General features: G+C 45.7%; 1 protein-coding gene across 1 annotated transcript; it reads left to right on the plus strand.

Moving 5' to 3' along the window:
* The first annotated feature begins 12384 nt into the window (after window positions 1-12384).
* FERMT3 (FERM domain containing kindlin 3) lies at window positions 12385-60714 on the plus strand. Its single transcript, XM_085626023.1, has 15 exons — window positions 12385-12877; window positions 22821-22971; window positions 34406-34639; window positions 36109-36234; window positions 36331-36502; window positions 38523-38625; window positions 39351-39458; window positions 39756-39887; window positions 40473-40522; window positions 41948-42072; window positions 43509-43615; window positions 56737-56955; window positions 58045-58169; window positions 59304-59445; window positions 59896-60714. Exons 2-15 carry the CDS (start codon window positions 22836-22838, stop codon window positions 60073-60075), a joined length of 1959 nt encoding a protein of 652 aa, XP_085482149.1. The 5' UTR covers window positions 12385-12877; window positions 22821-22835; the 3' UTR covers window positions 60076-60714.
* The last annotated feature ends 234 nt before the right edge of the window (window positions 60715-60948 follow it).

The following is a 60948-nucleotide window of genomic DNA, read 5'->3' on the forward strand; positions in this document are numbered from 1 at the left end:
GTTCACCCAAACGATGATACTACATAGAGCCTACCTCACGCCTAAGAGGCTACACCTTATGTTCCCGACGGCACAAGATAACTGCCTTAGATGCCGGACTGAGGGGTCGGGATTCGCCCATATGGTATGGAACTGCCCACGCTTACAAACGTACTGGCAACGCATTCGACAGACATTACACGGAGTCACACATATAGACGTAAAAGATGACATCCTGGACTGTCTCTTAGGACTACGTAAACGCACCAAGACTCAACGAGCACAATTGCGCGTCCTCGACCTCTCTTTAATCCTTGCTATACGTACACTCACTAGACAGTGGAAGGCCCCTAGGTGCCCCACTCTAACGGCCTGGCAAGATGATGTGATATTATGGGGGGAGGCCGAGAGTGCTGCATTGAGGCGGGAAGAGGAGAAAGGAATGCGTAAGCACCCCATAGCGATGGACTAGGACGTAATGCTCTTAGACCTAAAAAATGTGGATTTACACCCCACTGGACCAGGGCACACACAGTAATTGGCACGGCCCCTGACCCCAACACGTACTAGACTGGTAACCCTAGCTGTGCTTGCCCTATGGCGATCGAAATGGCCGCGACGATCTAACAATCGACACTATAGACATGATAGTACGTACGACCAAGGACCTCATACACTGACACCATAGGAAGATCTAGAGACCAGGGAGTGGGGTAGGGGGAGGGGGGGTTTATTAAGTTAAATGTTAGATTGCCTTATAATCCTGGTGGATACCCGAATAGTTTAGGTATGAAAGAACCCTACGAATGCCAGTATATACTTCTAAACGGATAGCGAGACAAGACTAGGTTTTACTTGTATACGTACGCTTCAAGTACCATGCTTTTACATAATGAGTACAATGTTTTTTAGAGAACATTAGCAGATGTATACCTGTAATGTTGGTATGGTTGATACATTGGCAAAAATAAACAATTAAGTGTGTTTAAAAAAAAAAAACACCACAGGCTTCACCTACTGACTCCAGGAGTGCTGCTGTGGATGTAGAAGCTGTGTGAGTAGCTGACTGATGGGATACCCAGCAGCAGACCTCGGTCCACATACCGCCATAGGGTAGAAGTGGAGTCTGCAGACCAAGGACAAGGCCAGCTCTAGGGCACATAAGGAGTGCAAGGTCCTCAGCGGAGGATGAACAGAGCGATCCAGATATTGTCATTGGATACAGATTCTTGGGCGTGGGAGTATGAATTTTCTTTCATAGGCACTGCATGCACACTAGAGTTTGCGTGTCATAGGGGTGCAGCCTGGTAGAGGGAAGGCAGAATAAAGAGTGGCCATGTCAAATTTAGCAGAATGAGGAGACAAAATGATGAGTTGAGGAGATCTGAAGTAGCCTTTAATCGTTAAAAACAAAGTGTAGATGGTTGGATGAGAGACGAGAAATCCTGTGACGCTAGAGAAGGGCATCAAAGTGTCTTGACGCCCCCTTGCCCTAATTCATGTTTCATGCTATGTTTTTTTATTTCGCATTTGTGCAGAGCGCGTTGAACTTTTCCCTAAACGGTCATGGATTAAGTATTTTTCTCTTTAAATCCAGAAATTAGTTTTTCGTTAATATGTGCTCAAGAGTAACCAAAAGCATGCAGTATTCAAATTTGTCAACACTTAGAGAGCAGCCATAATCCCCAGGTGCCCTCGTTCTTTAAGGATAATGCAGCTAATTTATAACAATGCAGTTGTCAGCTCTTTATATTAAGCAGACAAGAGATTGACAGGCTCCAAAGACTCGTTCAAAATGGCATGTTATCTTAGGGAGGCTGGACAGGGCTGAAGCAGGTATCTTCTCTAACAGTCTATGGTGTAACAAGGTTGCCACAGTCTAAGCCACAATTCTTCAGCTATACTCCTCTCCTCCTCCGACACTCTGCCTACCCTGCGCCAGGGTCTGGCTTGGGCTAATGATAGACCCTGACACCAAACAAGAAAGAAGTCTACTCTCGCGAGTCATATAGAGCATGCTGGTGTATACATTACGAGTACAAGAAAAGAGGGCTGTCCTGTATACCAGAAATAAAACCAAGGTGCTTTCATACATTATAGAGCCACAAGACTTCATCTAATTTTACGTTTGCAGGTATTCAGATAGTTTTGTTATAGAAATCATGGGATTTTGTAAGCAAGTCTTACAAAAGTACTCAGCGGATATAAAGGAAAATGGATTCAAAGAGTTATTTTTACAAGTGTTTACATCAAATGAAGAAATGCATACAAAAGTAAATCCCAGCACAGTGATTTAAAGTGAACCAAACATACCCAATAGTGGATTTGCAGTTGGCATGGTATTTGCCCAAAGATACATATAAAAGGTAAGGTGGGTTTTTTGTATATACACCGAACAAGAACAATATCATCCCTCTTTTGGTGTGTATAGTGTAGACCAAATATGTTCAATTGCCACTTGGGTATGCAGCGTTTCAACCCTTGAGGTAAAGGTTCTTAGTCATCATCAGGACAAAATGTTTAGGAAAAGGCTAGTTCCACAAGGGTACCTAGAATAATGCTGGGCAACCAGTCCTTAATGATCTGCAAATTAATTTACCTTCAGGAATAAAACTTAACCATGTATATGAATTATTTCTTCAGGCAACATTTGGGATGGTAGCTTACTTAAATGTCCGGGTAAGTAACACATAACTTACTGGCAAAAAAGCTGGTAATAAGTTATGAAAAATATGTTCATGTATTTATGTTTTTTTGTATTGACTGTCTTGTGATATGTAGTCCATTTGCAATGCTGGGATTTGGTTGTTTGTAGTTCCTTCTTAGAACGCTTCTTTTCAATGAGTTGCAGAGTCGGTCAATAAGGGAAGTGAACCCAAAGCATCAATCTTCTTTGATTGGCCACAGAGGAGGATGGAGTGAACTTACTGGGACGGATGGGTGATCACTGGAGTTTCTGGCGAAACAGAGAAAGCTTCTGTCTTCAGATTTCTTTTAAATGTATCCAGTTTACATTGGTTTCTCGGGCAAGGACTAAGGGCTTTCCAGAGTTGTGCCCACAGTCCCTGGATTGTCCTGCCTTCAGGTGTTTGCCTAATGAATCTGGATTAAGGAACCTCATTTGCATTACTTGATGAGACTGAAAAATTGAGTGCAGTTCTCCAGATGTTGCTCCTAGAACTGTGGAGAGGAATTGTGATTCAGAACTCACAACTAATCCCTAGGTTTTTGTTCTAGGCAATCCAGAATGTGACCAATACAGACTCATTATATGAACTGATGGTGGTTTAGGATGAGGTGGGGCCTGATGCAGAGCTCCTCAGCCAGAGAGAGTCACAAGAAACTCCCACATCGGTGGTGTCGTGCTGCAGACTGTGTATTGAAATTTGGTAATCATGTTAAAAGATTCATGTTGTACCATGAGGGGAATTTTTAGAAGCATCTCATTATATATACATAAGGGTTCCTTATCATAGTAAAATATAATTAGGGCTCCCGGTTTTATGGTATTTATTTTTTGGGCATTTCTGTCTGTATTTATCCATATTTATTTTTTGTCAATTTTATCTGTATTTATCCATATATATTTTGGGTGTTGTGAAAAAATATAGCTGAAACCAGTATATTTCCACATTTATTTAGCTGATAAATGTATGCTCTTGGATGAATGCCTGACAGGATTCAATGATATGAATAATCACAGACCATAAATCAATAAACTTATATGAAAACATGGAAATTTTAGTATCAAGCTGGGGCAAATCTGTTGTTTAAACCTCATTTCTAAAAAGTCTTTCTTTTTTTTCCCTTTACCTCTCAATCTGCACAGCTATTGGCAGGATAGTCATCTAGAATCAATTAAAATCAATGGAATTTCCGTTTATACATATATTTAAAAATAAATACATACAGGAAAATAAATGTTTTTTTGTCTGTATTTATCGGTAAAAATCTGTAAAAATGGTAAACATGGAGCCTTAAATATAATGTGTCAAATACATGCAATGTGACAAACAAATTCCCTCTTAGAAGGCAACCAATACTTGTAAAGATTCATTCTTTTTTTTTTTTTTTTTTTTTTTTTGAAACCGTTTATTGCAGTTTGAAAAGTTACAGGTATGGGCCTACAACCACACGGCCGGCCGCTAGAGCATCAAAAACATATTACATGCGTACAGCAAAAAAAGTCTCACAGCGGTGCAAAGTAGGAAAACAGGAGTAATCAATGGTGCAGGCCTCACGGCTCCAGGCCCACAGTACGGTTCCATTTTCTTAAAGCAAAACAACATAAACAAACCACAACCGCAAGGCAACCCTCGATCCAAAGTGACAACACGTGCTCCACAAGTGGGGGATCCAAACCAGCAGCAAAACTCTGAAGAGGGGGACGGGAGTAGATCAGGGACTGGGGGACCGCGCGCCCGCGGCCAAGGGAGGGGGGCCATCTAGGGAGACGGAGCCGGCGAGGCAGTCGGTAGCAGCGGCGGCTCACAAATACCCCCGCGGTAGGCGTTCCAGGGGCCCCAGAGTTTCATCCACGCCCCAGGCTTACCCCTCGCCACATACACCACCTTTTCACGAAACATACACCAATCCATATGCTCTTTCCAGGCCGACACCGCAGGGGGCCTCTGGGATCCCCACAATTGAGCAATATCACGCTTAGCTATCATGTATCCCAGAGTCACCCACCGCGTCTGCGGTACCGAGTAGTCATTGGGTTCCCAGACATTCAGCAAGCATCTCCTCGCTTCAGGCAGTAGCGTGACACGCGTAACCACTCGCAGAACCCCATGCACACCACGCCAGAATCGCTCCACCTTCGGGCACTCCCACAGTATATGCATGAAAGTCGCCAACGCGCCACAGCCACGCTTACACATTCCGTCACCGGCAAAACCCATACGTAGAAGCCTTGGCCCCGTCACGTAGACCCGGTGAAGGATCTTGAGCTGGACGAAACGAAGGCGAGCCGGGATGGCCACCTCTTTCGGAGAGGCCACCGCGGAAATCCAATCCTCGTCGTCCAGCTCCAGCCCGTCGGCAACCCAAGCCTCGCGGAGACTAGTCAGCAGGCACGATCTATCGTTAATCAATTTTTTGTATATGAGGGAGATCGTGCTGTCCGGGACATGGCCATCCAGCACTCTGTCCTCCAGGGGGGAAGACTCCGGAATGGATGCGACATCCGGGAAGACGGAGCCCAGCGCATGGCGGACCTGTAGGTACCGAAAGTACTCACTGCCCTGCAGCTGAAACTCCGCCTGCAGCGTCTCAAAAGTTTTAAATCCCCCCCTCGTCCAGAGATCTCCCACCGTGCTGATTCCGATCGTGTCCCACTTCTCGAAGCCCTTCGACGTCCACAGGGAGCCCAACCTCTCAGATGCATACAGCGGAGACGCCCGGGTCAAACGGTCCTTCCACCCCATAGCTGCATTAGCCGCGTGCCAGACACTCACCATGACACGCGTCGGTCCCGTCAGACGGGAGTCGGGCGCGCCAGAGTAGAGCGCGCGATTGTAATCGCCACCGGGTAGGAGCATCTTGTCCATCTCAAATGCCGGATTCAGGGCGGGCCCGTAAAGGCCATGATTAATTGCAGCTAGTTGGGAGGCCCAGTAATACCGTTTAATGTCCGGAAGGGCGACCCCTCCATCGTACCACGGGAGCGTCAGTTTAGCCAGAGCAATACGCGGCCTCCCGTCCCAGAACAGGCGCCGCTGGAGGCCCTCCACCTCATGAAAGTAACGTGCCGGGACCAAGTCCATGGTATTCTGGAGGGCGTAGAGGAAGCGCGGCAGGGACATCGGCCGAGCGGCGAGAGCGGCAGACGCCGCCAGCGCACCACGTCCTCCCTCAAACGCTGGAGGGGGGGCAGCAAGTTCCGCTCATAGCGGGCCTCCGGGTCAAGAGTAATATATATACCCAGGTACCGGAAACCCTGGGGGGCAATCTGGATCGGACAGTCCCGTGGCAGGACCGGAGCCTCCCCGGAAAGCACATAGACACAGGATTTCGCCCAGTTGATGACCAGGCCTGAGTTACGACCGAAGGAGCGCAAAACATCAACCAGGACGATCAATGATTTGCGCGGGGAGGCGAGATACAAAAGGATATCGTCAGCATAGAGGGACACGCGGTCCTCATGCTCGGGGGTCCAGCGGAGGCCACGGATAGAAGGGTGCCACCGCAGCCACTCCGCCAGGGGCTCCAGGGCCAGGGCGAACAGAAGAGGCGACAGGGGACAACCCTGTCGCGTGCCCCGCCCCAGCGCGAATGGGGCCGATACTCGCCCATTCACCACCACCTGCGCCAACGGGCCCGAATATAGCAATTTAACCCAGCTGACGAAACCCGGGCCGAACCCAAACTTCGCCAGCATCGCCCAGATATATGGCCATTCAAGCGTATCAAACGCCATGGTGGCGTCCAAGGACGCCAAGATGGCCGGCTCCCGCAAAAATGGGACACGCGCGAGCACCCCGTGTAAGCGCCGCAGATTGAGCGCCGTGTTGCGGTGTGGTATGAAGCCCGATTGGTCTTGGTGGACCAAATCGCCCACCACTCCAACCAACCGGTTGGCCAACACCTTGGCAAGGATTTTGGGCTCCGCGTTCAAAAGCGAAATCGGCCTATAGGATGTGACTCGTTCACGGGGCTTCCCCTCCTTGTGGATCACCACAATTGTAGCCAGACGCTGGTCCAGCGGGAGGGAGCCCTGCGAGTGGGCCGCAAGGAACATCGCGCGCAGGTGGGGCGCCAACACATCCGGGCGTAGCTTGTATAGCTCAATGGGAATACCATTGGGGCCCATGGCCTTGCCGGATGCAACCGAGCGAATAGCCGAGGCAATTTCGTCCGAGGTGGGAGGGGCGTCCAGCGAGTCCCTATCCTCCACCGTAAGGGAGGGCAGTGCGATGTCCCGAAGCAAGGCATGGGAATCTTCCTCCGAGCAGGGAGAAACCGGGGAGTAAACTTCGCGGAAATAATCCGCGAAGCAGGAGACAATGGCTTCCGGCTCGGTGACACACACGCCATCCACGCTCTCAATCAAAGGCACCACGCGGCTCGCTCTGTCCCTCTTATCCAACCACGCAATCAATTTGCCAGCCTTGTCACCCACATCATACAATCGCCCCTGCTGCTCTCTACTGAGGCCCCTGGCCGCCTCCGTGACGAGGGCCCGATAGGCCGCCTGCTTTAAATGCAACACATGCAACTTGGCGTCTGTTACCCCGCTCCCCAGGTCACCCTCCAGTTCTGCAATCTCGGCCTCAACCCGGGTCACCTCCTCCCGCTCGCGCCGCCGGGCATTGGAAATAAAGGAGAGGGCCTCCCCTCTAAGAACCACCTTGAAAGCCTCCCACAGGGAGATGGCAGACGGGACCGACCCCACATTCTCATCGAAATAGCGCTGTAAGGATTTGATCAGGTCGGCACGAATGGTGGGGTCGCGCAAATACCATGCATTAATCGGGCCCACCCTGCCATCCCCCCTCGGGAAGACATCGAAATGCAACAACAATGGGGAGTGGTCTGAGATACCCCGTGCCAAATGGCGCACCTCCCCCACCCTCCCTGCATGGGCCGCCGGGACAAGGATGTAATCAAGCCGCGAGAGGCTACCATGGGCCCCCGAGTGGAAAGTGTACTGTTGCAATACAGGATGCTTCAGGCGCCAGCAATCTACCAGGCCCAGCGTGTCTAAAAGGCCGGGCAGCCACGCCTGCGCCCGGGGGAGGTCCCTAGGGGGATGGCGATCCATAGACCCAGAGGCAACTGCATTAAAGTCCCCTCCAACCACCAACAGGCCACTCGGAAGGGCCAGAAGGAGGCGCCCTAGATCCGCAAATGTAGTGGCTTGTAACCCAGGCGGGACATAGACTGATATGAAGATAAACACTCTACCCTCCATGCGTCCCACCAGAACAGTGTAGCGTCCCCTCTCATCATGGCGCACCTCGTCAATCTCAAACGGGAGCGAGTTCTTGACCATAATACCCACCCCCCGCGAGCCCGAAGTGAAGCCGGAGTGGGCCGCCAAACGATATCCCCGCCGATTCATTGCATGAAAGGTGTTACCTATAAGGTGCGTCTCCTGCAGGAAGACAACATCCGGTGAAATGCGTTTTAAATACTGCAGGACCACACCACGCTTAATCCTATCCCCCAGGCCGTTAACATTCCATGACAACACAGTCAAATCCCTACCCCCCATCATACGTCGAAACAATCGGTCGTCCCCCACCGAGCATCTTAAGAACAACAAAACAGTTGCGGGTTTGCCCTGCGGTGCTAACAAACAACACACCCCCCCCACCCCCCGTTCCCAACAGAACTCCCCCCTCCCTGCACCCCTGCATGAGCCCAGACAGCCCCCCCAAAGTGCAGTGTGCCTGTCGCCCCATAGCTAAGTACTAACTAGTCCCCCAGAGGAGGAGGGAAGCCCCCAGCAGACCCCACCCGACCTCCATGGGAGGGGAACATACGAAAGCAATATGTGGTAAAGGAATAACATCCCGAGCAGGGCCTATACAGTCACCCCTCAATTCTGATCCGGCGGGCCCTCCCCGCCAGCCGCGCCCCCCCCGCCCCGATCTCCAGGCAAAGTGTCTAACCAGTCCCCAGCCGCCTCGGGCCGGTCGAAGAAGTGCGTACGGCCATCCACCTCCACCCTCAGCTTAGCCGGAAAGAGCATTGAGTACTTGAGGTTTAGGTCCCTTAGGCGACGTTTAATACCAAGAAAGCTCTGTCGCTGCTTCTGGACCGCCGGAGTAAAGTCTGGGTAGAAGTGTACATCCATGTTGTCCAGCCTGACTGGTCCCTGTTGCCTGGAGGTCTGGAGGATGGCATCTCTGTCCCGAAAATTAAAAATCCGGGCAATAAGAGGCCGCGGCGGGGCACCGGTCTTAGGGCGGCCCCCGGGGACCCGGTGGGCACGCTCCACCGCAAAAAGCTTACTCAGCCCCCGGGGCTGGAGATGGGTCAGGATCAATTCTTCCACGAAGAGATCCGCCGCCTCCGCCTCTCGGCCCTCCGGCACACCAATAATACGGACATGTAAAGATTCATTCTTAATGGTGGTGAATATCTGAAACTTGTGCCACAGAGCATACTCAGATAAAAGTATCCCTTACATGATATATGAAGTGGCAGCTTGGGGGTGACTAGGCTTTAAATTCAAATTAGTCTTTAATCGATTTTTTTCAATTATAAAAGACATGTAAAATGCATCCAATAATAATAAAATATCATAGAATGTTTAAAAGACAAGGTGAGTAAAATTAGAAATAGGTTAGAAGACTTCCATCCAAATTTCATACCATAACAATACTTATAATAAATTAATTATGATAAGTAGATAACATTTTGATAGGGAGATTAAAATCACGATGACAGAAAATTTAGGCAATACATACTTATTTTTAGACAATTTATCTAGGGTGGCAGCGAGAAGTGAACATCACACACTATAAAACAGGTTACTTGGTGTATTACGAACCTGCATTTGTTTGTAAAATATCCCTTCTGAGGGCCCATGTCCAACTCAAAAATTTAGCCATAGCTATAACTACGACTTCACTAGTATATGTCTTTAGAATTCGTAAAGCAAATTGGCATGATCTTGTGCCAATTTATTGACAGATCGGCTTGAGCCATTTATAACGTGGGCCCTTATATGCAGGGCACACAAACAACACATGGTTTAGAGACTCTACCTGGGATGGGCACCTATGGCATTTTGTGTCTGATTCATCACCCCATTTAGCCGTAAATGATTTTAAAGGGAGAGAACCCACTCTAAATTGGTGAAAAAGCTTCCTGTCACCGGGTCTGGTAATAAAATTCCAATAAGCCTCCAGCCTATGCTCGTATTTATGATCTAAAAAGCGGCCTGTTAAGGAGGCATTGTTCACCAGTGCCAGGGACTTCTGACAAACCATGTCCCTATATGAAGCTTTAAAAACTTTTTTAGTTGGGAACAAGTTCCCTTCTGGGTCCTCCCACAGATGGCTGAGCCACATATCAATTAGTGTGCCCTTAATCTTTTGTAGCCATATAATTTTTGAAGACTTGTCGGCTTCTCTAATATACTTAAGTGCTTTAGCATATGGGGCTAGCTCCGGGTTGTCCATAGTCTCCGCCAATAGGCAAGGGGTCGAAACCCCGTAGCCTCCTCGAAAGAAGTACATCCGAAATCTAAAAATAGAGGTTTAAGAGGGGACGATTGAGGGAGACCAGTCAGTGCTCTCAGAAACTTATTCTGAGCTAAGACTAATGGGCCTAAGTTCTCAAAACCCCAGAGTTCCGCACCATAGATTATAGAAGCCCTAACTTTCCCTTGATAAATAGTGAGTGCCGGTCCAACTGGTTTAGTGAGGGATAGCCGGTATTCTTTTAAAAGGGCCCCTGCCAATTGATTGTGCCTTAAAACTAGTAACTCTATCTGTGGCTTCCAATTCATCTTTTTACCCATAGTAACGCCCAGGTACGTAAAGGAATCTGTTTGCTCCAAATGCGCGTTATTCATTTATACTCTGGCTTTCACTATTTTACATTTGTGGAGCACCATGAACTTGGTCTTCTCGACATTGACTACCAAGCCATGGTCGTTGCAAAATATGGTGAATCTGTCAAGGGCTCGTTGCAGACCAGATTGTGTTTTAGACAAAATTAAAGTGTCGTCCACAAACATTAAAAGCGGAACCCTCGCACCTGCAAGAGTAGGAGTGTCCGTTGGATACTCAGTAAAATATGAGATCACATTGTTTATGAACAGCGAAAAAAGGGTAGGGGCCAAAACACACCCCTGCCGAACTCCCCTATTCACAGGGGAAAAATCTGTTTTCTCACCCTGTTGTCCTCACCGAACCTGGACGTAAGTAGACTCATGTAGCTTAATAATAAATGATAAAACCTCGGGGGCATCCCAGCTTCCTTAAGTGCACTAAATCGAATGCAGATTTAAGATCTATGAAGGCTGCAAAGAGAGTCCCCCCTGCTAAAACCACTGTATTCCAATATATCATCATCAATCTAAAAACTTGATCAATAGTGCTAACGTGGGAGTAGGCTTTATTAAAACGGGCTCTATAGATACCAAGGGAGGAACTTATAGCTTGGTAGACCACCAAACTTTCAGTTTCCCCGTCCCATATAGAGGTAGGGCAGCGGAAGGTTTCCAGTGGTGTTAGCTCACCTGATTCCCGTGTTTCAAACTCTTGCCCTGGCAGCCTGTTTGTCTCAGGATCCCCAGGCCATAGTGGCAGTGGCACCACAATAGGATATTCTCCTCTCGGATCTGCCATGCGAGAATTGGTGGACCTAGGCGAGGAAAACAAATGGCCCTGATGCGTGGTGAGGAAAACTCCTTGGACTTGTGGCCTAGTGTCAGTTAGCTTTTTAGAAACAAATCATCACTTTGGGTTGCCCCTAAAAAGCAAAAAGAAATTTCTTGCAGGACAAAAAAAGCAAGCATTTGCAAAGCCAATCTGTCCTGCCTATGTGAGGCATTGGCTTTATCAATGTCTATGCCTAAAAGTTAAAAGAAAAGCACTTTGACACTACCAGAGCTGGCTACGTTATTAGTGGCTAACTCAGCACAGAGTTGTGACGAAAGTGTATCTGTCACTACGGCAGATGCACTCCCATCGCAGAGATACCCGCCAGGCAGGTACCACCAGTGGTGGCGGTGGACCACTGCAGCGAATTCTGAGGCCTGGGTTATTCATCTAAAAATTGACAGGGGCGTTTGTTACAACTGCACACCCTGCAGTCGTGCTACAAAAGCCTTTCACCTAAGCATACCCCGCTCTTACAGTTTCAGCACTATGCAACGAGGCGCTTTTCACAAGTTGCACGTGAAATCCACGTGACCATGTCAGTGCTTCCTGCCAGCTGTCACTTTGTAGGTTTTTGTTTCCTGTGTGAGGCCTGCGGTGGATGTGTCCTTATACACGTTACTCCTGTGATCTGCAGGCCTCCCCTTTCGTCACCAGAGAAAGATCCCAGGGTGTGCTTTGTCAGTTAGGAGTACGTGTTATAACATTTGCAGAGCGCTAAGGTGTAAGAGCTCCTCGGCGCTATAGAGGCCTCCGCAATAACATGTTTGAATTTTGTAAATTGCAAAAAAAATACACAAATAAAGAACTGTCAAACTACAAACACCAATATTAAAAACAGGCTGAGACATGGGACAATTAATTGTCTATTCAAAGATCAAAGCCAACAATATGCCTCATCCTGTCAGTGTTTTTGCGTTGATAGTTAGGGCAACAACCCGCTTCGCCTCATCCCTAATAAAACCCTATCAAAGCGGAGTTGTTTTACCCTCCTCTAAGGTTCCCGTCATGCCCACCGCTCTTGCACCCCGCCATAAGCGTCGTTACCAATAACCACATACCCGTGGTACTTCCGGCCTCTGAGGTGAAATGTCACGGAGGGGGAACGCGGGCTCAGTGAGACACAGAGAGGAAGTTGATAAATATGCCGTTGACGCCCATCTACGGTCAGAATTATAAAAAGAAGGGAAGTGAGGAGGGTGGAGGGAGGGAGCTCGTGCAGTAGCAGCACCAGCGCGAGCCGAGGCGTCTTGGAACCTTGAGGGAGGCGAACGCACGGGGTCAGAGGCGGCGTACATCAGCTGGCGCGCGCCAGCGGAGCGGACCTGCATATATTGACAGAGCGTGCTAAGAGACTTGGGACGCAGTGGTTCTGCTTTCACGCCAGGGCACACAGCGTGGCGAGCGGCTGGCGCGCCGGCCCAGAGCGTGCTGAACATCAGGCGCACTAGGCCGGAGTGTGCACGTCACCCCCCCATGCTGGGTCTTAGGAGCGCCCAACCAGTGCCCTTTGGCTCCGGATTCCAATTGGAGTGCCCTTAACGACGAAAGAGAAGGTAAGCCCCGTTCAGCCATTTTTTTATACTACACTTTTCCTCGAATGACAGACAGGCCTGGAGCAGGTGCCCCAAGAAATAGTTTATCCTCCTGCAAAGCCACGCAGAAGCTTTCTTTCACACCAGACACACACGTTGGATCTGCTGACAGTTTTGTTCTCCCACGGGCTTTTAGGATGCAGTTTGGGGTTTCGCTCAGAGGGGCTGCACGCTATGTCGTTTATCTCCTCGCTACAGGCTCACCCTCTCTCTCTGTGTTCACTTATCTTGGAAGTACTCCCCCCACACCAAGTCAAATAGTGCAGCTGTGGTTATGGGGAGTGCTGTTTTTCTGCAACTAGGAGGTCACAGGCTGCCTCTAAGCTCTCATCAGTACCCAAGAACCTCGGACTGCATGCTCAATTTAAGAAACCCAAGAAAAACATTTCACTGGTTGCACATCTGCCAACCCTACTGATTTAGGAAGTAAGCGTACCACTTTTTATGAAAACTACACCCTACAATTTCTTGGAGTTAGCTTGCTGGTTTTGGGGAAGCTGTAGATTGAACCTTACCAATAAAACTAAAAACGGAGTAATTTTCAGAAATGGATAACTCAAAGCTGCTACTCCATTTACTAAATGACATCACTGCTCAGCACAGGTGGGCCTGCTTTGTAGAGATGGGGTGGGGGGGGGGGGGGTTAGAACAGGCCACAGTGCATGATGGTTACTCACATATTACATAGCATTTAATCCTCATGTCGCCACCTGAATCAAAAGCCATGTGGTGCTTGCCTCTGAACCCTGATTACTAGTAATGCGGATTTAGGTGCAGGGCTATTGTGAGGCCATAAATAACTTTTCCGCATGGTATACCGAGCCATGCCGTTGTTAGAAGTTAATCTACAAAGAATGTGAAAAAAGCATGCAGGCATGGTTTTTCCACATACATTTCCACACAGAACTCCTAATTCCATGCCATTTCCATTTACCACCACTCTGAGCAGGTGGTAAATGGGAGTCATGGTCTGAGTAGAAGATGGAGGTGGTGGCAGTGGGCAAGTGAGGATGTGGCCTGACAGGTTGGTGAATTACATTGTCCCCAGGCGGCGGAGGGGGGCGGGGGGGGGGGGGGGGGGTTAATCAGGCACGGCCTGGGACTGGGTCAGGATACACTTGCAACCCAAGCCTAACTTGATGTGATCAGATGGGTTTTCCAGGTCCATTGTTCTCACACCCAAGAAACCCGAGTATGAAACACCCGTTCAGTTATAATCAGTGTCACTGAAATTATGCGGTTCTACAGCCACTGCTATTTTCTTGTAATTTAGGATTCGCTGCACGTGCCATGTAATCCATCATCTGCTGCTTAATCTGCTGATTTCAACAAAAAAATGTGTTGTGCTCAAACGGATCAAAAGTTACTAAAAATATGCAGATATGTGTTAATCAATCAGGCGCATTGGAAGACCATTAACAAAAGTTAACTGGTCGTCTTTCAGTTGCTTATTTATGTATTTAGATTTTATACTGGTACTAATGAGGTGACATCTTAGCCCAATCAGTATTACCATGTGTAAAAATAACAACGCCATGAAGTAATACCATCAGAAAATGTGGCACATTATGGCACATCATTTGGTTTTTCCTGCAGCATAATTTAGCCAACCCTGCTGCATAATTTGGTGCTCCCCTGCTGTATAATTCCAGGGGCCCTGTTTATAATTAGGCAGAGTGGTAACTCACCCAAGGATACCACTCCTTCCAACTTGTGGTCAGGCCCTGTTCATTTTCCTGTGATACCATCAGGTTGGAGGGTCCTGACGCCATTTCTAGTGACTACTAACTTGAGATCTTGAAAAACCGTACCTCAGTGCTTGGAAGCGGTTAGCAGGTATTTGAGTGCTGAGGTGCATTGCAGGGCAACAGGATTGCCACTTAGTAAAACCTGAGCAAAACGGGGTTAAATACGGGCATTAAGACAGTGCTTAATTTATAAAAAATAATAAGTGCCGGGGCCCTCGTCAGGAGTCCACCGCAGTTTGCACCACACATTGCCACTGTACTTATACAACTACTAATCGTCGCACTGCTACAACCTGACAGTTCATACTATTCAAGGCCGCCAAAGCTTAAAAGAATGGCTTGAGAGGCAGGTATTAGTTGTTTTTAATGTATATTGAGTTAACAAACAACTGTTTTTCTGCTCATCTTTAAATTGCACAAACAGCATATGTTCAGGTTCCGGCAATTAAGTGCCGACAATTAAGAGCCGGTGCTGAGCTCCGGAAATCACCGGCTCAAATTAGGCATTGCACTAAGATAAAATCTCACAGGATACTTTTGCTTCTTGACTCGATAAACAAGATCTTGATATGACCTCTTCCTCGGGGTCAGTGCTGGCAGTCGGCTCATTTCTGTAGCCGCCCTTGGCATGCGTGCAACGCCAATTGAGCTCAAAGGGCTTCAGCTCTCCCCCCCCCTCCCGTCATGCAGGGCCAGCTTTAGGGCAGTGCGACTGGTGCGGCCGCACTGGGCGCTGACCTCAGGGGGGGCGCTGTGTTTAGCAATAACTTATGATTGAAGAGATAAGTTGCAGTTATGCCTGGTGGTAGTGAGAGAATCCAAGGAGGCGGTCATGGGGTGTGGGGGGTGACAAAAATGATTGTCGCACCAGGCACTACCAGTGCTATAGCCGCCTCTGTGTGTGTCAGCCCGGGCTGAGACAGCTTCCCGGGCACACACTTTACCTGAGTACTTCACAGGTCTTTAAAAGACCATTTACTTGTTAAGGAGGCTTTGTTGTTTTTTCACCCCTTCTTAGAGCCCCTGCATCTTCACTCTGCCGATTTTGGAAGAATTAGCCCCCCCCCACCTGAAATTTGTCTTAGCCCCCTCCGAAATTTCACTCTAGTTGCGCCTCTGGTCCTTGGTCGTGTCTCTCCCTCGTCTCTCTGTTCTCGCTCTGTGAGGGCATGCATGTACCGCCGGGCTTGCACCACGCCCCCTGCAGTCAGCTGTATCACATTCACCACACTAGTGAGGAGCCCATCACTTGGAGTGAGAGGCCTGACACTGCAGGCTTTAGTGGGAGTGGAGTACCCTGTAGTGTGCGTTCTAGTTCTCGCACGCTGCGTGGTTACGCAGCACGCGAGGGCAGAACGCGTGTGAGGAAATGCGCATGCGCGACCAGCGGAACGCGCGATAGAGCGGAGCCGCGGCACGGAGCAGGGAGTGTTGCCCGGCGCTCTTGCATGTGTATATGATAATAAATACCACAGTGTTCCTACATCCCTGAAGTTGTGTCTTCTATCAGTAGGGGGCTACTTACAACATTACAGTGGCGACGAGCCTGGTTTTCTGCCAGTACAGACAGCAGAAGGATCCTGACCCACTGACCAGGAGCACAGGCGGAGCAGCATTGGCCAACCAAAGGGGAAGACAGGAAGAAGCACCAACCCAAAGGAAAAAAACACATGAAGAGCGTGGCAGAGGCAGCAAATAAAAGGTACATATCACGTGCAGAGGCCGATAGAAGGCGCGCAACCGCAAGAAGCACGCAAAAGGCCTAGTCATAGTGAACCTGGCGGAAGCGGCGGCAGGAGCAGGCGCAACCAGAGAGAGGGGACACGCCAGACAGCCCGAGAGGCCCAGGAGCAGCGCCAGGACGGAGGGGAGAGATGAGCACCCAAGGATCCTCACTAACGGCGCTAATACCGTTTCTGCCACGACCAGGAGAACCCCAAATGAAGTGGGAGGATTGGCGGGAATATTTTAAGAACTACCTAGCGGCCCTCGAGGATGAAAACGGAGAAGAGTTCCCCAGCGCGAGGAAGAAATATCCGATTAGTAATAGACTCTGGATCCCCGTACACCATCATCCAGAAAACTGTATGGAAGGAGCAGTTTGAACCCACGTTGGGAACAAGGCTGGAACCACCCGACATTCGCCCGGTGTCGTATACAGGGGAACCGATACCCATGGTGGGGTACAGGAAACTGACCTTTGAATTCCGGGGAAGACAAGCCGAGTGCAAACTGTACATAGCGGAGAGAGGCCCCTCCGTACTGGGATGGATGGACCAAGGGGATCTAGGGATCAAACTAGACCCGGGAGGCGACACACAAGTCCTCATGACAGCGCCAGGGAGCTGGCCGGTACTGGAAGCGATGAAGCATAAATTCCCTAAAGTGTTTGGAGGAAAGGTGGGGAAACTGGAGAAATTTACACACAAGATAGTACTTAAAGAAAACTCCAGTCCAGTGTCCCACAAAGTCAGAAACATACCCCTAGCGGTGAAAGACGCGGTGCAGACGGAGCTACACAGGTTGGAAAAGGAAGGGACAATAGAGCCGATCGACAGTGCGGAATGGCTCGCCCCCCTGGTAGTGGCGATGAAACCAAATGGGAAAGTCTGTCTGTGCGTGGACCTTCGGGAACTAAACAAGTGGCTCATAGTGGAGAAATTCCCACTACACCGCATTGAAGAAATGCTAGCCAAGACCAAAGGGGTAAAGTGGTTCTCCACCATCGACCTAACGTCCGCCTATCATCAGATAGACCTACACCCGTCAAGCCGGAAGTTGACATCGTTTATCACACCCTTTGGGTGCTACCAATTCCAGAGAATGCCATTTGGCCTCGCCTCCGCAGCAGTGTTCCCAAAACTGATGCATCGTCTGTTTCAGGACATCGAGGGCGTCCAGTACTTTCAGGACGATATACTTGTGATGGGAACAGACAGAAGAGACCACGATGAGAGACTGGAGAAAGTACTCAGAATACTAGAGGACAAGGGCCTGACTGCGGAATGGGAAAAGTGCAAGCTGGGAATGACATCGGTCACATATCTGGGACACGAGATAGGAGGACACGGCATCACCCCTAAAAGAGCAAATGTGGAGGCGATATACAAGGCGACAGCACCCAACAACAAAGAGGAAGTAAGGTCCTTCCTAGGGATGGCGGAGTATTACAGCAAATTTGTACCCCACTTCGCCACCAAGACACATCACCTCCGACAACTAACGAGGGACAAAACGACCTACAAGTGGACGGAGGACACTCAAAAGGAGTTTGATGCCCTGAAGAAAGACATCAGTCAAGCGGTGCCCTTGCAAGGGTATGACCCACTAGGCCGGTCGATTCTGATGTCAGCGAAAAAGGACTAGGGGCAGTACTCATGCAGGAAAGAAGTGATGGACTGGTGGAAACACTCAGCTTCGCGTCCAGGACACTATCACCCACTGAGCAGAAATACAGTGTGATTGATAAAGAGATGCTAGCTGTGGTGTGGGCGATGGGGAAATATCGCCAATTCCTATGGGGCACAAGATTCTTGCTTAAGACGGACCACAAACCTTTAGTCAAGGTACTCACCTCAAGTGGGCATGCTGGCGCCACACCCCGCATAGCTAAAATGACGCTTAAACTGTTAGAGTACAGATATGACGTGGAATATATTCCGGGGACGAGGAAGAAGGTGGCAGACTATCTTAGCCGAGCAGCAGCCATGAAAGGTGCCCCGGACATGACCCCCGAGGAAGACGAGATGGTGGCAATAATGGATGATCCGGAAAGGGTAATAAGCAAACAAGACTGGATACAGGCGTATGGAGAAAATGTGGAAATTTGCAAGGTCAAGGAACACATAATAAAAGGATGGCCGGAGAAGAAACGGCTAGGAGAGGCACTCCGAAAATATTATGAAGTACGTGAAGAATTATCAGTGGGGAACGAAGGAATATTCTTGTACAGGAGAGACAAAGTGGTTCCTCCAGCAGCAGTGGTTCCCCGATTGATCAAAATGCTACACGAAGGGCACTTAGGAATAGTAAAATCTAAGGCGAGGGCGAAGCACATGTACTGGTGGCCAGGAATGGATGCTCAGGTGGAAAGGCAAGTGAAAGAGTGCAAACAGTGCCAAGGAGCAGACCAGACGCTGGTTCCCCTATGGCCGGCGCTTGGGAAATTCCCCGTACCAAGTGGGCCATGGGAAGATGTGGCAGTGGACATCCTGGGACCGGTGCTGGACATCCATGGAACGCCCCAATACCTCTGTGTCCTGGTCGACAAGTATTCCAAGTGGCCGGAGATACACATACAGGAAGAAATGGAAGCAGAGACGGTGATAACATTTCTCACCTCGGTCTTCCTAAGGGAAGGCATCCCCAGAACGTTGCTGAGTGACAACGGACCCCAATTTAGATCTGAAAAATGGAACAAGTATGCGGAGCGAAATGGGATCAAATTGCTGCACATAGCGGTGTACCACCCGTCGAGCAATGGACAAGTAGAGCGCTTCAACAGAGTACTAATGGGTTCCATTCAAGCAGCTATCATGATGGGGAAGGACTGGGAGAAAGAGATACAGAAAACGGTGTGGGCCTACCGCATCACCCCCACGGGGACGGGGTACAGCCCCTTCCAAATCCTAAGGGGGAGACACCCCTTCACCAAGGACAGCGTCATGTGGAGGGAAAAGACAATAACGAGCAAATGGTCTCCAGCGGTTGTACAACACAACCTGGAGAAGGCCCAGAGAGTGCACACGGAGTACTACAACAAGAGACGGAAGGTCAAAAACGCCACTCTGGAGAAAGGGGAGTGGGTGAGAGTCAAGTTAGCGGTTCGAAGGAAGAAGGGAGACAGCAAGTACAGTCCACCTCTACAGGTGGAGGAGGTATATGAGAGAGCCGCCCTACTCAGCGATGGGAACGTGTGGTCCCACGACCGCATGGCGAAATGCAACAAGATCTTAAAATGGCCAGAGGAAGAGAACGAGAAAGTAGCCCATGAGACCTACACTAAGGACAGCGAAGGAAGTAAACTCCCTGAAAGAAGAGGCACACCAGAGAGAGAGTACAGTGGGGAGCAGGGAGACTAGGGGGCGATGGAAGCGGAAGAGCTACCGATGGAGGAAGGCCACAGCCCAGACAGAGCGGGGCGAGGCGACCCCCGAGGCGTGGAGGGGAGCCCAGCTGTAAGCAACGATCCTGGTAACCCTGGCACCCCGGTAAGACGTACCCGAGCTGGCAGAGTGATTGTGAGGCCTCGCCGCTTCAAAGACTTTGAACTAGATGGAGGGAGTGTACCTTAGAGACTTGGAGGACTACATGTATCAGGGTCATGGAAAAGGAGGGATATATGTAGTGTGCGTTCTAGTTCTCGCACGCTGCGTGGTTACGCAGCGCGCGAGGGCAGAGCGCGTGTGAGGAAATGCGCATGCGCGACCAGCGGAACGCGCGATAGAGCGGAGCCGCGGCACGGAGCAGGGAGTGTTGCCCGGCGCTCTTGCATGTGTATATGATAATAAATACCACGGTGTTCCTACATCCGTGAAGTTGTGTCTTCTATCAGTAGGGGGCTACTTACAACATTACAGTGGCGACGAGCCTTGGATTCTGCCAGTACAGACAGCAGAAGGATCCTGACCCACTGACCAGGAGCACAGGCGGAGCAGCATTGGCCAACCAAAGGGGAAGACAGGAAGAAGCACCAACCCAAAGGAAAAAAACACATGAAGAGCGTGGCAGAGGCAGCAAATAAAAGGTACAGATCAAGTGCAGAGGCCGATAGAAGGCGCGCAACATCAAGAAGCACGCAAAAGGCCTAGTCATAGTGAACCTGGCGGAAGCGGCGGCAAGCAGCGACGGGGGGGTCGGAAGAGGAGCGACAGCAGGAGCAGGCGCAACCAGAGAGAGGGGACACGCCAGACAGCCCGAGAGGCCCAGGAGCGGCGCCAGGACGGAGGGGAGAGATAAGCACCCAAGGATCCTCACTAACGGCGCTAATACCGTTTCTGCCATGACCAGGAGAACCCCAAATGAAGTGGGAGGATTGGCGGGAATATTTTAAGAACTACCTAGCGGCCCTCGAGGATACTTGCAACATTACATACCCTCCTCTCGAGATTTTTAGTAACTACAGGTACCTTCTCTTGACTATTTCTGGAAGAGTACAAGCTCAGTGGCAAATACATGCAACAAAAGAGTATTACAACTGGCAGCATTATAACCCCCGGCCAGGCAACCGATCAAAAAACCTTATTCCATTTTGATTAATAATCCTAAAAGTACAGTAGATATAAAACAGCATATACACTGCTTACGAAAATCTGGATTTATATTTCACAATTGATTTTAAAAAACACTGCAAGAGAAACATCATCCCCCATAAGCAGCTGTAAAAAATACAAAGCTGGTCTGCAGTGAGTAAAATTGCATCGTTTCAACAGAGGAATAAAAACTTGCTTAGAACAAATAATATAAAATGTACAAAAAAAGACAAAGTGCCAAAGCATTTGATCAGAATAGCCTTCGCAGGGACATGTGCAAATATTACAACTATCATAATGCTTCATAGGAAAACATTTAGCAGTGAGCGAATCGTCCCAGTCCTAAAACGAATTAGAAGTGTTCCTTCCCAATGCCCAGCCAACGCCAGCAAATAAGGTTCAGTACCGAATGTGGTTTGCAGAATAACATAGTGTCTGATTTCCTCACTTTCCTTATCCATGCACCTATTTTCCATGACATTTTTTTCACCTACAGTCTACCTATTGTACGATTGGTCGATGGTTTCTCAAAAGAGAGGGCCTGCCAAAACTGTCAAGAGCCGCTTGCATATGCAATCCAAGGATATGATTTGACCTTAAACATAATAGAGGCAAGGACACAGCCTTGGTGGGCTCTGTGCTCGAGTCTAAAAGCGGGGGATGAACACTCACCAAAGGACCGAAATCACACCCTAGCTGTTAGATCCCAGTGTAATTGCGCTAGAAAATTGACCAAAGTAACATCCAAGTCCCAACGGCCAATGCCAATAAAATTTGCCACAGCTTTGACTGGTTAACATGGTCAAATGCACAAGAGATCCATGAAGGCCAGACACATGGGGCAGTGCTTGGCTACGGTGTATTTACCTATGATCAAATGAAGATCAAGGCATTGCTCCATTGTAGCTAGACCTTCACGAAACCCTTTCCACCTCATGCACAGTCTCTGGCTGTAATCGTGACATCTAGTGGCGAAGCCCTGCCACAAGTATTGCAAATAAAACTTGTATTGTAATTGCATTTCTATAGTGCTTACTCTCCCTGTCGAGGCAGCATGCTTCCCCGGAACCCAAGGTTAGTGGTTAATCCGGTGATTATAGGGATACGTCTCGTACTCTCAAGAAAACCATTCAATGCATATACACCAGTTTTTTTGGTGGTGGTTTAGATTAACAAGAGCTAGGTGTGATCATTATTGTGGGGAGGGTATGTGAGTTCATGCAGATGGTTGGTGTGATTAACAGATGAGACAGAGGGGACTTTGTATTGTTGGGTTGCAGGTATGACTTTCAAAAAAGGAGCGGTTGTGATCTTAGAAACTTTGGGATGAAATGATGGCACCTGACAGAAATAGAATAATAAAGATTAAGGCAGACATGCATGTCACTTTGAAGCAGGCTATGCTCAAAAAGAGGAGTCAACAAGAGGATAGAAAGTAAGGAGAGGCCACCGGAACTCAAGGGAGAGGGGAGCTTTTCATCCACATTTTGGTGACCTCAGAGAAGGCTTTTTGAGATGAGAACCAATATAGTCACCAAAGAACCTTTATAATGAGAAAGGGTGTTCACTGCCTCTAAATGTGACCTAATTGTATATCTCACACTACGTGGATGTGGCCTGAGGAAGGGATACAATATTCCAAATGTGGCCATTTTCCAAATTGCGCATGCTGCTCCAGGTGAGACCTACAAGGAATAGTTGAAAATGACTACCAAACTTGGACACATTGTGGTGGCTGGGACTCCGTATCTAGACACAACACTACACATTTAGCCTCCTTATCTGGATACAATATTACAGATGAGATGGCTAAAAATGGACACAGGTCTCCAGATGTTGCTTCTAGAACTGGGAAATTAACTTGCAATTCAGACCTCACATGCTGCCCCTCTGCTTTCATTCTAGGTATACTGCCAGAATATGGCCGCAATAGACTCTTCATGGGAGCTGAAGGTGTTTGTGGAGGAGCTGGGGCCTGACGCAGAGCCTGTCACCCTAAGGGTTACCGGGAACACCCATATTGGCGGTGTTATGCTGCAGACGGTGGAAGCCATTAGTGAGTACAAATAAACATAATTTCATACTCAGAGGGAGGCATATGTTGCTGTCAATAACTCTGTTTCTTTGGCCAGTTAGAGGCATGCCTCTTGGTCTCAGCGTACATGATTGTATGGTCTCCAAGAGGCCTTCTTGCTGTCAGTTTATGTTTTTGTGCTGGGGAGAGCCTCGTCTTTGTGTATCTGTTTACATCACCAGTGAGAGGCACACCTCTTACTGTGACTGTATATGTTTGTATGGTCGGTAAGAAGGTCTTCTTCATGAGTCAGAATTTATTTTTCTCTCTTTTGCTGTCAGTGTATATTTGGTCAGCCAGAGACGACTCTCTTCGGTGGAGTAATACAACATGAACGTTTCCCAATGCAAAGTATATTGAGAGACTCCTAATTTACAGACTACCCATGGTAAACCTGGTCAGCTCTAAGTGTGTTACCACTCAAACACTCCAATGGTTAATTGCAGTGTAGTTTTTGTTCTGCTTCCAGTCTTTGAGCCCTCCGAATTATTGACAGTGGGGTTCGGATATGCAATATGGTCTGCCACACTGATGAGGAACCAGGGGTGGTGTCAACCCCCACCTTAGCAGATACAGAGGGGTGGGGTTCTTGATGGGCGTCTTCTGTCTGCAGCTCAGCAGACAAAGGCTTATAATTAACGTTAAAGGGTGGGAGGGTCAGCGAGTGGATGGATGGATGGAATGGTGGGTGGATGGATGGATGAGGAAAAGGATGGATGATGAGAGAAAGGATGGGTGGCTGAGGGAGTAAAAGAATGGGTAGATGGACAAGTCAAAGGGTAAATAGATGGGTGTATGAGTGTATGGATGGATGGAGTGAAAGGGTGGATGGATGGATGAGTGAAAGGATGGATGGATGAGTGAAAGGATGGATGGATAAGTGAAAGGATGGCTTCAAAGATGGATGAGTGAAAAGATGGATGAGTGAATGACGGGGTAGATGGATGGCTGGAGGTAGGGCTGGATGGATGAGTGAAAGGGTAATTAGATGGATGGATGGGTCGAAGAGTAGGTAGGTGAGTGAAAGGATGGATGGATGGATGAATGATTGAAAGGATGGATGGATGGATGGGTAGGTTTAATGAATAGGTTTGAAGATGGATGGATATGTTTGGATATGGATGGGCGGACGGATGGATGGACAGACAGAATGGTGACATACTGAATGATGGATGAAAGAAGGAATGGATGACAGAATGTAAAGGAGAAATGGAGGATATCAGCGGGTGGATGGAGGATGAAAGGATTAACGGATAGATGCTTGGACAGAAGAAACAAGCACGCTCTTCTGTGGAGGATCGTAATGACTTGCTTTGTTTGCTTGGTGCCATAAGAATTTTGGTTCGAAGTGGAGGGCATTTTAATTTTCTGGATGCTGCCTTGGAAGGAACAGCTGATTTGTGAGTCCAGAGTGGGGATGTGTGTTATGCTCCTTCCTCTCTTGCTGTCTGGGTGTACGTTTGTATTCTCTTTGAGATTCTCCCTGGGCTGTTACTGTCTTCATTTCCATAGTCTGTGAGAGGCACTTCCCTTGTGGTTGATTCTTTGATCAGCAAGAGGCCTCTTTCTTGTAGCTGATGGTGTGTGTTCCTTATGAACAGCGAGGGGTCCCGTGCTTGCTGTCTGTGTGTTTCTATACACATCTTACTGTCCACGTATGTGTTTCTTTGGGCAGTGTGATGCTTTTGGAGCCTTATCGTTTAGGACCCAGTCAGTTCTGTGGTCAGGTCTCTGCCCCTCTGTCTCTCCCCAAAGCAGCTTCCTGTTCTGGCTGAGCCCTTACACTGTAGGCTGAGTGATACCAGTTCTGAGTGAGAGGAGGAAGTGAGTGAGCGCTTTGTCATGGGCAGCCAAAAATAACCATCAAGAGGGTGTGGATGGGTGGACAGCATATGAGACTTGCTGTACACAGTCTTCACAGAGGGCCCTTCATCATCTCCTCTGTCACCTGCTCCATTAACCCATCTACCACCTTTTCACCTACTACAACACCATCCCAGTGAACTCAACCAATGTTCCGTCCATAAATTTCTTCATCACCTCTTCGGTCACCTCCACCTTCACCGCCTTCATCACCCTCTCATTCACATTTTCCTTCACCGCCTTAATTATTTCTTTTCTCACCTCCTTCACCTCCTCCAACACTTCCTGTCAAACCTCCAATATTTCCTCCATTAGTCTCTCCAAGCCCTCTGTCACATACTTCATCACTTCGTCACCTCTTACATCACTTGCTTCAGCACCTTCTCCTTCTTCATCGCCCCTCTGCATCATCTCCTCCATCCCTATGACTACCTCTTTTTCATTACCACCATAATTGTTTCCTCTTCCATTTCCTGTCTTGTCACCTCATCACCTACTCTATCATTTGCTTCATCATCCTCTTTAACACCTCTTTTACATTGACCGCAAACTCCTCTGTTATCTGCATCTCCTTTCATTATGTATACCGTAACCCAGGGGTACTCACAAACTTTCTCTCTGGGGCCAAATTTACAATGTGGTTTGTGACCGAGGGCCGTAACGTGGAGGCGGGGTCATTGGGGGAGGGACCGGGGCTAGAGTAACAAAAAAAAACTGTGACCATGAGGTGGAACACAGGCCCCTGCAGCGCACGCCTTCGTCGATTGAGCCACTGGACTCGGCATACACATATAGCTCTCTCTCTCTCTCTCTGTCCCCCTCTCTCTCTCTCTCTGTCCCTCCCTCTCTGTCTCCCTCCCTCTCTCTGTCTCCCTCCCTCTCTCTGTCTCCCTCCCTCTCTCTATCTCCCTCTTTCTCTCTATCTCCCTCTCTCTATCTCTCCCTCCCTCTCTCTGTCTCCCTCCCTCTCTCTGTCTCCCTCCCTCTCTCTGTCTCCCTCCCTCTCTCTGTCTCTCTCTGTCTCCCTCTGTCTCCCTCTCCCTCCGTCTCCCTCTGTCTTCCTCCCTCTGTCTCCCTCCGTCTCCCTCTCCAGCTCTGTCTCTCTGCCTCTCTGTCTCTGTCTGTCTCTGCCTCTGTCTGTCCCTGTCTCTGCCTTTATCCGTCTCTGTCTGTCCCTGTCTCTGTCTGTCCCTGTCTCTGTCTGTTCCTGTCTCTGTTTGTCCCTGTCTCTGTTTGTCCCTGTCTCTGTCTCCCTCCCTCTGTCTCCCTTTCCGACTCTGTCTGTGTCTCTGTCTATCCCTGTCTCTGTTTGTCCCTGTCTCTATCTCTGTCTGTTTCTGCCGCTGTCTCTGTCTGTCTGGCCCTGCCTCTATCTTGCTCTGTCTGCCCCTGTCTCTATCTGTCTTCCTCCCTCTGTCTCCCTTTCCGTCTCTGTCTGTCTCTGCCTCTATCTGTCTGCCCAGTCCCTGTCTCTGCCTCTATCTGTCTCTGTCTGTCTCTGCCTCTGTCTGTCTCTGCCTCTGTCTGTCTCTGCCTCTGTCTGTTTCTGCCTCTATGTGTCCCTGCCTCTATCTTTGTCTCTCTCTCTGTCTCTATCGCTGTATGTCTCTACCTCTATCCGTCTCTGCCTCTGTCTCTGTCAGTCTGTCGCTGCCTCTATCTAGCTCTGTCTGCCCCTGTCTCTATCTGTCTCTGCCTCTATCTGTCCTTGTCTCTACCTCTATCTGTCTCTGTCAGTCTGTCGCTGTCTCTGCCTCTATCTAGCTCTGTCTGCCCCTGTCTCTATCTATCTCTGCCTCTATCTGTCCTTGTCTCTGCCCTCTGTCACCTCACCCAACTCTCACACCCTGCTGTCCTCTGTCATTCTTTGTCCACTCACCCCTCCCCCCTCCCCTCCCCCTTGTGTGGCAGCTTGAGGCAGCTTCCCTTCCTGGGCACACACACAGCCCCACCGGAGTACTTCACAGGTCTTTAAGAGACCATTTGCATGATAACGAGGCTTTGTTGTATTTCACCTCTTCTTAATCTAAGTGGAGCTGCAGGGGCGCTTTCATTTGAATCGCCCGGCCCCCACAGAGCAGAGTCTGTTTGCTGACACTGTAAAAAAAACCAAAAAACACCGGTACGATGTTTGCAAGGTCCGCGGGCCGCCAAGAAAGGCTTGCCGGGCCGCTGGCGGTCCACGGGCTGTACTATGAGTACCTGTGCCGTAACCTCTTCCATAACCACACAGATGACCAGCTCTATCAGCCCATTGATCACCTTCTCATCACAGTCTTCTGTACATCCTTCACTACCGGACCCATCACTTCTTCCATTACTTCATCTGTTAAATCCCGCTGTGGTGGACCTCATTGTTTACTCTTAGCCCATCAAGCATGCACCTCTCATGAGGACAGCAGTTCAGGGAAAATAAAGGGCAAACTAATGCGAGTACCCCATACCCACTTGGGTGCATTGAGTTATGTCGGCACACTGTCCATCAAACCCCACCCTCCTGGGGAGCTAAAGTTGATAGAGTCCCATGAGCACTGCATGTACGCCGATCCAAACCATTTACCTCACACTTGCTAAAGTCCTGAAGTTTCATGCCCACACCCTACTGAACCTTTCATGCTGTGTCTGCTCTTACTGCCACTAACTAAGATGGCTCATGGTCTACCAATAACCTCTGTGGACCTTCGTGACACTGTAGTTAAATTTGACTGTAACCCTGCCCTCAGCTTACCCAAGTTGTCTCCTGCCACTTCTAACCTGCCTGTATAGATAACAAGCCCTCCACCCACTCACTGATCTAGATTCACTCTCTTTATCCTCTTTGTTCGATTCCATTGGAATGCTCTCCCCATATTGTTAATTTTCATTGCATCAGTGGAAGCTTGAATTAATATCTTCAATTCCTTAGACATGCAGGCTAGCACACTGATGCCATGGCCAGATGGGTCACCACGCCTCTAAAAAACGTTTTGAAATTTATGACTCATTTTTATTTTCTGGCCATGGCTCAGTCTGACAAAAATGTCTGCCATACATCCTACTGACTGTGCTGGGATTACTGGGAGAATGGAGGTTGTGTCTTATACTAGACCAGTTAGTCTCAGAGACAGGGCCCTGGATAAGACAAACTGAGTAAAAACCATACCTATGGAGGGTGGGAATATTCAGGACCAGAAGCCAAGGATTAGGATGCTGTGACCTGAGATCGTGAAAGCCGAGGCGTGGTAGAATAACAGGGAAACAGAGGTATGGTTGAACATAAGTACCATGCATAAAGGGATAGGCAAGTGGTTTTTAGAATTACAGCAGGGTAGAAGTATCCCAGATAAATAAGCATCAGGTCATGAACAAGAGCACACTAGAAATAGGTATTTCTGAGAACAGATCAGCTTATGTACAAGGAGACAGGTATAAGACACCTACATGGTCTCAGCACATCCAATTCTAGGTCACAAACTAAACACTCAAGAAAAGAAAACTTCAACCTTGAGCATATCACAATGATTACTCTAACATGCACCATCTTAGACTGTACAGAAAGCAAACAATCCAGTCTGGCAGAGCTTTAAATTGACAGATAAAACCACCCTACCTTTGTCATTGATTCAGTTAGCTGGAAGGCGATAAGATCCAACCCCACTGTCAATCACCCCACAGAGGCAATCCACATCATATACCACTTACACACATATTAGGTTGGATAGTTGCAAGACCCCCACAAGCCCCAACAACTTTACACTCTTGTGTGGCTAACAGTTTTCCTCCATAACTCATGATCCACACTTAACCAGGACCAGGAGAATGTCAAATGATCTTCCCTTCGATTACACTATTCAATGGATAACCACATAAAGTGCATGATTGCTTGAGAGATTGGATCTTGTTGTAGCAGCATAGCTAAAGCATTTTCTACCTCTGACGAGGTGTTGAAGCACTTTTTGGACAGATAGTGCCATACTGCATGGGATATTTACAACATTTATAAACTTTCTCATGCAAATGAAAATGCAGCTTAACCTGATGTAGATCACTCAGCTGTCAATACACAGTGCCTAATTTGTAAAATAATGAGTTCTGGTGCCCAAGGCTGAGCTCAGAAGCCTGTGGCCGCAATAGCAAGGGTGCTCAGTCTGAAATGCACCTCATCCCTGTTTATCCACTAGCAGAATCACCCTGCCTCTTTATCTCATTCATGCAGGTCCCTGCTTTCTCCCTTTGTGATGGGTTTTCTGTCGGTTTGTATTTTTCCCTCTATTGCTCTCAGGAAATGTCTGATGTGGAAAAATAAGTGCCAGTCCCCAAAAATGAGTGCTGGTGTCCCTCACCGGCAACTACCGGCTCAAATTAAGCATTTTAAATACAGTTTATGCATAGTTTGCTATGTAATCTGTTAATCTGTAATCTTATTCAGCCTGTCATGCCATGTGTCATTCAATATGCCCTGAAGTGGTTATGCAATCAGTCATGCTTCTATATGTTGCATTTGGCCCACCACTCCTTACAGCCCAGGTAAACTTTAGATTGCTGAGAGAAAACTCAAAGCAGTCGGTATAACTGGAACTCAGATGAGGAAGAGGAGGTGGAAAAATGAGTAGAGGATGGCTCCATGCTTTATTTTTATTGCACATTTTCTTTCTTCTCACTCCCACCAAATGGTATGGAGCATGTTCATATCTACTGAGGAGCTAGGAGTTGGGAGTGGGGTGCAGTCGGGATTGGGAGATTTTAGGAAATCTCTGTAGGGGGATGATTCTGATTTTGATTTGGGATATACGCTGGTGGATATGAAACCACAGGAATTGCAGCATGGCGTTATTGTGTTAGAGTAGTGGTTTAAGGATATCGATTTGGTAAGCTCAGGAGTTATGTAAATCAGTGGGAAGCAGTGGTGGCACTTCTCATGTTGGGGCAGATGATGCCCGGATTAGAGTTTTTGAGGGGAAACGTCTATGCTTTTTTTGGACGGCGAACACTATTGCTGCTTTTTAAAGACAGAATCATACCATGTGGGAGACATATTCTGGAAGACTCTAATTAGATAGGAAAATGTAGAGTATGAACGTTAAGAGTTCATTAGTACTTTATTTGAAAACAGATTGTTTTGGCTGGAAATATTTTAATTTGAAGTATATTATACGAACTAAGTGGAATAAGACATGGCTAAATATTCTTATCAGCCCGGGAGAAAGGAGGCAGAATCACATCGCATAAAGAAGTCAGTTTTGAATCAACAGCATAATAACATTAAAGAACAAGAGAGGAGGAAGATAGAAGATGGGATAGATAATTTGAGGATGGGAAATGATATTAAAGCCTGAAGATTACACACTATCAAACTTGGGACAAAAGAAAACATATTTTTAGGCAGTCAAACACTATTTGAAAGGCCATCCATGAGAAGGATTAGATTTGTGACTCTGATCTCATTTAAAGCAAATGTGAAAGCAAAAAGAATAGTAAGAGGCTTTAATAAAGGCATCAGGTAGTTTAAAGGCTTTGAGATACCAGAGGAAAGTATCTTGGTAAATGTTTACATTCCACCAGGCCCTAAATAGGAGAGCTATTTGGAGTCATTGGGGAATCTTTAGAATGAACTTGAAAGGGATTATTTTATCTTTAGGGGATTTCAGTGTTTGAATTTCCACAAGAAAATCATAAGATGCTTCTCTTGAGGGATACAAAGCAATACTATGAATACAAGATCAGATAATGAATGGTGTTAAACCAGATGGTTGAAGAAAGTACTTTAATAGTGTTCCCTTAAACATGTTTTTATTGAAATTTTCAACTGATGAGTAACAGTATTAAGGTACCCTCCTTCCCTCTTCATCGTCCTCTTAGACCACCTCTGTATCGCCATCTTGCTTCTCTTGGCCCACCCTCAATTAACAGTCCCCCTGCAATCCTTTTATCGTGGGATTGTGTGTTTTGGGCTGGTTCAGCGTTTCCTTGAAAATATTAGAAGATGTATCTCATCTTGTAGTGTTGTAGTAGTGGTCCAGTCTGGTGTCTTCCAGTCTTTCTCCTTTCCCTGAGTAGTTTTGCCACCCTTTCCAAGCACAAGATCCTTCACAATATCATCATTCTCAAGACCTCATTGGAAGTTGTCCCCCAGTGTGCTAATGTTTCTTTCACTGCCAGCAGCATGGACTTTCCCTTTCCGATAGTGGAGTGAGTATATCATTTCTAATGAACTCCCAAACAATATGACCTCTGGACACTCGGCTACAAGAAACTGTCACTGCCTCGATTATTTTCACTACTCTTTCCCCTAAGGTACTCACACATGGGAGGGAACATAGTATGTGTAAAAGGCTCTGTTCCTCCATATACACTCCAACATAAGGTTCCCCAAGCGTGCCAGCTGGGACCCAGTTTTGCACTGGTATAGAAACTTAAGTGGGGCATCCTCCCCTCCTATAAATCCTACAAAGTTTATGGCTGTAGTGAGGATGTTGCTCAATTGGTCTACATGTAGGGGTTTGTCAGACCGACCTCCTCTCCCAGAACCTCTAGAATGGAAATTTATCACCTGGTTTCACAGTGTTTATCAGTCTGCAAATGCGGGAAACAGCATGTCCCCATTCAATCTTGTTTTTTTAAATGGAAGTTGTTCTATTGATCAACTTATGGACATTTTGTAGTGATCATTTATCCTCATTATATACTTATTCAGTAATTTGCTTTTTTCCTCAGATTCTATATATGATAGTGGGTGCTCAGGTAGACAGTGACCATCAACCTTCGGAAATTGTAATTCATTTAAAGAATTCTGAGCATGAAATGAATGTGGGTGGAAAGACAGTGAAAATAAAAAAATGGCACATAATTTATTGGTAAATGAAGGCTCAAAAATGTTATATCAAATTACTAATTCAGATCATTGAAATAATGAAGATGAAAGATTTTTAGTACAAATATAGAAGTTTATAACAATTTCCTGGTGAATTTGAGGGCAACACTATTAAATGGAAAACTAGCTTTGACAAATACGAAGAACAAGAATGCTCACTATCTTGAGATTTATAAAGCAAAAATCTTCTAAATAAATGTGTTCATGATGTGCTTATATTGCAAAAAGAGAAAGAGGCCTCTCCATTCAAAAGTATATGAAGGAAGTTCGTAAAAAGTTGTGAAAAATTAACTTTAAAAATGAGGGAAAGTTTTTATTGGATATATGAACGAACAAACTGGGTGCTTCTTAGAATTAATATTATATGTCACTTGCACTGTAAAAATATAACTTCACCCTCTACTCCTGAAGTTGAATGGGTAACCAAATAGCAGAAGTGTATAAACTAAATGTAATAAGCAGAGAATTGCTCCCCCTGAATATGAAAAGAACTGAGGAGAAGAGAAGGGAAGATTCATCAAATACTGGGTATTCATTTGACGTAGACATCAACTGTCCCCCGATGACAAATGAACTAGTAGCCCTTGTTTGATCATTGATGTCTTCCTGTGCTCAAGATTCTGAACTTATCTCAACATGAGTATTGAGTAGCACACTGAATACTGGGGCTCATTTCTGGAACCCCTTATGGGTTCAGTGATTAAACATTACATAAAAAGGATGATAAGTCCCGCCTGGAAAATATAGAAGCATTATTCCTATGCATATTCAAGAAAAAGTATTTGCTAAACAACTGTTAATGAGTCTAGAGGAATGGAATATAAAAGCTGCTATCTTTGCTAAAGCCTGAATTGGTTTTTAGAAAGAATTATTTGACTGTTGATTCTGCCTCCTGATGAAACTGCTGGTGGAAAAATATGCATTACAAAAAAGAATGTCAGTTTACATGCTTAATATTGATCTTGCCACAGCATTTGATTTGGGGACAGTACTCAATAGCGCAGTAAAGTTTTGAAGTGGGGCAGCCCTGTGCCTCTTTTCTCTTTAATAATAAAACTTCATAAAGATTCTTGGACAGGGATACAAATGGGAAGAAATGGATCTCTGTTGCAGAGATCAATTTCTTCCCATTTTTGAAGCCCCTAATAAACCCAGAAAAGATATGTTACTCCCATTATTCATTTAGCAATGTACATGACATATTAAATTATGTGACTCAGTTAAAAAAGTTTCAGTTGTTTTTAAAGTAGGTAAACGTTTGTAATTTTTTTGACGATGAAAAAGAAGCAATAGAAGTAAATTAGGTCTTTTATCTTTTATACACGTGCATGCACATACCTGCAGAATGGACTTACTCGCAGTCCACGAGATTGTTACAGCTCTGTTGAGCCTAGAACATGGTGAATTTGGACTAGTCATGAACAATTTAAAGACATTTCCAATTTGTCTGATTTAGTCAGTTGGGTACGCACCTATTAGGAGTGGTATTGCAGATTATGATATATCTGGATGATTGAGTTTATTTACATATCAGTTTTATTGGGTATATTATTGGCATGGATTTCAGTTGCATCACTGTAGCTGGCATTACCGGTTGCCACTGGTAATGTTCGATTCTAGATGCCTCATTGGACATACTTTGACCAATAAGAATTAACAAGAGGCCCGGTGGGCTGGTTTAAGGAAATATTTTATTGTATTTCACTTCTAGTAGACTGTGTGTAGGCTTCGGATTTCTCATCTAAGTGACCTTGAAAGGGAATCTATATGACACATGCTCCTCTACAGTGGGATAGTTAAAGCACTGACAACTATTTACATTCATTTGTTTTGTTTATTAAAGATGCATGTATCTATTCAGTCTTTGAGGCTATTCATTTTTTAAATAAATCCTTTAGATAAGCCAATATGTGGTATTGTGAGTCGATATTTTAAGAAATCTGGACTTGGAAAAAAAAGTACTCTAAGATTTGCTATGTTAAGAATCTTGTGCTGTTATAATGCCTATAGCTTTTGTTTTCAGAGTAAAATTAATGGTAAAAACAGCTATTTACAGCTCTTCCGATCAAGATACGTGAATGAATGAATATACAATAATCAGACTGCAATGACAGATTTCGCACAAAAGCATATACTCATTGTTCAATACAGAAGGTGCTTATTTTGCGCTCTTGTTAAAGGGGAATGCGCAGGACCAGAACTTATTTTTTATCATTGGTCTTTGCCCCAGATCAAGAGAGAGAAATTCAGGAAGGAAAGAGCAGGACGTAAGATGAAAATCAACCTTGGCAAAAAAATTCAATTCAGCCCCACACTTCAGGGGGCCATGATTACAATGTGGCCATGGGTGCTTGGTTGGGTCATGGTGGTCTATTCTCCTCTGAAAGCAACCCCTCAGCCTGCAGCCCAACAGGAAAATGCCAGAGTGGCAGAATGGTAAGTCCAGCCCTGATGAAGTAAAAAAAGACTCTGGCGAAGAAAGAAAACAGGGATAAAAAAGCACCTAGCAGATAAAGAAATAAGAAGTGTAGAGTGGTGGAAGAAAGAGGCACAAGAGGATGTCAGAATGAGGAAGCCTTGGTATAATGTAGTCCTAGCATTCTAGTACTAGCAGCAGGTTCCTAAGAAAATATTTGGGAGAAGAGATATACAAACCGTCAGTTGATGAATCCTCAAAGTAACCTTATCACTTTTTCCTTTCAGAAATTTCCAAGAACTGGTCAGACCATGCCGTGTGGTGGGAGCAAAAGAGGATGTGGCTTCTCAAGACAAACTGGACTTTGGACAAATACGGGATCTTGGCCGATGCCAGGCTCCACTACATGCCGCAGCACAGGCCTGTCTCCCTGCTGCTGCCCAACATGAGGACTGTGCGGCTGAAGGCCAGCTTCTCCAGCCCTGTCTTCCAATGCGTTGTGGGCATCTGCAGGTTACTCAGTGAGCAGACACTGTCCTTCTCTGTCAGTTTTTGTTGCTTCTGTGTATGTGACCAAGGTGTAGGTCCAGTGTGAGGACACACATATGCTCAGAGCCAACATAGCGAGGAGGGGCACAAATTGCTCCAGCCACTAACTATGGAAAATATGTGTCTTCTTTTAACACATGCACCACCTTGGCAGTATCAGAAGTAAAATGAAGATATGTGTTTAGTATTGCATGGAATAATTCGGCATGAATGGCATTTCTGATGACATAGGACGAAATATCTTTACTTCATGGAAGTATGGAAAAGTAAGGGTGGAACATTTTATGGTGTGATTGCTAGATTGAAGAAGGAATGGATCAAGGGAGGGAAAGTGATTGAAAGGATTTGCACGCACTACAACAGGTTTTTGCTCAAAAGGAGTGAACAAAAGAAAGGAGCCAGGTGAGGGAGAAGGGAAGAGAGGAAACCAGGGAAGGAAGGAACCATGGGAGGGATGATGGAAGGCAGGAAGGGAAGAAAGGTAAGTGTTAAATATGCACGTCATGCAACCCTTGGTAGATCGGATCTTGCTGAACCAACCCACTGTAGACCTAGAGGCGTTCAAATTCACCTTGGGCTCCAGGTCAAAGAAGCTGTAGTACTTGAAGCGGAGAAAGAGGTTATCGTTCTCCTTCATGCCCTGTTGCATGAACGAGTGAGACGAGTCCAGCCTCCTGCAGAGACAGGGGAAATGAGCGTCATGTACAGACTTTGAGACATGGGCAAGCAATAGTTAGTTACAGGCCGTAGGACACAGATATGTGATATTGAGTACAGTAGTAGGACTGTACTATCTTAAGGACTGTGGGAGAAGAGCAGGCAAACTTTGGAGACATCTCTTCTCGCCATCCTCTTCCAAAATGTGCGAGTTTGTGGCCGTGTAGACATGGACACTAGATACATGGAGTCGCTTGCTGAAAAGTTAGTGCCCGTGCTCATAGTATACCTTATAACCATCAGTCATCCTATTCTCTAACCTGAAGGAGTTTAACTTCACTCAAAGTTGGAGGGTCAAGGATTAAGTAGTTTGCCAGATCAGAGCCAAAATGCCCATACTGTTTTATCTTGATAAGTGCCAATATGCCACACCTTGGTTCAAGTACATCTCCGGTAATTGAGCGTAACATCTCGGAATGCTGTAGTTTATTCAACAGAATGGTGTTTTTCATTTCCCTGAACTGTCTTACCTGTTGTGGAAAGACGTATCTCTTGCTATTGGAATGGAATATCTGCTTTCATGGAATGAAATATCCAAAGATTTGAAAGAGTATATCCCATTGCATTCTCATGCCATTAGATGGTAAGTTTAAGTTATAAAGTCATGTATCTCGTCTGTTAGATATCTTGGAACAGTAAATCCCGTGACACGGAATGGTATTTAACCTAGAATAGAAAGATATAACTATCCAGATGGAAACACTGCCTCTTTATCTCCTTGCAGATATCAGGCACCCAGAGGAACTGTCTCTGCTAAGAGCCCCAGAAGAGAAGGAGAAAAAGAAGAAGAAGGAGAAAGACCCATCGGCAGACGCGGTTCACGACTTGACCGGCCTGGTCTTGTCTGGAGGTGGGTGACCATGTAGCAAACTGTGAGACCGGTACTAACTGGACATTTGACATCATCGGCTGACCTTTCCTGCTGTTTGTTTGCCCCCCCCTCCAGGTTCAAAGCAGCAGCAGGTGTACAACGGAATGCCAGCCTACTTCACCGACAGCCCCGAAACTGAGGAATGTTACAGAGTCCTGTCCATCAGTCGGACTAGCCTGACCCCTGAAAACATCATGAAGAGGTACCGGCCAGGCTCACTGCTGGAGAAAGCCCAGATCAACAGTAGGTGAGAGAAGAAGTCATGTTCTCAAATAAAAGGGGGGGGGGTCTCCGGATGTGAATAAATAAATGGGAGACATGTTTGAATGACACTCTGGTCAAATAAGTTTGTCTGAAAAAAATATTCAGAAAATAACGAATCATCATATAAGTGTGTGTCTTGTCCAAAAGTATGAGAAACGTTTGCTTTTCGAAAAAGGTAGAGAAATATGTTTTTCAGTTTTTGTGTTCCCCATAACATCCCTGGTCCTCTGATTTTTTTATTTCTTATTTCTGCCATTTGCTAAGACCTTTGATTTTACTCAAATAAAATGAATACTATATTGACTTTCAGGGCCTTTCACCAAGCCCTCCTCTTCCATTGGTCTTCTATTGTGTCATTCACATTTTTCTTCCACCCACTACAGCATACAACATGGGTTAATGGGTGATCCTACCTTCACTTTAAATGTCCGTATTCTGCCCTTTAACAAAGGGTATGTCTATGGCAATTTATACTTTTTGGGTCCAAAAATATTTTTGCTTACAGCCAATGTTTTTTAAGATTGATGAGGGCCAGGTAGCTTCTCCAAGAACAACGTTTTGCAAAAACAAAACAAGCATTGACAAAGCCAAAACTTTAGTGGCCAATGCCAGCCCTATTGCCTTTTCCAATGCCTATTATTCTTCTGAAAATCATGGAGGAGGCACATTCTTTCAGCCTTCACACTGTTTTTGCTGTAACTATAGAGCTCGCTTTGTGCATTCAACTGAAGATATTTCTCCTTGTTGCGCCTCTGGTGGGGTGGTGTACAATTCTGATGTAGTCCCAGGTCTACCTGCATTGGTAAATCTGGAAATGTGTCAAAATGCATGGGTGGATGCATGGGAATACCCACGCTCCACCATGGAACTCATCCCTGCTGCAGAGTAACTCAAGGCAGCGATTTCCTCTGCCTTACTTTACTCTAGATTTATCAAGCAAACGTACAGTGGCCTTGCGTGGCTTGATAAGTTTCATTTAGGTTTTGCATCGCCCTTGCGTCCCCTTGCGTGGCGCAAGGGTGATGCAAAACCTTGATAAAAATGGGCAAAGTCTTTATCACATCTCTCAGATTTTCAGGATACTAATTGCCATCAATGCATTTCGGGCGCTAAATGTCTTTCATCAACATATCCCTGTTCATAAACTAAGTCATCCCTTAGGGAAAGCAAACAAAATTATTTAGAAATGTAAAAGTCATTATTTGAGATGCTCATTAGTAAACAAAAAAAAAATAATCCTTACCACCTTCGGCACAATGTAGCCTCACAGTCCTAATAATCTGTATGTCATCCAAGGGATGAAGTACATTTCCAGTTAATAATAGGAGACGCATATTTAATGTTATGCCTTTATAAAATCGTAACCCCTCTGCAGACTCAACCTTCTCTGTATGGTTAAGGATGCACAGGCTTGTCTGTGTGGAAATTTGTGTAACAGTATTGCCTTCTTTTTACGTTTACAAAAGATGATAGGGTAACAGAATGTCTTTGCCTAATTCTCACTTCCCAAAACTATTGAGTTCTACATATGGTTTACAAATATATTTCCTCGTTAGAGTTAATAATAGAAAATCTACACAAAAGGAGAGATATCTTGTATGTGATATTTAGTCATTTATGTTTTTTCAGAAAATAGTTTGGCAGCAATATTTTAAACATGCAGCTCCCCAAAAATAAAAGAGTCTTGATTGTTTGGCTCTAACGTGCCAGACTACTTATTCCAGACTCTCTACTTTTGAGTTAAGATAAAATCCTCGGGGTGCAGGGCATGGGACCAGGAGGGCTCTGGCTATGCCCTCTCAGCCACTGTCCCACACTTTTTTAAAGAGGCCTGGTGAGAAAAGATGTCTCCAAAGTTTGCCCACTCTTCTCCAAGTCCTGAAGATAGAACAAGCTAGCTATCATACTTGACAACCCATGTCTGTGTCCTACAGCCTGTAACTGACTATTGCTTGCCCTTGTCTCAAAGTCTGTACCTGAAGTTCATTTCCCTGTCTCTGCAGGTGGCTGGACTCGTCTCGCTCGCTCATGCAACAGGACGTGAAGGAGAATGATAACCTCTGGCTCCGCTTTAAGTACTACAGCTTCTTTGACCTGGATCCCAAGGTGAATTTGAAGGCCTCTAAGTCTACAGGGGGGGGGGGGGTGGGTTCAGCAAGATCTGATCTACCAAGGGTTGCATGACATGGGCAAATCTAACACCTTAGTCCTCAACTCAAGAGATTTATCTTTTGGGAGTTGTTTATAAGCGCTGTGCATAACCTTTCATGACCACTTTATAATAACAAGACTCTCTGACTATATATTAATAATACTTTCTGCCTTGAGAAAGTCCTTGGCCTGCCGGCGACACAGGTGAAAAACGTGTCGGATGTTCTTTGGTTACTTGTATTTCTGGCAACAAATAAATACAGAATATTATACATAAAACGTACATTGGACTTTGGGATTTTTTACCCCTAGGAACCTACATATATCCATTAGGCACAAACCTATCACATGGTCAAAACAACTTCTTCTAATTTGGTGGTCCTTGGGTGAAGTCAACTGATAGGTACGTGCCACACCAAGAATTGGGTTCTGTCCCATTATGCATGACCCCGGCCAGCACCCTCCCCCTTAATGAGTTAAGCATAACCTTTTAGTTACTTTCTTGAGGCGACCTTTCCCATGGTGCACAGTAGCAGTGTTACCTTAGCAGGCAGGCAATGAAGAAGAGACTTTCTGTGTCTCCAAGGGTCAAGTTGGTAGTTGTTTAATTCTCATATTGCTTCAGTACTTATCCTTGCAGGATCTTGCAGTCTCACAAGTGTTTTTCTGTGTCTCTTTAGTACGACATGGTGCGGATAAACCAGCTGTATGAGCAAGCACGCTGGGCTGTCCTCCTGGAGGAAATAGACTGCACAGAGGAAGAGATGATGGTCTTTGCTGCGCTACAGGTACAAGGCCGCAAACTATGCTCTGTGGCGCACACCACTGCGATGCTGAGCATAGGCGCACAGGGCTGTGCCTACTTTGACTATTCCACATCATGTTTGCTATAGGACACTGCAGGATATGTTCTGAAGGATATATCTATGCACACCGGTGGTTTATGTCCAGCCCAGTGAAATCAGAACCAAAATGATCAGTAAATAACATGCACACATACACCCAGACACATTTGGGTCTCCCATTCTAGATCTCCACACCACTTAAGAGTGAATTAACCTGCATTTGTGTCAATTATTTTCCAGTATCACATCAACAAGCTGTCTCTGACCTCCGAGCGCCCCGAGGTGCATCGGGATTCTGGGCTCGATGACCTGGACACGGCGTTGTCCCACCTTGAGGTGAAACTGGGTGGATCTTCTGCAACTGATGTCTTGGTAAGGCTGCAAGGTGTTTGGTAACTGTCCACTCCCTTAAATGAATGTAGGAGTCAATGAGTAGACATTTAAGAGAGTAAGGGGCATAGTTACAAGCCCCTATCACCACAGGAGCAGCACTTTTAATGATGTTCAGTTAACGTGGCTGAACACCGTCTTGTAAATAAGACACCCTTTCACGCTATACTTAGCGTGAAAGGGGCGTTCCGCCACAACACCCATTGGTTCTGACGCTGCCCCCTATTTAAATATGAGGCAGGGCCAAAATTAAGACCAGGGAAAACCTGGCCTTAATATGGCAAAATCAGGAGGAATACAAGTTTTGCTTAACGCCATGCTCTGTCATATGTGCCTAAGGGGTTGAACTAAATCCAGATCTTTGAGTCACCTATTGTATATCAGTAGGTCTCTTGAGCTTTCTTCATCTCTTTGTCTTTTGTAACCGAGAACCTCGGTCCTGATCTGTTTAGACAAACACTTCAACCATTATTGTGAGCATTGTATGTCAGGTAGTTACAGGCACGGGCCTCAGATAGGGGCACTGTGCTGTAGCATGCAGTCAATGTCTTCCTCTTCCTTTCTCAGGACAGCCTGACCGACATCCCAGAGCTGAAGGATACATTGCGCATCTTCAGGTGAGTGATCTACCAGGCCACCAAGGCTCAGCTGCTGTTCTGTCTCCATGACAAGATGCCTCAAAACACAAGCACAGATCTAGCACCCCAGTGTGGAAGAAATGGGCAGAAGGGGCATCAGTTTTTGATTAACACTGGTAGAGGTATGTACATAATTATCACGGAGCCTAAGCCTTACATCCAAAACTCTCTTCCCATTGAGTGGGCCATCCTCTACCTGCTGCAAAAATAACTCAATTCCTGTACAAATTCCAAAACAAGAGGCATCTGGTTTGGAAGAGTTTCAGAGGCTGCACACCCACTCAAAGCACTTTCTTTTACATTGGAATTTGAATGAACCAGGTTAAACCTTTCCTGAGCAATCCGCCCAGGTTTGGATTTTTGCCTTTGTAAAACTCCTTACATCCCAAAACGATTGCCAGCCATCTAGCCATACAGTACCCCAGAACATAAGGACCTCAGGCACACCCACTTTGCCCTTTTTGTTCTACAGATAGAGATTAATTTGCACCTGTGGTTGCAGGCGGTGGACATTGACACTCATTTTTAGAGACTGGGGCTTATTTTTCTTTATCAGACCTTGACCGGGAACAAGAGAAATTATTACGGTGAGAAAGAAGAAAGAAGAGAAACGTTACAAAACAACAGGCATAAAAAATAGCCTTCAAGGGTGAGATTAAGAGACAGGAAGTGTATGTTGGAATAAAAAGGCATGAGCCGAAATTAAAACTAGCAGCCCTTCATATCTGGCCACCCGGCATTCAGCAGTGCTTGCGATGGGCTCCTGGAAAAACATTCAGCGGTGGCTCCTCCACTAAAGCGGAAGAGCGTTGCCCCACTGCTTTTCAGCAGCGCAAAAAAGGAAAAATTAAATGATAACACAATGTTATTACAATTTTATTCAGTGCGAGCCAGGTTCGGGCAGGCGGGGCTGGGCTATCAGAGCAAGGGGAGGATGAAATATGGGCACTTAAGTATGCATGGCAGTTTGGCCGGCCATCTTGGGCAGCCAAACAGTTATGCGCACTTAGCATGTTCTCCACCTGGCTGTATTGTACAGCCTGGGTGGAGAACATGCTCAGGCTCCCACTCCCTGTCTGAGCGCCAAACCAGGCTGCTCAGACCAATCACAATGCTGCTGCTATGCTGGTGACAGCAGCGTCATGATTGGCTTAGGGAAGCCTGTGTGCTTCCTGCTTTCGGGAGTCAGTAAGAGAAGCGGAGAAGAGACAACGGAGGATAGATGGCAGTCGTGGAGAGGTGAGTGTTATATATTTTTTTCACCGCCTCGCCACCCCCTTTCTGTACCAGCCGCCACTGAAAACATTAGGCCCCTGCATTTTTTTAAACAAAGTAAGCACTGTCAGTGGGCAAACAGTACTTCTCACCTTCAACTAATAACTCTCCATTAATGCCTCCTTACAGGCCCAAGCGTCTCACACTGAAGGGATACAAACCTCACTGGGTAGTCTTCAAGGACACATCAATAGCGTGTTACAAAAGTAAAGAAGAATGCCTGGGGGAGCCGGTGCAACAACTAAACCTAAAAGGTATGAGGAGTAACCCCTCTTCTCTTGGACACAGCTGTGCCAAAGAGTTTGAGTTCTTCTGCTCTTGATGGATAGAACGGGCAGCTTCTGCATAGTGTTGTGGTCAGACTTCCGGTATGTCAGTGTGTATTGTTTGGCTTGTGGTGTGACAGATCAATCATTATGCCCGATGTAGAATGTACTTAGTACTATTGACCAAGGGGTGTGATATGTTCAGGTTCAGTTATCGGCAAGCGCTTTGGGCGAGGAGCGATTCTAGTGTGCTTGGCTCATTCTTGGGGGGATGACGGGCCACAGCTGCAGTTTGTGCCGTCACTCCTTATGCTGCAAGGACATTGCCGTAGTATAGTGTTTCGATAATGTCTAGGGGGGGGGGCTGAGCCTGGGTTCTTATCTGCTCTGAACGGTTTTGCATTGAAACACTGAATTCCATGATGTTGGTGAATAAGAATGGGTATTGATTAGGTGTAAAGCAAAAGTTGAATGTGACTGGTAGTGACACAGAATTGGGGTTGAGTTCATTGTATGATTGGCACACAGGCCATAGAACAACTTTGCAAACGCGCACCGGTTGGTTGGTGATCTCTGTCGAGTTATATCCATTGACCCCAAATAGTGGGCGGGATGAGCTGTGAGTCAGGCGCAGCTGGGCCTGTCGTCATGTGTTGGGGTGTGCAGCAGGGGGGAAATGACTCTGCTCAGTCAATGGTGCTGGAGTTGAAATATGCATCGTGACATAAGCTGTAGGTTGGCCTGGCTTTGAGTCGGAAGGCTAGGGTTACATGTGTCGATGATGGAGCAGGTCAGGAGTATCTTAGCTTAGTGCACTGTTTGCATGAGTCAGGTACAGTTACACACGGAGTCATTTTGTGCGACAGACTAGGCACAAAGTGGCATGAGTCACTGGGGATGTGGTTAAGAATAGTTCTTGTCAGAGTGCAGTAAGTGGGTGTTGCTGTGAGTCGAGAAGTAGGCATGTGGTCATTGCTTGGTGATTGTGTTGATAAGGAGTGGCTTGATTCACTGACAGCTACTGTGGGGAAGAACAGCTCTTAACTGAGTGCAGAAGTTGAATGTTCCTGAGAGTCAGGATTTGTAATACCTGTGATCATTTTTTGGGTTGGTGTAGGAGGGAAGGTATTATTTTTCTCTTTAACTGATGCTGTTGGAGAAGAATGTTTTTTTCCCTTGTGCAGTGGTCGGATGCAAATGTGAGCCAGGAGCAGATGTGCAATTAGGCCATTATCAGCTCCGGCCAGTGATTGGCTACATCTGTGGGTGCACAAGAGACTACGCGGTTACCAATGGTGCTGAGTTGGGTGGGAAACAGATGTGCTTTCTGCCATTAGAAACAAATAGTGCTGCAAGAGAGAGAAGCACTTTACCCACTTATTGCCCTGTTGAGCTCGAACTGACACAATGTCTTAAATCTTCAGGGTGCGAGGTGGTGCCTGACGTCAATGTCACAGGGCAGAAGTTCTGCATCAAGCTCCTAGTGCCCTCTCCGGAGGGGATGAGTGAAGTTTACCTCCGCTGCGACAATGTAAGTGCTTTGTACTCACCATTACTCCACCAATGAACATCTGTCTCTTTCTCACCGTGGAGAGCACAGAATAGGACCTGCTGCATGAGAGGTCCAGGGGTTTCTTGAAGGATATGGACATGCAATCACCTAGAGAGAAACCCTAGGCATGATGAATGTTGAGACCTCTTAGATATGGAGCTGTCTCAGGGGGGATATAGATCTGTTAACACAAGGGTTGGTGCATTACGAGCTTACTCTTATTTTCTTTTTGTTGCATTATTAACCCCTTAAAAATCTGCTGTTTTATTTAACTGATTCTGACTCAAGATTGAGGGGCAGATTTACAATAACTGGCGCATCCCTGCAGATCAGCAGGGATGCGCCAGTTATTTTGCGTGACGTTAGTAACCCCTTGCGCCATCATGGATGTGCCGCATTTACAATGTGGCACACCGTTCCGCAAGGAGAGACAGATGCGTGACGCATCTGTCAGCGTATAGGTGACGCAGTGATGGAGTCGTGTTGCAAGAGCGACGCAACTCCAGCACTGCTCAGGGGCATCCTATACTTGCAATGCTGCGTCACTCCTTACGCCTGCTACAAGCAGGCGTAATGTTTTGCTCCCTATCCTTGTTTGCATTATCCATCCCTGCCTCACATCCAGCCAGGTTGCTACACCGTCCGGACGCAACCACGAGCGGCTCCTTCTGCTGTTTTCAAGGTATTCTAGACTCCTCCACTCGCTTCAATTCCCCACACCTTCAGTATGCCAACCATTCTTCCTTCTTCAATTCAAGGCATCTCCACGCAATAATCCCACCACCGTGCCACCGGTTGGCCATCCGTGGATTGAGCCCAACTGCTTACGCCCAGCGCCAGCACGACGACGCCTCGTACGCTACCACCTCATTGAAGGTTAGCCACCAAGCGATCACCATCACTACAACGCTTCGAACTCAATTAGATCCAATCACTCCAAGTGGTCCGGCATGCATTCCACAAGGACGCCGTCGCCCTCTTCACCCCCTCACAACCGCTACCGCGCTATTCCACAGGACCTTCCAACAAGTCCTTTATCCTCACTGTCGATCGCTCACCCGTTCATGGCCACGAAACCGCGCCTCAATTGGCTCACCTTGTTCACTAAACCCAATTTTTAGCTCGTTGTCATTCAAACAACAATCAATGCATGAGGCACTCTCTCATTCTAGGACCGCACAATTGTTTATTGTACACCTCTAATGAATGCTGATTTGTTTCCTTTTCTTATTTTTAACGGTGGACTTTTGTTTTGTCTTCTTATCTCCCTCTTCTCCCTTGTTCATTCCAACAGGCGTATAATTCATATCAGGCAACTTTTGTAATTTTTAGTCCTGAGAATGATCCCACTGTATTAGGAGCTAGGGATCGAAACGTCGACTTTCCATAACAGTACCACATTGTATCCACTGTGAAAATGTATTGTGGTTTCTGTTGGTCTGAGCTTACTTGAGTTCTTTATTGTATTGTATTGTAAGCCTGCATGTTTGCTCCCAAAGTTTTTGCCTGCCACTTTTTTCTACTTTTCTTTTCCCTTGTTGAAAACTCGGTACAGGATTGTGCCCTTGTTTCATTGCTTTCGTGCTTCTTTATCTTGTTTCAAACCTTGTGAATTTCAAAATAAATGTTCCTCTGTCCGGCTGGACACAGGAGGAATGCACATAGGTCTTATCTAAGTCTATGTTGAAATAGTTACATTATTTACGTTTAAGCTAGGGACCATTGTTCTTTTAACCTCTTCAGTGCCCATGACGAGATAGTCTCGTCATGGAGCACGGTCGCGCTGTGCCCATGACGAGACTATCTCGTCATGAACCCCACCCACTAATGTAACGCCCGGCACAGGAGGGGGAAAGGGCGTGGCACAGAAGGGGTTAAAATACGTAATGTTTTGATGCAGCATGGACGTAAAAGTGACTCGGTGAAATCTTGTAGATTTCACTGTGTCACTTTTACGGGGCTTCCTTGCAACGGAATGCCCACCCTGCATACATTATACCTGACGCAGGTATGATATAGCGCAGGGCTTTACAACGTGACGCATCTCACTAGATGCGTCACATTGTAAATCTGTCGCATAGTGGCGTATGGTTTACGCCGCCGCTGCGTCACAGAAGTGACGTAACAATGTCGTAAAGATGACACAGGGGGCTTTTAAATCTGCCCCTGAATGTTTTGTAAACTGGTTGACGAGTGAGTAAGTTATGGAGGGGCAGCTGGAGTTGAAACTATGGGGCAGATTTACAAGAATTGACGCATCTCTTGCGCCACCATGGATGCAGCGCATTTACAATGCGGCGCACGGAATGACAGATGCGTCACACATCTGTTGGGGCACCGGTAACACATTGCTGGAGTCATGTCGCAAGCACAACGCAACTCCTGCAATGCTCAGGAATGCCTATTCCTAATGTGCTGTGTCACTCCTTACGCCTGCTTCAAGCAGGCGTAAGGTTTTGACGCAGTGACGTCGTAGAAGTGACTCCGTGAAATCTTGTAGATTTCACTGCGTCACTTTTACAAGGCTTTCTTGTGTCAGAACGCCCACCCTTCATACATTATACCTGACGCAGGTATAGTGTGACACAGGGCTTTACAATGTGATGCATCTCCCTAGATGAGTCACGTTGTAAATGTGTCGCAACGTGGCGCATTGTTTACGCTGCTGCTGCGTCACATATGTGATGCAACAGCAGCATAAAAGTGTCGCAAGGGGCTTGTAAATCTGCCCCTTAGTATTTACCCGAAACTGCTTTCCCCAGGCTCATTCTGAAGCATTCTGAAAATATGGCTGGGATCCCAGGGCTTCATTATATGGAACAAACTTCTACCGATTTAGGCGTCCCAGAATATTTTAGTACCCCAGACTTTGCTACTGCTAGTTCAAAAGTAAATCCCCATAATTTTTATTTTTTTAGTTTAGGCACAACATAAGACAATCCCATGCAGAATCCATGCATATAATTGCCCAGTATGCAGCTTTAACTACTCCCATAGGAATGGAATTTTACATAACTTGGATTTGTTCGTCTCTGCATAGGTTTTATCTTGCTGGTCCTCGCTTTTGCACTGTGCACTTTCTTGTGGCTTTTCCACTACAGGGCAGTTGGTTCTCTATACTTCCAAAATGCCCCGTATGGTAACATGTCTACGCAGAACACTATGCACTTTATGTTATTTTGCACTCTAAATAAGTCAGCATGGTTCTTGCGTCCAATTTTTCGTAGGGGAGGAATTAGAAGTACTTAGAAGGACTAAAGACCTTACAAAGATTAGAGTTTCAACCCACATATTTTGCAGTCACGAAATATATACGAGACTCTTTAGTAATTAGGGAAAATTATTACATTTTTTATTGTATGTTTTACTGCTTGTTTTATCATATTTTATTGTCTCACAAAACAATGTCTGGTAACTTGTATCATGAATATTGTACGTAATCATGAATTAAGAAATCGTGCACTATTGATTGTATGCACTTTTATGTCGATTAGCTGAATACAATTATGTTGTGAGCTCTAGTCATGTACTCCAAACTCCATGCCACACCTTGCTCAGCATTCTGTGAAGAAGCTTATCACACGAAGAATGTGCCACAGGGTACTTAAAAAAGCATCATTTATTAGTTGGAGGAATTAATGTCTAGTGCTGAAGGGTTTTGAAGTGGTACAAGTTCGGGCTATAGAAGCCCAGAAAGGTTAAGTATGTGGGCAATGTTTTCGTACTGTTCACACCCCTTAAATGTGTAAAAATCTATCACAGCCATAGGGAAATGGTAATTTGTAAGTCAGCACAGGTTTCCCATCATTTCACATTCTTGCTTTAGTTGTTTTTTTAAGCTTCCTGCCTCCTGTTCCTCTTTTGCTTGTGAAAGGCGGAGTGAGGTTTTCCAGCACTTCCTCTTGTGATTTGCAAGGTTTCCATTTACTCATGAAAAGATCTTTATTCACGCATAACCACCCTTTTTAGGCATTCAGTAATGATTCATCTTGAAGGATCCATCTAGCCTATTTTTTTTATCTTTGAATCTGCTGTTCACTGACTTTCCTTTCTGTGCTGATATTTTTTAATGATGGGTTTTAATATTTTGTGGTTTTGTATAGAGTATGCTTTAGCTTCAGTATTAAAACCATGTTCTATTGCATTTATGCTTACCCGGAAAATGAGAAAGCTATGGTTTCCCGGGGGTGTCCATGGTCTTCTAGAGAGATGGCATAGCTTCATATTTTCTCCCTACAGTGATATCGTGGCCTGAAATCTAAAATTCTGGAGTGGTTTATTTATTTATTGGTTTTATAGAGTGCTGCATATCACCTTTTGTTCACTTCAGAGTGCTCTAAAAGTGTCAGACTGTGCGATACGTGGAGAGATGTATTAGAGTCCAATGTGTAGGGTTTGGATCCCAATCCGATATTCCGCACCTTCACCCTATGGGTCTAGATTCAGTAGTATTTGAACAGGATGTTCAGTACACAGGTGGTCGAGTTCTGCCCTCAAGACTAGGGTTCCGAGCATTTAACAACCTAGGGCTTTGGAGTGTTAAAGTCCCGACTCTGGATTTAATCTGTTTAAAGGTTCTTCGGATGATCAGTTTGTATATTCACTGAGCGTAGCATCATATTACGTCCATAGTGGGTGTTAGCGTCTGCTGATACCCTCAACATTTTGCCCAGGGGGCCTTGTTTTGTACTGCAAATAACTCTGACCATAATCCTTGCATTCACCAGGAGCCGGTGTGATGCTTTCAAGGCTGGTTTATCTGACGCTGTTACTGCAGGTTCTGGCACATAGCTACCTGGTTTTGACGTTTTTGCTACCTCTCAATGGTTTACTTCAGCAAACTGTTTTTAGCGATATTACAGTTGCCTAAGTGTGTCACCATCAGGATTAACATCAGCTTCTCTGGCTGGAAGTCTGCTTATAGGAGTAGTATGATTTTCCATAGTGGTAAAATTTGAAGATTGATGTCCTCATCTACTGTATTGATTTTGGGAGTGTTAGAGAGATCAGAGTGAGATGAATAGGTTTCACAGGTCCAAAACCTTCAGAAGAACTATGTCCTAGCTTTGTGTATCCAGATATCATAGTGGAAAGTCAGCTTCCTCTAATGTTTTCAAAGTTTGATATGATGTTCCTTGAGAGATGCCATTTTCTTATGTCACGTTCTCGATGTTATGTCTTTTATCCCCTCCCTCAAAAGGCTAACCACTAACGGTGGAAACTACTGTCAACCTCTACATCAGTTGTGCCAAATGACTGCATCTTTAGATTCCTAAAGGTCTTCAGTGGCTCTTGCCTCAGAAATTCTTTTTACTCCACGTCTCCTACGTTTCCAAGTTTGGACTTTAGGGTTTATTGACCAAGCAGAGGGCGATCCTTTCATTTTCCTTTTTCATGCTGTTGTGGGCTATCAAGCCACTGAAATGTGGAAATGCCTCTAAGGAGAGTCGTCTATTCCTGCAGTGATTCAGGGAGCTCACAGGGTCCGAGGATCTCTAATGAGGATTGACTTCTACTGTCCCAATTAAGCTTCTGGTGCTTGTCAAACCCTGTTCAGGGGGCAGCAGGGCTACTGGGTCTCAACCGTGATTTTGGAGGATGTTTGCCTATAATGCCACAGAGACCATCCTACTACACCTCTGCAGAATGGGCCAATTACAAACCTTTCTGCACTTAACTCCCAGTGGTGGCAATGGGGAGCTGTCACAGGCTTCCAAGGGAGGTAGAGGGTGTGTGTTCAACTTCAGCACTCAACAAGCACACATCCCCATGATTGTCCACCTCAGTACTTCTTGAGTAGCAGCTCAGGTCATGTTGCAGGGGAATGCCTCTTGTGCAGTGGCTCAGGTCATGCCGCAGTCGATTACTTCTTGTGCATAAGCTCAAGTCACGCCGCCGTCAATTACTTGGGTACAGCTGCTCTGGTCAGGCTACAGTCGATAGCTTCAGGTGCAGCAATTTAGGCTGCGCAGCATCCAAACGGTTCCTGCAGGAGAATCTGGAGCTCGCCGATACTGGGGCATACAGATCACTCTCTGTAATCCTCCACTTATGGGGATCTACTGCACTTCACCTCTGACAAAACTAGTTGTCGGGTGGATACCAGCTCTGGTTACACAGCAGTCCCCTGAGCAATCTAGGAACACTCCTTCCCTTGGTCATGGACACCTTGGAATTGGAACAACCAGTGGGTCCCATTTCTATACAGTCAAAGCACACAGGAGGTGTGAATCCACTGTCTGTATGTTCAGAACCCACATAGGGTGGTTCTCTTTTCATTTGTCCTTTCATGGCTGCTCTCCAGACACAGCCTTTGTATAGTGCCACTCCTCACAGCAGTGTAGCCTCCAGCCCAGAGTATCCACAAAAGACAAAAGCGTGACCTCACATAAGGGGTCCGTTTTACGTTGAACAACAGGAACTACAGTCCCAACATTCACCCACACCATCTACCAAATTGCCACGTTACCAGAAGACTAATCATCCCTTCCTATCAGCAAATGACTTAATTAAAGTTTTAAGCTAGGCTTGTCTTTTCTCTCCACACTTTAGTGTCTAGGTCTCCTCCCTCCAGGTTTCAGAAATGTCAGCAATACAATTTCACAATCTGAGAAAACAACCTCATCTCTATCTTGTACACAATGCCAGTATTATCCAAAAGAATTCCCACAGTTCTCCATTACTCTGGTTCACTCATACACACAATGCATGTACTATACGGACCCATATATACTAACACGCACAACATGTATTTGGGATGTCAGTGTTAGGATCTGAATTAGTGCACAGAAACAAGGCACACACAATTGCTGACATTTCTGGTATCCACTCCAATGACACACATAAAAAGGTCTAGTCACTAATATGGATTCACAAAACGCAGTACTTTGCCACTACCGCTCTTTTTACTAAGCCCATAGCAGGGACAGTAGTACACTGCCTGTATAATGAGGGCACACTTGGTACACCCCTCCAGATCACAGGACAGGTCTAGAATCTCACTCATGTCAAGGAACTCTGCTTCTGCACACTCACTAGATTAGTGTGAGATTAGGGCTATTTTGAGGCTCCATTGTGAGTACATTTCTTAAGCAATGACAACTTTAGGTCTGATGCCAGTAATTTCTTCTCGTCCTTCACAGGTAACAGAACAATCCTTCTGGGCTTCAAAAAAACAGAGCCTTTGCCTCCAAAAAGGGGCTCAACTATTTATTTTGGAGAATAAATGCGAAATCCTCCAACTGTATCAAGAAGTTTAGTTCATGCACACTAATCACAAAAAACATTTAGGAGCTTATTTACAAGCCCCTTGCGCCGCTGGTGCGTCACTTTTTATCACATAAAAAGTGACGTACCAGTGGCACAAGGGGCTTGTAAATAAGCCCCTTAGTGTCCTTGGACAAGGATGTGTGTCTTCCCCTTTACTTCTGAGTTATGCGTGTTGTCAGCTCCTGTAAGGATGGGAAGGCCCAACGTTCTCATCCTCTCCTTATCAGGCAAATCTTTTGACTCAATTGGCAATATATTTTATCAGAACCCTGCGCTCCACTAGCAAACATATAATGTGGTCAACGTTGTATTTGGGTGCAGTCAATGGTCTTGAGATATATTTCGACATTCCAAGAGGCTATACCGGGATGTGCAAAGGGAGTGTGCAAGATGCTGGTGTAAACTAAGCCACCTCTGTCTTTGATCTAATGAACATAACCAGTAAAGACATGTCCTGGAGCTCTAATGTGTGGTGCATTCGTTCTGCATCACAGTGTATGCTCAGGAGAAGTAGGATCATTCTGTTCATAAGAAAGTTTTTTTCACCCACAATGAGCATGAGCTTAAAACCATTCAAAAGAGTGATAATATAATTCCTGTCCATCTTATCAACTAAGCCTCCCTCCAAAACTCCTTAACACTGTTTCAACCCCCAGAAGCATGAATGTGGAAGACTGGAAATAAATTGAGCCCCCCACCCCCTGCACATATCACACAACCAATTTGTTCAACCCCCTCAACAAGCATACATGCCAAAAAGCATGAGCATTCCCCATCATCAGCCAAGCTCCCCTCAGGAAAAGGGCTCCCCTCACCACTACTCATGATTTGCTTTTGAAAGTTTTTTAAAGTAACGCAGAGTAGTGATGTGCGCTACTTTGTGCCAAAGGAGCATACCATGGAGTGGGAAATGGGTCTTCCCATGCTACCACCCCTGTGTTTTGATGCAAATTCCTATCGACTAATATTTGAAGAGTGATTTTTGCAAAACAAAAATTACGCCACCTCAAGGCAGGCCTAAGAGCAAGTTTTAAAACTCTCCACATTTTTACAACTTTGCACATGTGCTGCACTGTACAGCAAACGTACAGTCTGGTAAAAGTATTAAAGCATAGTTGTTGTACTGGAAGAGTCTCCTTCCAGTACATACCTATGCTCAGTAAAACACACACACACACACTCACCTACACGATGGTGCAAGGGCGTGTGCATTGGTGCATGGCAGCCTGAAGTGTGCTAGTTCAGGGATAGGAAACAACTACACCATATGTTAGTAGATATAGCTCTGTTCTGCTCTCTCCCTTCCATGCAACACAACACAGCAACTTTGGTTGGTGTGTTGCATTTCTACTGATACCACTTTCATGTTTTAAATCAACAAATGGGTCTCTCTCATGCACACAGGTGTGAATGCTAACTGTGGAACTGTGACAGTGGGAGAGTCATAAAATGATTGGTGTGTACACAACTCATCATGTATGCAACAACAACGTACACATGGATACAGTAAACAGGCCAAAATATCAGTACCACGTTCGGTGACCAGCAGGGCCGTACTGTCTGTTTAGTTCACCAGACATTTTCCCGGAGGGCTGGAGCATTTGGAGGTAGGTTTTGTAGGCATGGGGCCACTTCAGGTACCTCTTTCGTTTTCTCCAGCTGCTTCAGATAACTCCGCACGTACATCTGGTGTTTTGCGAGAGGGAAGTAAGCAATAGAGTGAGGAGGAAAGAGAAAGATGAGAGAGGAGGACAGTAGCGGGGTTGGTCTGCAAGTTTTGCCAGCCTGGTTTTGAATCCCAGTCCAACCCTGCTGACTACACAATGGGATAGTTGCCCGCTGATTTGCTGTGGATTGCTTGGCATTCAGCGACAACAAATGCCCCCTTTTCTCTCTTGGTTGGGCGAGGAGGGCTTCATAGCTTTTCTAACCCAACTTCCAGGCTCGAGCTTAACTACTTATACCAGCATTACAGAGCTGCTAGACACTTCAAGTGGTTCAAACCTAGGGTTCCCACTTTGCTAGCTCCTCTTCTTGCAGATAAAGACTCTAAAATAAGTTGCTTTTGTTAATTGATTATGAATGACATATCACTGTGGTAAATGTTCTCGTTTAATCAAAGCTAGACTACAAGAATGCCATTGATCTGGAAGCTCCGGACAGTCTCTCACAGGGCTTCTGCTTGTGCAAAATATCATAGCTGGACCCACGTCTGGGTAACACAGAAGAGAACATATTACTCCTACATTTAGGCCACTGCACTGGCTACTAATTAATCAGCGAACAGCATTCAGTGCAATGACAATGGTGCATAAAGCAGTATACTTCCATAGACTACAATTGTGGGCAGTCAAATCTAGCTGTTATATCTCAGATTGGTGTCACTGGTCAACTAGCTTATCTCTACTGCGAATAATGAGAACACGAACCGCTACATATGGCGATGAAGTGTTCTCCGTACCTCTTCCTTTATCCAGTGAACAAAAATGTACTAAACCTTGAAAGCTTGTAAAAACGTTCCTTAATTAAAGCCTTCCCATTCACTCATGTTTATTATTTGTTTTTACTCTTCATCTTGCTTATGTCAGTCTCAGGAGTGCCAATAAGATTTGCAATCATGTGCTAAGCAAATAAATTAACATAACATAAAACAGACCCATAAGGATGTCTGATTATTTATTCTCCTGGAACATGGGAAACAATGCCAGCTGCTTTTGGTATTCTCAACAGAAGCACTATCTTCTACACCTTTGACTTCACCATCGCTCACCTTTTTAAGATACTTACCCAAAGGCCCCTTGATACTGTATCAAGGGGCCTTTGGGTAAGTATCTTAAAAAGGTGAGCGATGGTGAAGTCAAAGGTGCATCCATACAGGCAGAGGGCACCTGACAGCATTAATATATATGCATCAGATTTTGTATCCGGCCATAAAGGATGTCATTATTTTGAACCAAATAGTAGGAAAAGGAATTATTTTGTGTACTCCATCTTGCCACATTGGGGATCATAATGGATTTAGGTAGATACTAACTGGTAGAGATGTATGCCATTTGGAGCACAGAGCACCAATGTTTCTCTGTGCACAACCATGTTGTTAGTTAACATTTTGATCAGCTGGTCTACTTGTACCTCTCTGTTCAGAGGCCACATTCCATGAAGAAGTTGCATATTGGGTTTTATTTACTCATATGCTTTTGAACTAATGGCATCCAGTGACATTAAAGAGGCAATGGGGTAGACACAACTTGGCATCTAGATTTCTAGTAAAGTAAGCCAGTCACATAACCTTTCCCCTCAAAAGCTCCATATAGCTTTTCATAGGTGCAATGTTATTCTCCTGAGGTATTCCTCTTTTTTGTGAATCATCCAGTCTTTCAGACTTTCATATTAACCAGGCAATTTTCTTACCTGATTTGTTCCCAAATCATACTTTGAAACCTGAGCAGGTTTCTAGTAACTAAAAATTAAAAGAATATATAGGGTTTATTTTCATCATACAGTATCTATAGTTCTTTGAACAGACATCCTATATCTGTGACCCCAGCCACAGTTAACAGCTTAATTGCTTTTCATGCTTGCTTGCACACCCTGGATAATGGTATTTAGCAGAGGATCCCTTAACCAGATGGTATGTGTGCACTTACAGTCCAAGCCAAGGTAGTATTAGTGGTCTTGCAGTCTCCCTTCTTCTGAATGTTCAAAACAGACTTTTAGGTTACAACAGTTTTTACATACACTGTACTAAGCACCCCAGCTGTAGACGATAGGTTCTCCTTGGCCATAGTTACTGAAGGGCATATTTACAAGTGTCGTGTAGTTCCTATAAACCTATATAGGATCTGAGCGTTTAGACAACATAGACTGTGGGGCTGGTGTCCAGACTGATTCTAGATACCCCCCAACGGGTATGTCTGCCTGTATACCAGCTAGCTCACAGTGCCACAAGAAACCCCTCTTACCAAGGAGGGAATAGTTCTTGGCAACTATCGAACATGACAGCTCTGTCCCATCAGGGATCGTGGAAACAGTGCAATACTTTTTGCTCAGTCACTCGTGCTCACTTTGTCTCAGAGAGATACACAGAATAAACAGAGGGGACGTTTTCAATAAGCATTTATTGAACCAGCGTCATTCTAGTGTAAAATAGGTGTGCTGAAACAACCATAAGACAGAAACAGATATAAATGATTATAAGCACCAACCGAGTAAAGGGATGGTAGATTCCTACCATAGCGCTAAAACAATGAATACAGGCAGGTATAAAAATACATGATAGTAATAATACGTACTTCTACGATGCCACCCTAACTAGATATACCCAAGTGTACCTAGCATGTTTGTAGGTGTAATGCCAAGAATCCCTCTAGGACAAAGTCAACCTTATTACCTGAAGTGAGAGACTGTGGGACCCAGTCTTGGTCTCCAGATGGACACCCCGTGAGGGATATCAGACCACTGCGAGCTGGAGTGTCTGCATGCAGGAACCTCAGCAACTTGTGTCAGTGTGTCAGCATTGAAGTCCTTTTTTTATATATATATATAAATATATATATATCTCGTGCAGCAATCCACCTTGCTGCGCTGCGTGATAGGGAAAAAGCAGTAATTCGCAGTATTTAACATTATATGGGTCATTCCTGTCTTTTCCCAGGGCTGGCGCACAATATGCTGCCTAGCGCAAATGATAGCACCCTCGCACCATGGTACAAGGGTGACTGCATTGTAAGCAGGATTGTTTTTGTGCAGGAAGGCATACCTTCATGCACAAAAACAATCCCGAGGCATTTTCTTCTGTCTGTGTGCTGCAGAATGCAGCACACCTAGAAAGAGGAAGTAACAGGGAGAATAAAGATATTTTTCCTCGTTATACCTCCCAGGGAAAGGTGTCACATTGTGACGCATTCCCAGGTTTACCAGTATTGGTAAATGAGGGAATGCATCAGAATCCACGAGTGGGTGTGTGGGAACACCCACGCTTCATCCATGGAACAGGGCAGAATAACGCAACTCGGCGATTTGTGCTGCATTGCGTTATTCTGGATTTATTAAGCCACTCGGCCACTAAAGGTGGTCTTGTGCTGCTTGATGAATCCGACTTAAGGGTTGCATCGCTTTTGTTTCCCGCAGTGTGGTGCAAAAGCGAAGCAACCCTATGATAAATATGCCCCAATGTTTCTAGAGTGATTTCACAGTCTTATATTAGGTTTCTGGTGCAAAGGCAGAGCTTGATTTTGAATTTGTGGAGAGATCTAACGTTCAGTTCTACATTTTTGGAGTGATGTCAGAACCGGACACGAAGTCCCTGGAGCGGCCTAGAAGTATAACATTAGATGTTGAGAGTTACCTATCCCAGCCAAGCATCAGGTTCTGGAACACTGTAACAGTTTGAAAGCAGGTTGCTAAGATTATGGCACAGTCTGAGGTCAGGTACAAGCCTTGCTATCACAAGCAGACACCAGATCTATTGACAAATAATATGCTACAAGTGGAGTGAGGCCACAGTCCACACTGCTTCTCTGTCCAAAGGTCCATAATTAACACCATTCCAGTAACCGGGAATCACACATTAATGTCACTCTATTTGCTTATACTTCTATCATCCCAAGAGCCTCACAACAGACTTCTCAGCATGAGTAATGCCCATCTGAATAAAGATGGAGGCATTAGATCACCAGCAGTAGAGATGTCAATAACAGATTGAAGAGATGGATCCTTTAATTTTTCTCATGCGAGTCTTAGAAAGAAATGTTAATAACAGAGTTCTGTGATTCACAAAATCAGACTTGTAGAGCTTATGCAACTGTGTTTCTGTCATGCTGGTATTTCAGGAGCATCAATATGCCAAATGGATGGCAGCCTGCCGCCTGGCTGCAAAAGGCAAGACCATGGCTGACAGCACATACCAGTCGGAGATCGAGAACATCCTATCCTTCCTCACCCTCCAGAAATCGAACCCGGACAGCTCGCAGGTTTCTGCCGATTCCGACAACATCAATACACAAGCTCTGGTGTCACCCCGCTACCAGAAGAAGTTCAAACCCAAGCAGGTGAGGTTCTGATGTATTAGTGCCAAGGTGAGGAACTTTTAGCATGGTCTGAACAATGAACAGAAAAGGGATGTACTGTAGATCGGGTGGAGAAGGGAGATACATTGTCTGCTATTAATTAGGTAGAGGAGATGATTCAATTGTTGTTTGCCTTATGAATTGCCCCTTTACTAGTTGGATGGAGGAAAGAGCTAAATGTTTTCGGTGCTTCCAGTCCCTTTTGAGTATGTCCAGAAACGGCTCCTCTCACTGGTTGGGTGAAGATGAGAAGCCAAGCTTCCTCCCACTATGCCTGCCTGCTTGTTAAGGGTGGCTACCGGCAATGCACTAATTATCTGTCTAGTAAAATAATAGATTGTTGGGGACAAGTTCTCCACCCACGAAGATTTTCCCATTCCCTCTATCCTGTAACGTCCTTTCCTGTCTCCGGACGTATGGGGCCAATCATGGAGACCTACTGGTTGGTTGCCAGCTGTAAATAACCTCTCTGAAGTATGCCCACCTAAGAGTCTATTACTGTTTGGACAGAAGTCAGAAGCCCACTAATGTACTTGTGACAAAAGTCCTGCTACTGTTTGGCAGCAAACGCACTCTTACAACTTTGTCCAACTTATAAAAGGGCTTTAATACAGTGGAAACAAGGTGTTTTGCATATGTGATTGGATTGGCATGCACTAAGTTGAGGATCCTTGTACCTAGGTTTTTTGTATTTGGGCAAAGGATCTTTTTAGTGGTTTCATTGTATCGGAAGCCCTGCTAGCATGTCCTCAGATAATGATCTAAGCTTTGGTAGAGCATCTTCAAATTGAGGTGTGACTCCTCATTATTCAAGTACAATCTTTGAAACTGATGGGTCAAATTCTCTTCATAGATGACTAATTGTTCTCCCTAATTGGTGCCAGGAATATGTCTAGTTTTTTGCCATCAAAGGCTCTCTTTCACTAGTCACAAGGCTAGATGTCTCACACTGGTAAACTCCTTCCATGGGTTTAGGGTCCTTTCTTGTTCTGATACTAGCCTACCAACTGGTAATCCTGACCTGTTTATGCTGCTGTGTAACATTAAAGCACTGGCTTGCTTATCTTGCAGTTAACCCCGCGTATCCTGGAAGCCCACCAGAACGTGGCTCAGCTGTCTCTAATGGACGCCAAAATGAGGTTTATACAGGCCTGGCAGTCTCTTCCAGATTTTGGTGTTTCCTACTTTCTTGTCAGGTACAGCTGAATTTTCAATGTTTTTTTGTTTTGTTTCTTTTGTCAGTGTTTCTGACTAGAGTTAAGAACGTTGACAACATCAGGAGCATCACCAATCACAAACGTCATATAAGACCTACCATGTAACTATAGAAGAGCATTTGGGAGGATTACAGATAGTATCGTGCACAAAAGAGTGAGGGAGGACACCATGCCAACACCCCAACTTAGGACTGCCGACGTCATTAGAACACACTGACATCTCAATAGGCTGTGGCACAATACTAACCTGATTTGAGGTTTGCACTTCCTTCTACCAACACCCTCCGTTAGGAGAGTTATGAGGCCATGTGTATACCACAACATGCCATCTCAACGTTAGTGAGCTACAGTCAGTCTTCACAGATACCGAATATCTGCACTCTGAAGGTTGCAAACCACCATCTCAATTCTAGACTGGTGAGGCCGTAGTCTACATTAGCATCACAAATTGAGAATTGTGAGGTATTGTGACGATACCAACACTTCAATCTTGGACAAGTAAAATCATGTTTACCTAACACCACCTCAATCCTGGACAGTTGAGGTAATCAGTGCATACTACAACTCAAACCTTCACTGGTGTTGTGTTTAATGAACATATTAAGACACTAATCCTGGATTGAGAAACCACAGTCTATATAACAGAGCTTCAAACTAAAACTAGTGAGGCTACATATATGAAATTAATATCTGTACTAACTCTTTAATTGTGAACATGTGAGGTCAGTTGCACATGTTGACTACTCAATCATGCACTGAGAAAGCAAAGTGTACCTAATAGCCGCATGACCTGGCGACGGCATGAGTATCTCCCAGCTCCTCGATCCTGAACTTGTGAGTTTATGAGCCATAACAGCAGGAGCAGATGGGCCTTTAAAATGTTCTTACAGAACAAAATAGGAGAGATAGTGGAACTTGAGAGACTTAGAGAGAAGGAAGATGCTAGAGGAGCACAGCGGAAATTTCTTTGGATGCTGGTTCCTATATATAGTTGACGCAACCCCTGGTATGGGCTTACTGGCAACGTTTGTTGATCCGCTGACATATATTATAGGACTGCCCATAGCGATTTAAAGATTGACAGTCTTTAACCCTTCTTCCTCGATGGCACAGATTCAAAGGTTGCCGGAAGGATGAGATCTTGGGCATAGCCAATAACCGCCTGATCCGCATCGACCTCAGCGTGGGTGACGTGGTGAAGACATGGCGCTACAGCAACATGCGCCAGTGGAACGTCAACTGGGATATTCGGCAGGTGAGAGCTTCAGACAAAAGATTTATCGTTCATGTTGTGGGTAAATGAAGTTGAAAGTGCTGGTTTGGTTTCTGAATCTGTGAATTAGTGTGTGAGACAATACATCTGAAAGTCTCGCTCTGCATTTATATAGCGATTTTGGAGAAAGTTGATCTTAAAAGGGTTCCATCTTTTTGTACATTGCTTTGGGAGACAGTTTGCATATAACGTGTCAAGTCTACATCTTTGTTTATGCCTTGTGACACTATTTCATATGGTGCTGTTTCTGAGATGTGTCACAGGATACACTCTGTCAGTGATGAAATATAAATCTATGAATGACAATCGTGTTAGTTTTCCCTGGTCATCGCACAAGGACTATTTAATGCATCCTACAGGTTTGTGACATTAAGTAACTGTTTCTCAATCTTCTACCATTGTTTCACCACTTTTTGTCTCTCCCATCCACAGGTGGCTATTGAGTTTGATGAACATATCAATGTGGCCTTCAGCTGCATCTCGGCCAATTGCAAGATCGTCCATGAGTACATCGGAGGTTACATCTTCATGTCCACCAGGTCCAAGGATCAGAACGAGACCCTAAATGAAGAGTTGTTCCACAAATTAACTGGCGGCCACGAAGCACTCTGAAGTCCCTCTACTTTATCATCCTTATCTTCCAAAGACTTTTGCTCCCATTTCTCAAGGCATTTAAATCACCCCTTTTCCTCTGGAATTCACTAGGACATTACCCCTCCATTTTAATATCCCTCACAAGCTGCTGTTGGGTAGTATTATATTTCTACTACTCCTATATGTTGCTTCATATAATTAATATTATCCACTGTGTATAAAGGACACTAGACGTAGTGGAGTGGATTTAGGCCTGTATGTGGCAAACGGTATACGGTACGGATAACGAAGGACAATCATTGAAAAGAGACTTCTGTGACAACTCAGATGAGTTCCCCTGGTCATTTCACCCTTTAATGGTGACAGAGTATTGGAAAGATGTTCCTGGGTACCAACCCACATTTGCTGCACAAGTGGATGTTCATTACAGAGACCAGCGAACCAATGAGAAATGGAAGAATAATCTAGCGTCTCTCAGGGATTGCTATGATTTTCTTTGCTAACTGGCACAAAGCAACTCCCTTGAGGGACTAAAAAAAGAGGGTGAAGGCTATATCTAGATCCCCAATCCGTGCAACTCAGTTGTTTTTGTACTATATGATTTTATGTCTTCCTATGTCTATGCTTGACTAAAATAGCAAATAAGACTTCAATTTACCTCTTTTGCTTGATCGTCTTTAATAACTGCAGTAACTTATTGCCAAAGGACGTTTGGACAGACGTGTTAAGTTATTGTTGGACGCTGTTCATCATGGAATTTGGCTGCCAGTTCTCTGTGCCCGGGTTGTGGAGCACAAAAAAAGCAGCACACTCATGCTATATTATTAGCACGTGCAGGGCACCTTCTACCATGGTTGTGCTCCACAGAGAAGGAATATCTAAGGCAGGCTC

The sequence above is a fragment of the Triturus cristatus genome, chromosome 9 (assembly GCF_964204655.1).
Source record: "Triturus cristatus chromosome 9, aTriCri1.1, whole genome shotgun sequence".
NCBI lineage: Eukaryota > Metazoa > Chordata > Amphibia > Caudata > Salamandridae > Triturus > Triturus cristatus.

Bases quoted from the DNA above. Each gene is read 5' to 3' on its own strand.
- FERMT3 (XM_085626023.1), top strand. From the start codon at position 22,836: ATGGCCGCAATAGACTCTTCATGGGAGCTGAAGGTGTTTGTGGAGGAG. The intron at 38,626-39,350 runs GTGAATTTGAAG...GTGTCTCTTTAG, and splicing joins TCTTTGACCTGGATCCCAAG to TACGACATGGTGCGGATAAA. The intron at 43,616-56,736 runs GTAAGTGCTTTG...CTGGTATTTCAG, and splicing joins TTTACCTCCGCTGCGACAAT to GAGCATCAATATGCCAAATG.